Below are 72,089 nucleotides of genomic sequence, written 5' to 3'. Positions count from 1 at the left end.
AATGCAATACTTCCTATACATGGCATGTGTATAGCCATTCAAAGTTCATAAACAGACATACGTAAGACTGCAATTCTATACCCACTTATGCCCAAATGTCCCATTAACCAATTTTTGCCTAGCCCAGAAGTTTACACATTTGGTCCCTGTTGCGTATATGCAACGTTGGGCAGAGAAATTGCTTCAGTTGAATAGGACTTAAATGTGGGGATTCATAGGACTGCACTATAACTTTTCCAACCTTTTCTCAATGCCCCTGGGGAAAACTTCACCAAAAGTCAATTCTGATAAAGATTTTTGTGAAACAAGCTCCCTTTCTGTATAGTGGCAAAGAATTCCCCTTATAGGGGCAAGACATGCTAGAAAAAACACTAAAACTCTAGTAGTTAATGGTGCGGGACATAATATTTGGGATCTCTGAAAAGAATATGCTCATGTAATACAGTGATCCCTCACTCTGTGAAAAAAGAATAGCCTTCCCCACATAGGAAAGAAGAAAAGTAGGAAAGGAGAAATCAGATGAATAAACAACTTGCCCTACATGGGCAGAACAGACTAGAGAAAGTTCACTTCAGGAAATTAGTAAGGTCTGCATTTACCCGAGAAGTGGCACAACATACAACATGAGTGCAAAGCCCACCTGCATGATTTCATAGGAAGCTATTTTGTGAGAAAAGTCAAGCACCCTCCTCACCCCAAATAAATTTGTCATGGTCGAGGGGGGGGTCACCTGCCAAAGTGAGAGAGGAGGTGATTTGTCTTCTTGTTCCTCTTTCAAAGGTTGTGAAGAGAAAATTTTCCAAAAATCAGCATCTCCTATATTGATGACACAAACATATTTGCTTCCTTTAAAAGTTTGGGATTCAGTGTTAACTCAGAGTGAAGCAAGAAAATGTTCTGGAAGATAAATAGCTGCCATGAACTGCCAGTCATCATACTTTGAAGACCTCAGACATGGGCCTGTTTCAAAACATTGCTCTTTACTGTTCTCTTTGTACTCTCTCTCTGTTTATCTGTACTGCCAGACTTCTTTCTGAGCACTACACCTGTGGAGTCTTTGCTACATTTGGGATCGTTTGTATATTTGAAATGTTTCCACATGTTCTTGGTCTTACTTGCAAATGGAGACCTCCAGATACAAAGTTGGCAACAAACTTAGAAATGGACCTTGCAGGTGCTTGGGTCCTACATTGAAATTCTGTTTAACCAAAAAGCTGTATCTAACATCAAATATCTAACATCAAATTCAAATAAATGTTTGCAACTGCTGTCTCTTACTGATCTGAATCAATAAGGAAATGGTGTTTAGCAAGGGACTTGAAACTTTGGCTGACGTTCTCCATGTATTGCCACGCTGAGTAGTAATATTTGAACAGCTTCCCAAATGTTCCAAGTATAAGGTAAAAATTGTACCTGTAAATTGATAGAACTATTTTGTACAGGCTTATGGTGTGGAAGTTTTCCTAACATTTTCCAGATAATTTGTTACAGTAAAACAATGAGTTGTTTAAGTTGATGACTTAAGTTGATGACTCATCAAAGATAGAATCTCAAGACACACAGACGAACAGGCCTTGCTGAGGGAGAATCAGCATGACTTCTGTAAGGGTAAGTCTTGCCTCATGAACCTTATAGAAGTCTTTGAAAAGGTCAACAGGCATGTGGATGCAAGAGAACCCGTAGACATGATATATCTGGACTTTCAGAAGGCGTTCCGCACCAAAGGTCTCCCACCAAAGGCTACTAAAAAAACTCCACAGGGAATTAGAGAACAGTTCCTCTCATGGATTGAGAACTGATTGAAGACCAGGAAATACTAATAATAATAATAGAGGCATTTTCTTGGTCGTCAGATTTCTCTTCAGACTTTAAGTCAAGGAGACTTACATAGGCAGGTTGTTGTTCATCCCTGTAGGGATTTTTACAATTGAAGAAAGGTTCTATCTTTCCAGAACCACAACATTTAAGATGGATCTTTTATGGTCTGTTATCACTTTCTGGCCTCCAGATTCCTCCCACGCAGGCTGACAAGCAGTCCTTCATCTCTCCAGGTGGAATAACTTGGCTGGATGAAAGTGTCGACTCAATGTGCGGCGGCAGTAAAGAAGGCCAATTCTATGCTTGGGAGAATTAGAAAAGGTATTGAGAACAAAACGGCTACTATTATAATACCGTTGTACAAATCGATGGTAAGGCCACACCTGGAGTATTGTGTCCAGTTCTGGTCACCGCATCTCAAAAAAGACATAGTGGAAATGGAAAAGGTGCAAAAGAGAGCGACTAAGATGATTAGCGACTAAGATGATTCCTTCCTTATGAGGAAAGGCTACGGTGTTTGGGCCTCTTCAGCCTAGAAAAGAGGCACCTGAGGGGGGACATGATTGAGACATACAAAATTATGCAGGGGATGGACAGTGGATAGAGAGATGCTCTTTACACTCTCACATAACACCAGAACCAGGGGACATCCACTAAAATTGAGTGTTGAACAGTGTTAAACAGTTGAGTGTTAAAATTGAGTTAGAACAGACAAAAGAAAATATTTCTTTACTCAGCATGTGGCTGGTCTGTGGAACTCCTTGCCACAGGAGGTGGTGGTGGCGTCTGGCCTGGATGCCTTTAAAAGGGGATAGGACAAGTTTCTGGAGGAAAAATCCATTACGGGTTACAAGTCATGAAGTGCATGTGCAACCTCCTGATTTTAGAAATGGGCTATGTCAGAATGCCAGATGCAAGGGAGGGCACCAGAATGAGTTTATCTGGTGTGCTCCCTGGGGCATTTGGTGGGCCGCTGTGAGATACAGGAAGCTGACTAGATGGGCCTATGGCCTGATCCAGTGGAGCTGTTCTTATGTTAAAGATGAACAAATTTATTGTGTACCACAATGCCTATATTTTCCAGTGTGTTTTAATGGAATTAATTTGGGACAAATGAAAAAAGGAAGAATTGTCATACTTCCTAAAACAAATGATGAATAGCACTAGTTTGATTATTACAACTAGTTTGATTATTATTATTGAGACATTTGTGCAGACAGTAGTTCAAATAAGGCATTTTGGGTAGTGCTTGATCTACTGACTTCACTGGTATACAGCATGATCTGTGTATGTCAATTCAAAAGTAAGCACATAAAAGTTCAAGAAAACTTACTCCCAGGTGAGTGTGTACAGGATGCATTGTTAAGAGTTTTTCTTTTCTCTGTGAAATCGTTCCCAGCTTCATTTACTTGTTTGGAGAACTCCAGAGTTTCAGATTCAATTCCAACCTCACTATCAATCTATGCAACTGATATGTTTCATTCCTATCCACATTTCTGAAGAACTTTAATGGTCTTCATAATCAGTCTTCCCGGTCTAATTCTATTTTGTATTGTAGTCCTTTCCAAACTGACTCAGATTTTAAAAATAATGGCTTCACATCCTTTCATCCCACATCAACATTAGAATTAATGGCAAACAAGTTAGACAAGCCTTGTTGTTTGTATCTTAGCATCCCATACATTTGTGTCAAAAAAGAAAGGTATTTAGAAGACTGGAACTTCAAAACATTAGGCATTTTTAAAATATACTAACCCACAGACCATCATATAGGAAGCACAGAAGAAGCACGTACGTACAAAAACAAAGGAAGTAGGTAAGGGACAGAAGAGTAGAAGAAGCTGAAATATTGTATGCTTTATTAGCTGTCTGAAGATGGTATCGACATTTTACTTATAGATGCAATAAGGTAGCATTGCCTTATTGGATCAAAAGCACACTCGTTCCCCACTTTTGCTTTTTTCAGATTTGGAACTGGACAGGAACTGGACATTATTTACCCTTATCAGCCCTATCTCACAGTTAAATTGAATGCAGCACTCATTTTAAATCAAATCCAGGAGCTGTCCTGCTTGTCAGTGGCAGGAACCTCACATTCTTTTAATCAGGTTCAGTAAGAAACTGGCCCCAAGTGTCACAAACAAAAGTTATAGTTTTGATTTGCCAGACCCTGTAACTAAGAGAGAGTAAGCAAAATAAAACAGATCAAATAAAATGCCATTTGCTATTGTTCAAGTGAATGGAAGCAGAGGGAATGGAATTCCCCCCCTCCCTGGTTACTATTTCCAGTTCTGGAGATGTACAGATGTCCTGTCAACTCCAAACACAGCAGTCAGTCATTGATAGTGGCGTAGCTAATGATCATGTAGCCCGGTGCTGCTCAAAATGTTACCCCAAAGTGACGTCACAACCAGAAGTGATGCCACACTTGGGCTTTAAAAAATTGAAAATTGGGAGGACCCCACCTCCTCCCCCTAGCGGCTTGCCACCCACTTGTTCTGCTGCCTCCCCTCAGTCAGTGGCATAGCTAAGGTAACTTTGACCTGGGGTCAAAGAAGATTTGTAACTGCCTCCCAAGACAAAATCAAATTTAATTAAATAAATGAAAAGTGTGTCCCTGACACACTGTGTTGGGGTGAAAAGGGATGGTTATTCTCCCCCTGCACTTGAAAAAGTGCCTTTTTAACCAGTTAGCAGAGATAACTGTTTAATGATACATGGAAATGAGAGCTGCATCATGATAGAATTGTAGAATGTCATTGCAGAATATCAATAACATAATAATACTTCATTGGCTCTCAGAACAATCAGTCTTATAAATCAGAAGAGTTAAGAAAACTAAGAGTTAAAGAAATCCAGGTTTTATTCCATAAGGCAGTTGTGTTTTCTTTTGCTGGTTAATTGGCCATAACCTTTGATAGAATACAGATATTCCAATGTAGTTTGTTTCATTGCATTCTGCATTAAATTACCTTTCCAATGATATATCAGATATGACATATATCATGACATGATGTATCAGATACCAACATTACATACATACCAACATTTTCACAATTTTTGTCACTATTGTCAACCTGTTTGTTGTCCCCCCAAAGCTTGGTGCAACTGCTACCCCCTGCACCCCCTCAGCTATGCCACTGGTCATTGAGCACCTTCTTCACAATACTGTGATCCCATGGTTCAAGGATTCCATGATGAAGGGCAGAGATACATTCCATGGAAAGACAGGAGGAGGAAAGATGTTAAGAATAGAAAATCCAATAAATTGTGACTAACATTTATTTCAGCTGCTTGGATAGATCACACTCCAATGTACCTATACAACACAAACAAGAGCCAGAAACTGCATTCTGCACCATGGGGTATATGGGTTCCTCCACTACCAAAAGGAACAAGCACATGTTAGTTTAAATGTTGCACAGACCAAAATAAAAAAATTCAAAAAATATGCTAGCAGGCAGCAGAAATCACATAATTGCTTCCCATGAGACTTTCAGAAGTTCCCAACGTGGGCTACCTGGGCTGCCTGGCTTATCCTCACATCAATTGGGTCAATTCGTGCTCTGGTCAGAAAATAGAAACCGGTTTTCTTGACATGCTAAATGTCAAGTCATGGAGCCCACCAGAGGACAGGCGACTCTGGATTGTGTGGCACTCAGGACCTAGCTAGAGAGGTAAATGTTACTGAGCCATTAGGGAACAGTGACCATGCTGCAATTAGTTTCACCATGCCTGTCAGGTGAAATCTAACACATCTAACAAATCTAACACAAAAACTCTTTCTTCCGAACGGTGGACTCAAATGAGGGAACTCAAATGAGGAGGCTAGCAAGGTAAAGGGAAGGTAAAGAGGGTCCAATCACTCCAGAGTGTGTGGAAGTTGTTTAAAACAACATTAATAGAAGCCCAGCAGAAGTGTATACCACAATTTAGGGCTCCACTAAATCCAGGAGGGTGCCCGAATGGCTAATGAGCCAAGTTAGAGAGGCTATAAAGGGCAAGGAAGCTTCCTTCCATAAATGGAAGTCTTGCCCTAATGAGGAGAATGAAAAGGAACATAAACAGTGGCAAAAGAAATGTAACAAGGTGACATAGGAGGCCAAGAGAGACTGAGGAACATATGGCCAGCAACATTAAGGGGAATAATAAAAGCTTCTTCAAATATGTTAGAAGCAGGAAACACACCAGAGAAGTGGTTGGCCCTCTGGATGGTGAGGGAGGGAAAGGGGAGATAAAAGGAGAGACTTAGAGATGGCAGAGAAATTAAATGCATCTGCCTTCACAGCAGAAGACTAAGGAATTAAGTCAGATATAGGTTAAAAGAGATGTTTCATACCCAATTGACAAATGAAAGATCCTGGTGGCATCCACGCAAGAGTTATTAAGGAACTGAAGAATGAAGTTACTGATCTCTTGACTAAAATATCCAGCTTGTCCATTAAAACGGCCACAGTACCAGAAGATTAGAGGATAGTGTCACACCGATCTTTAAAAAGGGAAGGAGAGGGGACCCGGGTAATTATAGGCCAGTCAGCCTAACATCTATTCCAGGTAAGATGATGGAATGCCTCATCATTCCAGGTAAGATGCCTCAAAAAATGCCTCAAAGATAGAATCTCAAAACACATAGATGAACAAGCCTTTATGAGGGAGAATCAGTATGGCTTCTGTAAGGGTAAGTCTTGCCTCATGGAACCTCTTAGAGTTCTTTGAAAAGGTCAACAGGCATGTGGATGTGGGAGAACCCGTGGACTTTATATATATTGGATATATATATATATATATATCTGGACTTTCAGAAGGCATTCAACACGGTCCCTCACCAAAGGCTCTGAGAAAACTCCACAGGCAGGGAGGTCCTCTACTGGATTAGGAACTGGTTGAGGTCCAGGAAGTAGAGAGTGGGTATCAATGGACAATTTTTACAATGGAAAGTGGAGTGCCCTAAGGATCTGTCCTGGGACCTGTACTTTTCAGCCTGTTCATTTATGCTTTGCAGACAGGGTTGAGCAGTGAGGTGGCCAAGTTTGCAGATGACACCAAACTCTTCCGAGTGGTGAAGATCAGAAGAGATTGTGAAGAGCTCTAGAAGGAACTCTCCAAACTGGGAGACTTGACAGCAAAATGGCAGATGCGTTTCAATGTAAGTAAGTGTAAATGGGGCAAAGAATCAAAACTTTACATATATATAGGCTAATGGGTCTTGCCTTTGTACAAAACAATAGTAAGGCCATACCTGGAGTATTGTGTCCAGTTCTGGTCGCTGCAACTCGAAATGTGATGAAAAAGGTGCAAAAGAGAGCAACCAAAATGATTACTGGGCTGGGGCACCTTCCCTATGCAGAAAGGCTACAGCATTTGATGTTCTTCAGTCTAAAAAAGAGGCACCTGAGGGGGAACATGATTGAACATACAAAATCATGCAGGTGCTCTTTTCGCTCTCACATAACACCAGAACCAGGGGACATCCACAAAAACTGAGTGTTGGGAGAGTTAGGACAGACAGAAGAAAATATTTCTTTACCCAGTGTGTAATTAGTTTGTGGAACTCTTTGCCACAAGAAGTAGTGATGATATCTTGCCTGGATGCCTTGAAGAGGGGATTGGACAAATTTTTGGAGGAAAAGTTCATCCAGCGAGGCTCTTCTTGTGTTCTTATGAGAAGGAGAGTACCAGAGATGCTAAGAAGTTGAGGGAAATTGCAGCTGTCTGTGGACTTTCTCAGAAAGCAATCAGTCTGAAAAAATAAGGCTGTGGATAGGTGGTGGCACATGCGCAACATGACTTTGGATGGATGGATGCACTGAAAACCTCTCTTTTCCCACAATCATCTGCCACTAGAAGAGAGCATTATTCATAAGAACATAAGAACAGCCCCACTGGATCAGGCCATAGGCCCATCTAGTCAGCTTCCTGTATCTCACAGTGGCCCCAAATGCCCCAGGGAGCACACCAGATAACAAGAGACCTCATTCTGGTGCCCTCCCTTGCATCTGACATAGCCCATTTCTAAAATCAGGAGGTTGCACATGCACATCATGGCTTGTAACCCGTAATGAATTTTTCCTCCAGAAATGTCCTATCCCCTTTTAAAGGCATCCAGGCCAGATGCCATCACCACCTCATGTGGCAAGGAGTTCCACAGACCAACCACACGCTGCGTAAAGAAATATTTTCTTTCTTATTAGAAGGGTAAAGAGGGTATGTTTCCACCTAACAAGGATGGTATGTTTCCACCTAACAGTCCCTTGTTGCCTCTTATGGCGTAGCAGTGTGTGATATCAGGGAGGACCGCCTTGATTTTCTTTCAAGAAATAAAATGTATAGCCTCCTGGGTTAGCACCCTCCAGGAGTCAGTTAACTCCCTCCGAGAATTGTTTTGTAAACATTTCGTTGACCCCCAGCTACTGCAACAGCAGACACATGGGAGGCATAAAAGCTTCACTCCTAAACCTGAGAGGCATAAAAGGCAAAAAAAGCTTAACTCCCAAGCCTAAGAGTGGGGGAAGAGAAAGGGAGAACATGGAGAAGACAGAGAATCCAACTGTATCTCGGCATCTTCTAGTGAAACAGGTGACCCTTGAACTCAAAAAGAATGTGTATAATGTTGGTAAATGGCTAAATAAATTTAAAATTGTGGATTCACTGGCTAGATTACTTAGATTGGAACCCAGATGTATTGATTTAAAATATTACCAGAGATTGGCTGCCCCTCCAGATAGAACAAAATTGAGGCTGGAATTTGCAAGCCCGACCATCTCCCTGATGCTTTTCAGAATGCGGGGTTTTCTGAACTCTTTATGAAATATCTTTCTGATATATTTATGTGATTTTCACGTAATCCTTTTGCAGGAAACCTGGTCTCAAATTCCTTTACACCTTCAAGGTTTTAATTCCTACAACATTCCAGCTTATAGAAAAAGCTCCAAGGGGCGTTTGCAAGCGGGGATGACAATTTTTGTCTCTTCCCAGCTCAATTCAGAACTGGTGGTCACCAAGACAACTAGCAAATTATGTCATGCAGTCAAGCTTATTCTTAACAATCTCCAGTTAATAATTGTAAATGTTTATCTTCCTCCTGGCTTGAACAACCAATTATTATCCCAGAATTGGAGCACCTTCTCTAAAATTGTCACGGAGTTAGACATGGAATTTCCTTCATGCCATTGTCTTATTGGTGCGGATTTTAACGCCAGGGTTGGAAATTCAGAGCCATTGCTCAGTACTGCCGCAAACTTAGATCCTGATTCATCTATCCTTGATTTATTTTCTTTTGAAAGATTTTCCAAAGATAATAAAACGAATGCAGCTGGCCTCTATTTGGCCAGATTCTGTGTTAATTTTAATACAATATGGTTAAATGGCCTTGTAGAGTTCCCCAATTCAGGTGAATTCACTTACGCTTCAGCCATTGGTTCCAGTGTTATAGATTATTTCTTGGTTCCACTTCACCTCAAGGTCAATGTTATTGATTTTTTTGGTTGATGATCTAGGAATGAGTGACCATTTTCCTTTAATACTCAAGCTAGATTTAGGTTCTTTCCAGTACTCCACCACTGATGTAGAGCTTGAAAATGAATATGAAATTAGGCCTAAAATCATGTGGAATACTACATTAATCAGAAAATGAGCGAACTGCTCTACACGGAGCCGTACATGAGCTATAGAATCCAACTTTTAAATGAGTCAGATCCAATAGAACTAATTAAGATATATGAGTTATTAATCTCTAGGGTTTCATCCACTTTAGTCTCCTACACTACACTCCTACACTACACTCCTTACACCCTCTGCTAAAGGTGGTACAGGGGAGGGATCCCAAACAATATCCCCTTGGTTTGATAGGGATTGTATGGATCTCAAAAATCAGATTAGATCCGTTTACCAGCAATACCGCTATTCAGGGGCTATTCAAATTCCCGATACATATTTTATTCTAAAGAAGCAGCTGAAACAACTGATCCAAGAAAAGCAACATAATTATGCTTCCCGCTTGTGGTATAAACTACTAGCCGCCATAGAACATAAAAATTCTAAGAATTTTGGGGTATAATCACCAATTCTGCTCAGAAAACTGCACCTTGCTCTCAGATGGTCATCTCCCCAGACAAGTGGTGCCGCTTTTTCTCCACCTTATATTGCCAAGAGGGTGAAAGTGGCTTAGCATCTTTTACTTTAAATCCTTCAGCAACCACCCCATGGCCTCCTGTATCCACTGAAGAAATTATAGAGCTAGTGTCTCAAAGTAAACAAGGGAAAGCTCCTGGGCCAGATTTGGTATTGTCAGAGATCCTGAAAGTGGACCCCGAATGGTGGGCCCCTATTCTATCCTCATTATTCACAGTGGTGGACCAAACAGGTATAATACCAGCTGAATGGACAAATGCTACTATAGTGCCTATTTACAAAAAAGGCAACCATCATTATCCCTCCAATTTTAGACCTATAAGCCTTTTATCAGTGGGGGGAAAACTTTATGCAAAACATCTTTTAAACAAGCTGCTATCCTGGATGGAAGATCTGGGCCTTCCAGGGTGGGATCAGATAGGATTTCGTAAAGGATCTTCACCAATTGATCACTGTGCTGTTTTAGCTCATCTGATTTACAAGTACACAAGGCTAAAAAATCAAAAATTATATGTTGCTTTTCTGGATCTTAAAGGAGCCTTTGACTCCATTAATAGATCGCTGCTATGGGACAAACTAGTTAAACTCAATATAGACCCTAGACTTCTAACTCTTATTCAGAAACTTTATACAGGCACCACCTGCCAAATTAAATTTACATCTTCGGGGAAATTGACCCCCAAAATTCAGGTCAAAAGGGGAGTGAAATAGGGGTGCATTTTAGCACCCACTCTTTTTAATCTTTTTCTGCACGATTTTACCCCCTTTTTGCTTCAGATAGATGGACATTTTTCCAAACTAGGTTCAATGCATATTCCAGCATTGCTTTATGCAGATGATGCAGTGCTAGTATCCTGTACTTGGACTTAAGCGACTTTTAAATAGAACTTCTGACTATCTGAAATGTGACAAACTTGAACTGAACTCTCAGAAAACCAAAGTTATGGTCTTTTCAAAATCATGGAGCCCAGGTACTTGGTCTATTGGAGGGAAGAAACTGGAACAGGTCAAATACCTTGGAATTCACTTCCACTACAATCTTTGCTGGGGTATTCATCAAAAATCAGTTATCAACTTGGCCCGTTTCACTTTGCAGAGCACCAATCGATTCTTTTTTAGTCAGGGCAATCGTTATATACCAGCTGCTCTCAAGGTATTTAATGCCAAAGTATCGGCCCAGCTCCTGTACGGGTGCCCTATCTGGATTAGTTCTATAAATCACACCCTTGAGAGTATCCAAGCTAAATTTTTGAGGGCTATCCTGGGTTTACCTAAATCTGTACCATACTCTGCATTATGTTTGGAGACCGGACAAACAAGACCATGGCTTTTAACCATACGCTATTGGCTCCAACTACATTATAACGTGAAACCAGGCAGTCTCCTATCCAGAATGCTATCTGAGTCTGGTTCTTCTAAATGGTATAGCCAAATTAAATCAAAAATCGAATCAATTGGTTTTTCACTGGATTTTTTAAGTTTCTATCCATTCCCTGAAGTTTATCAAAGGGTAAAGCAAAGAATGCTAGACATTGAGGCACAAAACCTCTTTGAACTTGCTTCTAGAATTTGCTCCTCTCTTAATTTCTCTATCCCGCTAAAGTATGGGCAAATGGTTCCTTATCTGAGTATTCTGATCAACCCCTCTGAACATCGTGCAATCTCTTTGGCAAGATTCAATGTGTTTCCTTCCAAGGTTACAGAAGGCAGATATAGGCAAATACCATATAAAGAACGCCTCTGCCCTTGTAATTTGGGAAATGTTGAATCAATCATACACATTCTTTTTTATTGTCCTCGGCACACTAGATCCCGCCACACTTACATGACTCCACTTCTTGGCAAAATGAATGGGCTTTCAGATGAGGCAAAACTGAAGTGTCTCCTAAATGACTGCTCACCAGATGTGCTAGAGGGAATTTCTAAATTTTTACTTTTGGTGATTTCCAAGCCTTCTTAATGTATGTTGTCAAAAATGTTGATATTTTATGTTGAACTGTAAATGTTTTATTAGTAATTTAGTATCTTAACTCGGTTTTTGATAAACGGGATTAGGACTAATTATGTTTGCATTTATGATTTCTCTATCTATGCCTAATAAAGGTTTATTCATTCATTCATTCAAATATTTTCTTTTGTCTGTTCTAACTCTCCCAACACTCAATTTTAGTGGATGTCCCCTGGTTCTGGTATTATGTGAGAGTGTAAAGAGCATCTCTCTATCCACTGTCCATCCCCTGCATAATTTTATATGTCTCAATCATGTTCCCCCTCAGGTGCCTCTTTTCTAGGCTGAAGAGGCCCAAACGCCATAGCCTTTCCTCATAAGGAAGGAATCATCTTAGTCGCTAATCATCTTAGTTGCTCTCTTTTGCACCTTTTCCATTTCCACTGTGTCTTACACTCCTCCTGAAAGGCAGGAGTTCTCATGGGAAGTAGGGCCTGAGATTTCAGGCTAGTCACATGGCCGGGAAGGGTGGGGCTGGCTTCTTAAGGGCCCGGCAGGCATAAGAAGAGTAGCACAGGGAGCACAGCACAGCTCAGGAAGGCAAATGCAGCCCCTGGCCTATCCTGCTGCCCTTACCTGGCCCTGAAGCAGTCAGAGAAACCTTGAGTGGAGTGCCCGGCCCCTAGCTCCTGGAGGGGAAGATTCCTGGCCTGTTTGGAGGATGCAGGTGCCTTGTCAGTCATCAGACATCCTGACCTCCCCCTCCCCATGGTCCCCAGCACCATGCCAACCATTGAGGCCCCCCCAGCTGTGGGATGACACTCATACAACTTTGCATCACCCGCCTGCTGCAACAGTGCCACAGTTCAACCAAAAGACCGTAAGCAGAGGAAATCCTTGTGACATAACAAGTCTCCCTCATGAAATCCTTGTGATTTAACAAGTCCCCCTCCTTTACCAAATTAAACCATCTATCTCAGGCACTCTTCCAAACTTCTTCCTTGGTGCAGTAAGTTCAAGAGGGCCCTTGATGCATTGGAGGAAGACCTGCCTCCATGGATATGACACACCTCTTGAATGCTTGCAGCTATGAAACAAAAGTGCCCTGTCAGGCATAAAATGACTTATGTTCACGACAATCATTCCTATTAAGCAGTGGCAGTGGTAGTGATGAGTTGCCAACCCTCATGCAGAATAGAAATTAAACAAAGGAAAATGCTTGGAATCTCTCTGTCTATTCAGTCAAGTATTCTGAAACAGCAATTGTTCATTAGAACATGGCACTGATTCTTCAATCATGGGGTGAAAACCAAGGGAAAGTATGATAAATAGGGACTGTAGTCTCTGCCAAAATAATTGACTGTAATGAATAGCACGTTTCTTATTACATCCAGTTTGTAAAGCTAGACTGTTTGCCCCCACACCCAATAAAAGCAGGAGGCACTGAAATGAAATGCAATAAATATGTGGATACAAGTTGTTTTCTGTTACTAGAACTGCAGCATAGTTTCAGCAACCTCTACTACCCTGAGTAATGTGAGCTTAACCTTTTAGGGCACTGCTGAAGTTGCCTATTCACTGTGTAAAAGTCAATTCAGGGATCAGTTGCATTCATGAAAATTTAGCACTTCCCCCTAAACAAGGGAGTAGATTTCCTCCACTCTTGTCCTTCAATCCTATTTTTTCCTCTTGTGTACAACTTTAAAATGACAGTTACTTGCATGGTCATGCCAGATCTGTTTTTAGACTGCACTCCTCGCAGACCATGGGGAGCCATGGGGAGCATTCAAAAAGCAAGCCATGGGGAGATGACTAATCAGTGTTTGGAGGAACATGCCCTCTGGCTCTGCCCCCAATCTTCACATTCACAGAGACCATAAACACGCAACCTTTGTGTGCCAAGGCTTTATTTGAGTTTTTGCAGCATAGAGGCGAAGCCTGCAGTGTATATGTGTGTAGGTCCTATGCAGAAGAGCCAAGCAACAAGTGGAGGGTGAGGCAGGACCAGCAGGCATGATCCAGCTTCCCATTGATTATCTCCAGATTAGTGACCTGCACAGGAACTTGCATAGCTTGGAATTGGAGGCCTTTCTAAGTTAATGGTGTTGCTGCTACCCGAGCCTGCTGAGAAGGGAAAGGCAGTATGACTTGCTTGTCTATAGAAAGGCCTCTTCCCAGTAGGATCTCTCACTAATGACAACCATAATCCTTCATCCATGTCCACAACAGCCGAGAGTCCCATTCCACAATAGGACTATCAGCATTCTTCAATTTCCTTCCATGTCTGGCTGTGGTATTGGCAAAGATCCTGGCATGATCCATCTTTATTGTAATTCTCTCACTGCGTTTGATTGTAAATCTATGTGAAGCCTCTATATCCCTGAAGGCCTCTTCTAATATTGCTTTAAAGACCAAAACAAATGTTTGTGCCAAGTTTAATTTGTTTGGCCTGCCAGTGAGGGCATTTAAATTCCTCTTCCAGTTGCAGTAATAAAGGAAAATCTTCTGATCCTGGTGTTGGGGCTGAATTACATAGCTACCCGAGTGGCTTTGATTCTTCAGAGCGAAGAGCCTGCCTAAGCCTTTATGTCCCACTTATGATAATCTTCAAGGCTGACAGAGAGTAGTTTGATTGCCACTCAGCTCCACAAGGAACTGGCACAGTCTCAAGGAATCAGATGATGCCACCAGTCTTTCAGTGAACACAAATTTCCATTTCTTTGCAAACAAGTTATTTTGGTAGAAGCAGAGTGGGACCAGCAGAGGGAAGGGTAGTCTGAATTAATCCACAGTGAGACATTTTTGGTCACTGCCCAAAAATTATGGAATTCTTTACCCTTGGAGTCAGCATTTCATTCACAGCATTGTTCAAACATGTAAATCTCCCTTGTTGGAAAGTCCAGCTTTTGGTGGGGTTAAACCAACTGTATATGAAGGGGCCTTATCACAGTGTTTCACACAATGTCTGTTTTGTGACTGTTTTTATGGTTCTGGTTTTCAAAATGAAATGATGCAAGCTATGGATCACTCGGTCCTTACATTCTGTGCTATGTTTCCTGTTTTCTTCTAGATTGAGAAATGCATTAATTGTGTTAATTTGGAAAACAGCCCCAGAGCATTTCTACAGAGTACAGGAACATTTAGCACGTGTATTTCCGAATAATTTAAAGTTCACATTCTCTGGGCCTGTTGAAGCTTTTTGTAGGGAAGGAACTTTTTTAGTAGGGAGGATCTGCAGCATAGAATGAATAACAAGGAAAAAAAAAATCACTACCAGTTATATTAGAGTTTGAAAGCCTGGATTCCCCAGAGGCTGATATTTGATGAAACCCTGGAAAAGAACAGGAAGAAAGAAGCTAGGCAGGCAGCTAAAGAGACAAGGCATGGACAGTGTTCATCAAGATCTGGCCACATAAAATATTTTGCTTATAAAGAAGGGATTGAAATCCACAAGAGCCTATAAGCATCTAAATAAGTGGCCACATTTCCCTGTGGTCGTCAAGCAAATCTTTCTGTATGGTGGCCAAAGTGTTAATAGGTTGTCACTCGGACACCTCCCCTGCAATTGGTGATGGGTAAAGGCTCTGTGACAACTGCAGCACTTACTCATGTGGAAAATTAATACCAGGACAGTGATGAATCTATTTTAATCTTTCCTTGTGCTTTAGCGGCTTGATGAAAGGAAGACAAGAAATGGGAACAGCAAGTAATCATTTGTCTACAGATTTTGAGGCTGGTGCACAATCCTAACAGATGGATTGTAATAAAGCCATCATTGCCATCAACGCCAAGCTTTGGTCCAAGACTCCTCAAGGGGCTTGAGATACTCTTATGGGTCACTTGCTACCAAGATCCTGACCATGATTATGGATGACACAACAGAAGGGGACATATTAAATGGTATTTGATATTAAATGGTAGGGGTGGGGCTTTTGCAGGCACTGTAGATGAACAGGACAACTCTAGATGAATTGTTGGACCAGCTAGGTGAAATAGCAGTGTTGGGAACTCGAGTCGTGAAAATGCATGATTTTGGGTGACTCATTGAGTGGAAGACTCCAGTCAGGGCCCCCCTGACTTGGTACTCATCTCCATGCATGCTGACTTGAGCCTGCCTGTGTCTGGATGTGCTTGCTTACCGCATGGAAAACCCCTTGGGGCCATAATTCTGGCTGGGGAGCAGCAGGGAGTTCCAGCTGGGAGGCAGGAAAGGGTTAATGAATTGGGCAGGAGGGGGGAGCAGGAGTGAGCTCTTTTTATCCATCTCTGATAGGAAGGAAGGAACTAGATCACTAGACAAACTATGGGCATTCGGATATTTTTATTGGCTGAGGAGCCACAGGAGTAGGAGCCCAAGGAGTTTCTTGCCTTACAATTGGCTGCAAAAGCCAAAGAAGGCAATACAAAGAAGGAAAGGACCAGATGCTTGAAAGATCAAGTCATAAACAAAGTGCCCTAGCACTTGGATCTTGGGTGACAAGATTTTGTCAAATATGTTGCATTTTACTTAATTAGAACAGAAGAGGGGCACTCTTTGAGAAACAGAAATTTTCTTTTCACTGTTTATATTTTCTGGCTTGGAAATATGAATCTCAGCAGCTTATAATGGTTGCCTCAACACAACTTGAGCAATATAACCCCAGAATTACTTCTTCAGCTCAGATTTAGATTTAGGAAAAGGATTTAGGATTTGAAATCTTCCATGTTCCTTTTCCTAAATATGGTTCCTAATACCTAGGATCATGAATCTTGCTGTTCCAGGAACTCCCCCTTGTAAGAATCTTCTGCCATCTCCCTAATCCATTTGTGAATGATTTCATTTTCTAACAACAAAAAGTGGAGGGTGGTGGCAAGCAATCGGTGTTGCTCCAAGCACTAGTTTCTACCACCATGCTTCCTTTAATTGCTTTAAGAATTCCTTTATTGCTGTACTTTATGGGAGAAGAGTGTCAATCACTTGCTTCCTTACAGCCCAATCACAAGCTGCTTGGTACACTAAGCTGCCACAGTGCCAAAATGCTGTGGCATTCAACGCATGTTGGGCAGTCTGCAGCGGCTCCTCAGGGCAAGGGGACATTCATCCCCTTCCCCTGGGTAAGGGTAGTAGCCCTGAACTAGTACCCGATTCTGCGGCAGCTCTTTAACTGGTGTAGAATCAGGGAGTCCCAGGCAGCTCTTTAACTGGTGTAGAATCAGGGAGTCCCATGTCAGGCTGCGAGGCCCGACAGGGCTCAAGATCCAGTAGAGCTGAGCTCCATTGGTTCCGCCACTTCCCACCCCATCTCTTCCCCGCCCTCCACCTGCCCTCCCCCTACAGCTCCCTGCCCCGGAACGCCTCCCCCTGCCTCGCCCCCATGCTCCCACTCACTTTTCCGCCACCTGGCAGTTTGGGTGAGCTGCCGGGCAGCAAACTGTGGGCCCAGTGTTATGTGGGCTCTAGTGCTAGCCTGTTGGGCACTAGTACAGGGCACTAGTAAGCCAGTGCACAGGGCTCTGGATCAGGCCTTTACATACTTACTTAAAGAATTTTTATACTGCTTTTCTAATACCCAAAGCGGTGTACAACAAAATGCATTAACATTATAACTGCAAAATGCAAAAGTAAGATTAAAAAAACAGTTTAAAACCATATCCTGCATTACCATCATCTACTTCAAAGAATAGCCATCACAGAATAATAAGTCTTATACAGCTTTAGTAAATTACATTACCAGTGCCAAAAATTTATTTACTCAAATCCTGTTCCAATATTTGTCTGGATGGATGAGAAATCCAAACAGAATGTAAAACTCAGTGCTGAGAGTTTTCCAAATACACTTAACAAAATTGATGCTTACTCCTTATTGCAATCAGCCACCGTAAACTCCTGGATAGTGTTTCAGTTGTACATTTTGAATGCACACATATTAAAGATGAGGAGAGAACACATGTAGGAATCATGGAAGTCTTGGGGCAAGTAAATTGCTGTTAGCTGAAAATCCTTTGATTCGAAGATAACCAGATGCCTAGCCAGGTGTTTCCATTTAAAAATTAAACAGGAATCATAAAATATGAGTTTCTATAGCATTCCTTTTTCATTGGCTCAGAAATCCATTCTCAACACCTCACTAATCCACAGTTGATCCTTCTATGAATCCTCCCCCCATTAAAAAAAGTTTGTAGGGTGCCTACAATCCTTTCCAAACCTAAACTTGCTAGGGATCTTGGAAGGTATGGAAAGATTGGCACAGGTTCAGCCTGATGTCATCGTGAGGAAGAATTTAAAATCTGCATGGTTCTTAACTTTTCTGATTTAGATCTTCAACTATGAAAAAAACCAAAAACATCCCTTTCATTTATTGTGATGTGGATTTTTTTTTCATTCACACAGAAATCAATGTTGTCCAATAAACAAGATGATGTTGGGTTCAGATGCCAACAGAACCAAAGAGTCATTGGTTAGACTTGGATATAAACACTGGCTGTTTAAGGGCCAAACTAGACACAATTTTAAACAAATATTTGAAGCGCTTTCCCCTACCCTTTTTTTACCCAAAAGAATTGCAATTCCTGGTCTGGAGCACCATCCCATGATGGTGGTAGATGGTAGGGGATTTGACCTCTCCCCACCATTTTTCTGCCTACATTTTCAAATTCATCTTTCCTGATGCTGCTGTTTGCTGCAAATATCTACTTCCAAATGTTACTTTCAGTAATAAAAATAAAATTGGTCACTCTTTGACTATTTTGGAGATACAAACAATGGAAAGAAGCTTGGAAATACAAACAATACAAACAATTGGAAAGAAGACCTGCCAAGTCTGACACAACTAAGGACGCAATCTATAAAAGGGCATGGGCCAGCTCAAGTCCCTTGCACCATCCCAGCGCAAGGTGCCAAAGTGCCATAAAGCACTTTCATGCCACTGAGACAGCAGGGAGGCTGAGGCATGGATGTGCGGTGGCCTCCAGAGGCTAGCCCGAGCCGGCACGAAGGTAAGCCCGTGCTGGCCATCACAAGGGTCTGGAGGGGTGGGGAGGGCGGGAAACAGGCATTTGGGGGAGGGCAAAGGGTGGGCAGGAGGCGGTTCTCAGGTGAGCAGGGGGTGGGGCCAGGATCTGACACTTGTGCTGGATCCTATCCCCAGTCCCAGGCAGCCCGGAGCTGCTCTGGGCTGCTCGGATGTATGCCGCCTCCTGAGGTGACAGATCCGAGTAACTCCATTGGGGCTGCTGCAGCACTACCTAGGGTAAGGGAAAGGATTCCCCTTGTGCTGGGCTGAGCTGCACCCAGCCCCAACCCCGTGTTGGATATGGGACAGGCCAGCTGGCCTCATTCCAATGCAGGTTGGATTGGGCTAAGTCCCATTAAAATTAATAGTCTATTAATCCCTTTGCTTTCTCAATCCCTTTGTTTTCAAAGGGGATTAGACATGACTAACTTTTGCTGAATGGCACAGAGTGCATCTCTTCTGCAAAAGGAGAAAAGATTTTACAAGAAAATGGCAGCAGTTTGCTTTGATTCAATACTACATCTGGTGATCTGGTGGGATTACAGAATGATACAATTGAAATTATTCTTGATTTTTTTTGAAAGGATTTTTTTTCTTAAAAAAAGTCACAGACCTGAGCAAAGTGCAGCAAATTTCAGGGTCACTCCTTGTTATAACAATTTGATATTACAAAATGCCTTCCTCCACTTTATTTACACACGAATCTTGAACACCAATTAAGTTCTGGGAAGCAAAAGAGGTGCCTGGATATATTTTGTAATGCAAGAGGCACTTCTAAAAAGCTCTTGTTACACAGTGTAGACAATACAGGCAGGAAATTTACAAAGAGCACAGGTGGTGAGGGTGTTGGAGTGCATGGCAGCATTTGCCAATGGAACAGGCGTACATGATCTGGAACCCACAGATGTTCGCAGCTAAGCCTGCTTTCCCTTTTTTTAGTGGTTAGCTAAAACACAGTATTTTTTACAAAACAGCTTAGACAACCACCCAAGCTATTTTAGAAACAGGAATATTGGGAGAAATAAACAAGTGTATTGGCAGTTGTAAAGCAATGGTAGCCTCAGAACCACCAATAATAGCTAAAGCAGTAACTGCAGATGTGTATATGTGCACATGTGTGTGCATTTGTGGCATAGCTAGCTTTTTTAAGTTCCTGAGTGGGGAATATCTGGTGATGCTTCCATAACACAACATTTAATGTTGTTTCCAAGCTGATATTTGATCATATACTGGGAGACAACTCTTACTTGCTAGCTACCTTTCTATTTGTATACCAGTCTGTAGATTCTGTCCAATTCTAGGCAGACCAGGAAACAAAAGCCATATGATGATGAATGGGGTGGTATTATGCAGATAGCGGCTAGGCTAGTTGTTAATGTCTACCATACCACAGTCAATCTGGAGCACTGTTCAAGGAATTAAGTTCTTCCTTATGTAAACTAGCACACTAAGAATCTCATGAGACCTGCCTCTCATATGTAACATTTTAATTTCCTACTCTCCGTTAAGGTTATAATCCTAAACACAATTCCTAAGGCATGAGACCCACTGAGTTTAGTGGAATTTAGAGTTTAGTTATCAGCTGGAATCCTTCCATTGGTCACTTAGTGCAATGATTTAATTGTTGTGAACCTCATAGATAAGGCACATGTGAATTTAGAAAAAAAAAAAAAAAAAGGCAATCTAGCAAGTATGGAAAAAATGTGACTGTTTCAGGGAATTTCAGGGCAGCAAAGCAAAGGAATATTCAGGGAAAGTACATAGAAAAAAGCTGGATGCATTGAATAGCTGAACACTTCCTAGTTTCCTTCCTCCTTTCCAGTTGATTGGCAACTCCAAGAGTTGCCAAACTTTTCTTTTTGCTCTTTCCTAGATTTCCTAGTCACTGGTTGTATTCACTGGGATCCGGGGACAACAACAGTGCTCTGCTACATTGGCATTGGTAGGAGGGTTGCAGGGGGTGCGGGCCACACCAGGTGACATGCACAGGGGGTTTGATACCACTACTGGCCAAAAATTTTTAAATTTGGTATTTTTGAATAATACCATCATAATATCAATTGATGAATCAAACCCCATTGAAATAGCTCTATCAAAAGTTATAGCAAAAATCCCAGCAGGCAGTGGGGCAATGGTACATTTCCATCATAGGGGTGACACGCTGACTTCCTGTACTGGGAAACACAAATCCTAGTCATGCTCTGCTAGGAAGTCCAGGCCCCATTTCTAGAAACGATATAGGGAATACAGTATATCCAGTCAGGAATGAGTCCCACTGAAATACACTGAATTATCCTCCCACTTAAGCAAGGGATACAAATAAATGAATAACGGCAGCCGTTCTGCACAGTTAGGATTCCATGTAGGTTCAAGTATCTGGTATGGAATTTGAAATGCCCTCTTTGTAAAGCAAGTTTTTAGTGACCTTGTTTCAGGGAGAGATTTGAAATGCACATACAACATCTGCAAAAGGCAAGGAGAGTTCAGAGAAGTTTGGAATTTTGCACCAACTCTTGTCTGCTAAGGATCCATGCAAGTCCGAGTTCAGAAAAACACCAGCACCTATTGATTACACTCCCACAAAGTGTGAGATTCTGGCCAGTTATATTCTAAAGCACTTAGAACTTCCACTCCATATGTCACAGTGACAAACAGATTAATTTTTGGAAAATAGAAGCCACAAAGCCGGCTCTGTAGAATTTTATGGGGTAAGGCATATTTGAAAAATAAAAAACATCTGTTACATTCTTTCTCATGTGGGCTCATGAAAAAGGGGAATATCCTTTAAAATGAAGCATAGCTGGTAACACTGAATATTTAACGCTTTGACACAGTGCTTGTGGGTTGCAAGCATTCTAAATCAACCCACTAGGCAGGTCACGTTTGCGAAGCTGTGATTTTGCAACGCTGCAGTCTAAGCTGCAGAAGACTCAGGGATGCTATTGTCTCATACTGACGCACAACAGCCCCATTTATTTACGAGCTCCAAGTAATAAAGAAGCCCACACTATATTCCCTTGACTCCCCACTCTGTCCCCACAAGTTAAGAGATGATCTCCACATCATTACCCTTTTTCCTTTCCCTTTCCCACATCATAACCTATTTCCTTTCCCTGTAATAAATAAATAAATATATAAATTTATATAAATAAATAAATAAACATATACATATACATATATATATGCCTTTTCAGAACAGAAAATCTTATATATAAAATATAATATTTTATATATATTTTATATATAAATACATATATATGTATAAATATATATATATATATATATACATATATATATGCCTTTTCAGAACAGAAAATCTTATATATATAAAATATATATATATATATATATAAAATATAAGATTTTATATTTATATAAATATATAAGATATATATATATAAGATTATATATATTATATATATATAAATATATAATATATATATATATATATATATATATATATATATATATATATATATAAAGATATATAAGATTTTCTGTTCTGAAAAGTCAGATAAACAGTAGTTTTTATCCTTGTCTGTGGAACTAAATTGATTAAGGTCATTTCCTCAGTAGTCTTGAACTCTTCTTTAGGAATTTAAGAAAGGAAAAGGAACAAAGAGACAAAGATAGAGATGTCATTATTGCACAAACATTAAATCTGCTTGGATAACTCAGAATATAAGTTGGCAAGGCAACATATCTTGGTTTGAACAATAAACCTGTTATGTCAGTAGCTCTGCTATGTATAAAAGAAACAGGTTTCAATATATCATGCTGAATTTACTTCCTTTCAGCCTTTCATGGCCAAGTATTTGATGTTAATCCTTTCACTGCTGCAATCGATAGGGTGACCTTAAAGGTTGCCTGACCTTTGGTGTTCACAGTGTTGTGCTGTTAAAGTGTAATTTAATTCTTTTTCTTTATTCTGAAAATAGTACAGTACAGAGCATCCATGTGTTTTTGTGGTCTGCAAAGTAAAAGAAAACTTCTCAGTCATCAAGTTCTCCTTGAAACTACTGGAGTTCCGTGAGAGAGAAAAAACTACCACATACAGGTCATGGGGCAAATTCTCAGCTGCTTTGAATCATCGTGCTGTATTGATTAGTTATTTTGTGTTGAAAACTATACATTCTGGTCAGGATCCAGTCTATTTGAATGTTCTAAAAATTAACTCAAAGCTAGGGTATGTTCACGCAATGAGCATAGTAAAGGACTGCACCAGGCAATGGCCTTCATCACAGATCAAAGCATTACAAGCAGAACTTTTGCATCAGCTCACATCACTACAAGAACAAGACTGCAGTCAGTTCACAAATGTGAGTTGAATCATTTCAAATGATAATTGAAGCGTCAAGGTGGGGTCCATCAGTCCAAAATGCTAAAGTCACCACATCACAAGGCCTAATTCTAGGGGGTCATTTCATACCATCAAAGAGCATGGTGCCTGATGAGTACCATGACATTAAGCAGGAAGTGACGTCATTAAGCAGATGATGGCCAGAAAGAAGCACTTTGTAAGGTGGCAGCAGGGGTGAATCAGAGTGGGCTGGGAGGGGTGAATCAGACTGGGTGAGGGAGAAGGATCTCAGCAGTAGCTATGTACACTCCTATCCTCCTTTCCACCTCCTGAGTCTCCTCAGATTTATACCAGCTAAATAGTTGGTGTCAGTAGCATCATTAGGTCAGGGCAGGATTTGGGGGGGGGCAGGCGGCCCCAGGTGTGAGACTCAAGAGGACATTTCACCATTCCTCCCAAGCCTCCCTTTGTGCTCTCACCATGGTTCATGTTTTTGCTGTGCAGTGGCTGCAACCCAAAGATAACCAAACAAAGGCAGGCATTTTGCATTTAAATCAATGTGAGAACCTGTTCAGGGGCAATGTGTTTACATCATTATATCACCTCCAAATTTCCAGAAACTGAGCTCTAAGTAAGCACTGCCACCATGGGTTCGATCCATGGTGGGGACCAGAGACATGCATTTTCAAGTGATGAACAAGCATGTGTGAATGAACATTCTATACATTGGCATAGAGCAGGGGTGTCCAAAGTTTTTGGCAGGAGGGCCATATCATTTTTCTGACTGTGTCGGGGGCCGGGGGGGAAGAATTAATTTACATTTAAAATTTGAATAAATTTACATAAGTTTACATAAATGAATACATTAAAGATGAACTTATATGAATGTATGAAGGGTCTTGCAATAGCTCAAGGCCTATAAAAGGCCTGGCACAAAGCAAGGCCAGCCTTTCCTTCACTGCCACTGCTTCACTGCTTCACTGCCACTGCCACAGACGTGAAACAGCAAGCAGCGGAAGGAGCCCTCATCCCACAGCTCACGCGAGAGGTCAAGCAGTCACTCTCACGCTAAAAGCAGTTGTGTCAGGCCAGTGCGGGCTGCAACAAATCTCTGAGGGCCAAAAGCTCATTGGAGACTTGGGGGCTCCCTGAAGGCTGCATTGGGAGTCCTCGAGGGCCGCAAGTGGCCCCAGGGCTGGGGTTTGGGCACCCCTGGCATAGAGAGTAGCATCTCCCTTCCAGCCTTTTTCCAGTATGTTGCAACATGGTAGAAAGAACTGGAGGTTTTGATTAGGGGTGTCTGACTCGGTATGATTCACGCAACTGTTTACAGTCTTCATCAATGCAATTAGCAAATAATAAATAAGAACAAAGAGGAGAGTACAGATAACTTATTCCTGCAATGCAATAGGTTACTAGTAGGTAACCCCCTAGGTTAACCCCTGCTAATTGGGTAAGAGGCACTTTTTCAAGTGGGTGCTCCTTTTTTTAGCAGGGGGAGAGTAACTGGCCCACCTCACCCCAGCACTGTCTGTTCTAGTGGCTGTCTACTGGTATTCCTTTGCATCTTTTTAGATTGTGAGCCCTTTTGAGACAGGGAGCCATTTAGTTCTTTGATTTTTCTCTGTAAACCGCTTTGTGAACTTTAGTTGAAAAGCGGTATATAAATACTGTTAATAATAATAATAATAATAATAATAATAATAATAATAATAATAATAATAATAATAATAATAGTGTGCTAATGGAGGAACTTAACTGTGGTTCTTTGTTAGTTGTTAAATGAAATGAAGTACAGGTGATAGGAGGTCATAGGAGGAAATTCCAGTGTAGTTTTAAACATAGCCATTGCTTACATTTTTGCGCTTTACTGTCAGTTCTTAAAATCCTTAATCACTTGCACATCATTTGTCAAATATGAAGCACAAAGCCGTGCAGGGAGGTACTTTCCTAACTGGAGCTCCATGCACTTGGCATTCCATCCCTCCCAAAGATCAAGCTAGGGCAATTTTTCTGGAAAGAATGCAAGCAGGAAAGAGACAAACTGATACACATTATTGAAATGGATATTTAGTCACTTGGAAATTAAGGCTGTGTGGCCTTAATTTCAATTGTATGTTTTGAATATTTTGTATAATAGCATGTTCTCTACTTTTTTTGTTACTCAACCTAAGATTAGCCATCTTATGAATAAATAAATACATCTGTAAGACTTTTGCTCTTAATTTGGTGAACCCATGTTTTTCCTGATGTTATTAGTTTTCCCTAAGACTTGCAACTCTTTCTCATGTCCCAAGTGTTTGTGAACAAAAATTGGTCATTTGGCAAACATTCAGGGAAATAAAGTTTGAATGAAAATATACAAAAGTACAGATCCCCAAAGTGATCTAGCACTCCAGGATGTAGTTTGAAATGGAGCTAAAGGGAACTTCATTTAATCTGAAGAGAGTGAAGTGCACTGATAAGGAATAAAGGAGTAATAAGGGCCAGAAACTGAACTCATGGGAAAGGGGCACCAAAAGGCCACTTCTTGATCATTGAAATTGGTTTGGTTTCTCAGACTTCATCAGATGTTGACAGCAAACATGACTAGATCCTTTTTTTAAAAAAAGCTAACTTACAGCTTTTTAAATTGATAGATATAATTGCCCAATTGCTTTGCAGTTACTTTACAGTCCATTGGCAAACTGGCACTGTTATGGTCGGGGCATATTATGATAGGGGAGAAGTTAGGACTGTCCACTCACCCTTTTCCCTCACCCTTAACTTAGACTGCTTTTAAGCCACCAAGGGGTGCATGGTCCAAAAAATTAGAGCCCATTTGGAATCTAAGATGGATATAGCTATCTCTGATGGTAAAGGTATTTCATTAGCAATGTCTCCTGCCTAATATATTGTTCACAGCTGATTTATTTCTTTCTTCTGATAAAATTTAAATGGTTTTTATGCCCAGTGAACTCATCACAGGCAGGTATCTAAAGTCAGCAGTATTCAATCCAAGAATTAACTAAGAGTAACAAGCCTGTGAATGTCTGGCACCTTTCACAATAGGTTATCTAGATTATTACCAGGGGGATCTGATTAAAAACCACTCTGCTACACCTGAAAGTAATTTATGACTGATAAAAAATGGGGAATCTATGAATTTCAAATTTAAAAAAAATAGGTCTATGCTGCATACTTGCCAGAAAATAAATGGATTTTCAAGTGGATATCACAGCTATATCTAGTATATGTAATCTTGGTGCTTTGAAATGCTTCTGCAACAAGATGTTTAAACAAAAGTGAATGTTAGTTTTCACTGTCATATGTTTTCTGAACTTTAAAAATATTTTGCATATACAGTAAAAGTTTTGACATCCATATTGTTATTATGGGGAACAGGAACTGCCAGTTACCCACATATTCCAGTTCACAGTTCACCCACATCACAGAGGGAGCCCTATTGGGAGGGCCCTTGTAGAAGCTGTGTTTTCTACAAGGGCCCTCCCAATAGGGCTCCCTCTGTGATGCCACTCCTTCACAAGGGCCCCCTAGGAACAGAGATCCTGAGATGGCCTTATGAGGAAGGACCCAAAGGGGGTGTAAGGAGGGTTCTAGGGATAGAGTGGGTACTCCCTTGGGGACATCTCCATCATTGGTGTTGGTGCTGGTTTTCCATTAGAGCCATATTTGCCCCACAACCCCACTGCTGATGCTTTAGAGTCAAGGTTGGACTCTTCCACCCACCCCCCGCCTATTAAAATTTAGACAGGAAAGTTGGGTAGACACTATGAAAGGAAGTGAGAAGTTTTTACCCTCCTGTTTCATTCAGGGATGAGTTAGAGTATTAATAAGAGGGGGAAGAGAGAAAAGAGAAAGGGAGCCAAATAAATAAATAAATAAATAAATAAATAAATAAATAGTTTTATAAGACTAATTATAGTTAAGAGCCTGTTGGGTGCTTAATTTGGTGTTGAACGTAACAAGTACAGGTGTGTTCCCTTATCTGCTGGGGTTCCATTCTGGAACCTCCCCATGGATAGCAAAAACCATTGATATGGGCAAATGCTCATCCTTGCGGTCTGGACCCGCCATAGGTGAGAGGAGCATGGCTCTGGAGGGACCCTCTGGAGGGTCCTCTGAGTTCAACAGAGGCCGTGGATGTTTGGCAGCTCAAAACGTGTGCCTTCTGGTTTTTTAATGAAACCGGAAGTAACATGCTTTGAGCTGCTGAGCTCAGTCTGAGCCCAGCAGAAACCATGGATTCACAGCCTCTGATGAGTTCAGAGCTCCCCTTGCCCGGAGGAGGCATGTGCAGGAGGGACCTGCAGACCCGAACCACGAATACGGGATCTGCAAATACAGATGTCCCCCGTAGTTAGAGAGTAGCCCTTTTAGATGAACCTTAAGGGAATCATATTACATATCTGCAGGGAATCATATTACATTTAGACCACTTGTTCCTAATTTGTGGTCCAGGGTGGTCCGTGAGACCCTGAGAGGGTCCACGAGGTCTCAAGGAAAAAAAATCACTTTTGATCACTTCCAGCGTCTCATTGATTGAGCAGTCCTCCATGGATGGAGAGGGCAGAGAATGAACCAGGTGTAGCTTGGCCACAAAAGAAGCAAACCAAATCTTCTCTATAAGCAACAAATCTATAATAAATCTTTTCTAATTACAGGCGTCCTGCCTTATCTGCAAGTTTGGTACCCATAGATTTCTTCAACCAGTTCCCTGAAACTGTGAAGCAGGCCAACCTAAAACCTCTGGAGCTGTGCTCTTCCTGCCTTTGGAGGCTCTTCTTAAGCCCACAGAGGCTGTGCATGTCCCCCTGCAGCCTTTGCAGGCTTCAGAATGAAGCCCGGAATTGTTTAAAGACAACTTCTCATTATCACCTTTAAATGAAGTCACCTTTAAATGAACTCGGGCTTCATTGTGAAATTCTCAGAGACTGCGGGCAGACACGCACAGCCTCTGCAGGCTTTAGAGAGCCTCTGGACCAACAGAGGCACCAACAGAGGCTTAGCACCAGTTGAGTTCAGGGGGGCAAAAACCACAGGTTTTGAATACCTTATTTTCCTTATCCAACCCCATGGATAATGAGGGTTGCATGTATTATAAATTTAAATGTATTTTTTTGTGTGCAAGTGTGTGTGTGTGTGGGGGGGGGTTGTATGTGGTCCACAACAATTCCAGTTTTTGCCTCAGTGGCTCGCTGTCTCCTAAAGGTTGGGAACTACTGGTTTAGACTGTGCTTATGGGGGAGGAGTTTGGGTAGATAGAACCTGCTGCAGTTGTAAATTGATTGCTTGTCATAATCAAATTACGTGAAATGTATTGTGTAGATGTCTATATATGAATTTTATTTATACATCTTATTCTGCATTAAACATTGTTGTAATATTGCAGAATTTAGAAGCAGTTTATGCAATAACAATTAAAAATTAAAAAGCAAGGCAAAGATACATATGAAATTGCAAGCCAATAAATATGGGAGAGAAAGTGTGGTGAGAAAAAAAAACAAGGAATAAGGAGAAAGTTAAGATTTCTAAGGGCAGTTTAAACGTATCTGAATATAAGTTACTAAGGGGTTTTGTATGTGCAGAAGCAAATATAAAAATTCATGCACAATGTACCTCTAGCTCTAGCAATACATTGATGTTCTGATCCTAAGTGACACACTGGCAGAACATGTGTAAAACATTTTGTGATATAGCACAAAGGTCATGAGTGTCAGCAGGAAGACTGGAGTCTTCCCATTGGTGCCTGTGCTTGCATGGACATCTGCCAGAGCAGAGATGAGAGAGGGCAGGGGGAGGTGGTACAAAGCAGAGTAGAGGAAGGCAGCTTTGGGGGTAGGCGATCAGGCCAGGACCTCAAAGGTAGCGTTCTCTGAAGTGCTACCTGTTCCACGCGCAGGGCCAGCTAGGCAGGCGGAGATCAGGGGTCTCAATGCGTGGATGAGACGGTGGTGTAGGGAGGAGGGGTTTAGATTCGTTAGGCACTGGGGAACTTTTTGGGACAAGCGGGGCCTGTACAAGAGGGACGGGCTCCACTTGAACCAGAATGGAACCAGACTGCTGGAGCATAACATTAAAAAGGTGGCAGAGCAGGTTTTAAACTGATCCCTGGGGGAAGGACGACAGGAGCCGAGGGGCATCCGGTTCGGGACTCCTCATCCCTATGGGATGAGGATGGGGAGGTTAGAGAACAACAAGACAAAGGCAGAGTAGGAGAAGAAATTGGGAAAGGTAGCGTGATGGGATGTAATAGACGGTTTGGCACCATGAGAGGATGCGGGGACAAAGGAGCGAATAAGCAGCCCATCCTGGGGCATTCCATGTACAAATGCTTTTATGCGAATGCCCGAAGTCTACGAGCAAAGGTGGGAGAACTGGAATGTCTGGTGATAAGGGAAAATATTGACATAGTGGGCATAAGGGAAACCTGGTGGAATGCAGAGAATCAGTGGGATACCGCAATCCCGGGCTATAAACTCTACAGGAGGGACAGGCAGGGGCATGTTGGAGGTGGGGTGGCCGTTTATGTTAAAGAAGGGATAGAATCCAGCAAAGTAGAGATTGAAGGTGGGTCCGACTCCACCGTAGAATCTCTGTGGGTTAAATTACCAGGCTTGTGCAGCGATGTAATACTGGGGGCGTGCTATCCTCCTCCAGACCAGAAATCAGATGGGGACCTTGAAAGGAGGAAACAGATCAGGGAGGTAACAAGGAGGGACAGGGTTGTAATCATGGGGGACTTCAATTATCCTCATATTGACTGGGTCAATTTGTGTTCTGGTCACGATAAGGAAACTGGATTTCTTGACGTGCTAAATGACTGTGGCTTAGATCAGCTAGTCACGGAGCCCACCAGAGGACAGGTGACTCTGGATTTAATATTGTGTGGTACGCAGGACCTGGTTAGAGATGTAAATGTTACTGAGCCATTGGGGAACAGTGATCATGCTGCGATCCGTTTTGACGTGCACGTTGGGGGAAGAATACCAGGCAAATCTCTAACAAAAACCCTTGACTTCCAACGGGCGGACTTCCCTCAAATAAGGCTGGTTAGAAGGAGGTTGAAAGGGAGGGTAAAAAGAGTCCAATCTCTCCAGAGTGCATGGAGGCTGCTTAAAACAACAGTAATAGAGGCCCAGCAAAGGTGTATACCGCAAAGAAAGAAGGGTTCCACTAAATCCAGGAGGGTGCCCGCATGGCTAACCAGCCAAGTTAGAGAGGCTGTGAAGGGCAAGGAAGCTTCCTTCCGTAAATGGAAGTCTTGCCCTAATGAGGAGAATAAAAAGGAACATAAACTGGCAAAAGAAATGTAAGAAGGTGATACTGGAGGCCAAGCGAGACTATGAGGAACTCATGGCCAGCAACATTAAGGGGAATAATAAAAGCTTCTTCAAATATGTTAGAAGCAGGAAACCCGCCAGAGAAGCGGTTGGCCCTCTGGATGGTGAGGGAGGGAAAGGGGAGATAAAAGGAGATTTAGAGATGGCAGAGAAATTAAATGAGTTCTTTGCATCTGTCTTCACGGCAGAAGACCTCGGGCAGATACCGCTGCCCGAACAGCCCCTCCTGACTGAGGAGTTAAGTCAGATAGAGGTTAAAAGAGAAGATGTTTCAGACCTCATTGATAAATTAAAGATCAATAAGTCACCGGGCCCTGATGGCATCCACCCAAGAGTTATTAAGGAATTGAAGAATGAAGTTGCAGATCTCTTGCCTAAGGTATGCAACTTGTCCCTCAAAACGGCCATGGTGCCAGAAGATTGGAGGATAGCAAATGTCACACCTATTTTTAAAAAGGGAAAGAGGGGGGGCCCGGGAAACTATAGGCCGGTCAGCCTAACATCCATACCGGGTAAGATGGTGGAATGCCTCATCAAAGATAGGATCTCAAAACACATAGACGAACAGGCCTTGCTGAGGGAGAGTCAGCATGGCTTCTGTAAGGGTATGTCTTGCCTCACGAACCTTATAGAATTCTTTGAAAAGGTCAACAGGCATGTGGATGCGGGAGAACCCGTGGACATTATGTATCTGGACTTTTAGAAGGCATTTGACACGGTCCCTCACCAAAGACTACTGAAAAACTCCACAGTCAGGGAATTAGAGGACAGGTCCTCTCGTGGATTGAGAACTGGTTGGAGGCCAGGAAGCAGAGAGTGGGTGTCAATGAGCAATTTTCACAATGGAGAGAGGTGAAAAGCGGTGTGCCCCAAGGATCTGTCCTGGGACCGGTGCTTTTCAACCTCTTCATAAATGACCTGGAGACAGGGTTGAGCAGTGAAGTGGCTAAGTTTGCAGACGACACCAAACTTTTCCGAGTGGTGAAGACCAGAAGTGATTGTGAGGAGCTCCAGAAGGATCTCTCCAGACTGGCAGAATGGGCAGCAAAATGGCAGATGCGCTTCAATGTCAGTAAGTGTAAAGTCATGCACACTGGGGCAAAAAATCAAAACTTTAGATATAGGCTAATGGGTTCTGAGCTGTCTGTGACAGATCAGGAGAGAGATCTTGGGGTGGTGGTGGACAGGTCGATGAAAGTGTCAACCCAATGTGCGGCGGCAGTGAAGAAGGCCAATTCTATGCTTGGGATCATTAGGAAGGGTATTGAGAACAAAACGGCTAGTATTATAATGCCGTTGTACAAATCTATGGTAAGGCCACACCTGGAGTATTGTGTCCAATTCTGGTCGCCACATCTCAAAAAAGACATAGTGGAAATGGAAAAGGTGAGCGACTAAGATGATTACGGGGCTGGGGCACCTTCCTTATGAGGAAAGGCTATGGCGTTTGGGCCTCTTCAGCCTAGAAAAGAGACGCCTGAGGGGGGACATGATTGAGAAATACAAAATTATGCAGGGGATGGACAGAGTGGATAGGGAGATGCTCTTTACACTCTCACATAATACCAGAACCAGGGGACATCCACTAAAATTGAGTGTTGGGCGGGTTAGGCAGACAAAAGAAAATATTTCTTTACTCAGCATGTGGTCGGTCTGTGGAACTCCTTGCCACAGGATGTGGTGATGGCGTCTAGCCTAGATGCCTTTAAAAAGGGATTGGACAAGTTTCTGGAGGAAAAATCCATTATGGGATACAAGCCATGATGTGTATGCGCAACCTCCTGATTTTAGAAATGGGTTATGCCAGAATGCCAGAGGCAAGGGAGGGCACCAGGATGAGGTCTCTTGTTATCTGGTGTGCTCCCTGGGGTATTTGGTGGGCCGCTGTGAGATATAGGAAGCTGGACTAGATGGGCCTATGGCCTGATCCAGTGGGGCTGTTCTTATGTTCTTATGTAATATACACAGCTAGGCACTGTGTACGCCAGAGGTTGGAATCTATGTAATCAACTGGCCTAACTACTTGGCCATATTTAAGTGGTAACTGTAAAGTGTTACCACTTTACATTAGTGGTTAGTGTTCTTGTGACAATGGTCAGGTTAGTTGTTCAGTGGAGAGAAACCATTGAGTTTTGCAATGTGCGAACACTGTGGTTCCCAAAGTGTGCATTGTGATGCCTTAGGGCATCATGTCACATCCCCAATGGCCCCTCCTACTTGTTCACCTGTGTGCTGCCATCTCGGATCTCACAACATTGCCAATACGCCAGGAAAAAGGCTGTGGGGGCGTTGTGACCCAGGTAAGTTTGGGAACCACTGACTTTGTGGATACCACAGGGTGCCTAACATTACACCAATGCATAATCTGCAAGAAGCAATAATCTGTATGAGTCTAAGAAAATGAACCACCCAAGGACTGTATTAGTCTTACTACATGACTTCTGACATATAAAGATGCACACATCATTATTTTAACCTGAGTGGAAATGTGTTAAATTATGGCAATTGCCATAGCAACTTTGAAACCAGTGGAGAGAAGGCAGGGGGAGGTGGTACAAAGTGGAGTAGAGGAAGGCAGCTATGGGGGTGGGCACAGGCCTGGGACAGGATGGATTGGTTGTGCTAGTACATGTTATATGCTATCTCCCTTTCTGGGCCTGATCAGCCAACATAGATCAACATAGACTTGAACCAGCAGTTGACTGCAGGTGTGGTTTCAAAGGATGCTGACTTTGAAGACTGAGTACATGTGGAGTTGTTTACAGCTTCCAGAGGGGCAGCCACGTATGTCTGTTGCAGCAAAAGAATTCTGTGGCACCTCAAAGATGAACATTTGTTTGTGGCAGATCAAAGGAATTGACAGAGATCTGCAGGATTGTAGAAAGGCCCCTGACCTACTCAAGCCTCAACTTACATAATTTGATTTTATGAAAAATTTGGGCTATGCAAGAGTGGGCTAACCACCCTTGCTCACTAATCACTGCTCTGTAAAGCTCACCACTTGCTTCCTAGTAGAGAGTGAAGTGACAAGGCAAGTGCTCCAAGGATCAGAACAGTGCACTCTCTCCGTGTACTCTACTCTTATTCTACTCATTAAACAAAAGGGGTAATGCAGGGTGTTTTGGGAGCAAGCCCAGATTTGTTTTCAGAGCAGTGAACAAGGGTGACTCCTTTTACACAGTCCAGGTCCAAGTTACATAAGGTTGTCCAGCCTTAGGAGCTGCAGAGCCCCCCTCTAATTTTGCAGGGTCCCCTCTTACTAATTTTTTTAGTTCTTTGCTTGAAAGGAGCCAGACCAAGAAAAAAAATCTGTTACTTCTGAGCAAGTGGATAGAACTCCTGTACCTTTAGTGGTTGTGCAGTATAGGCACCTGGGAGGTCAACTGGAGGGAGGAGGGAGTGTATGCCCATTGCTGCCCCTGTCCACAGCAGCCTGCTCAGGAGTGACGGTGCTGTGAGGGTGGAAAAAGAGTGAGGTGCATGAAATTGGTTGGCACCAATTTCAGGCCAGCCGGAAGCAGTGGTGGGTGGGAGCTGCTTCTGAAGTGACCCAATTGTGAAGTTGACCCAATTGTGGGCCAGTTGGAAGGAACAGTGGGTAGGAGCTGCTTCCAGAGTGATGCAATTTTGGGACAACTGGAAGCAGTGGTGGGCAGAAGGCAGTGTGGGGCCACACCATGCGTGGGGCCCAATTGAGTGGAACCTTGATGTTTGTTGGGAAGTGCCTGTGTAGGCAAAGGAAGTCTCTCTCTCTCTCTCTCTCTCTCTCTCTCTGGGCTTCCTGCATGTACACCAGCACAATTTTCATCTCAGAACAGTCACACTCTTCAGCACAGTTACTATGAGGCATGTATTGTGTGCAGCTTGCCCAGCAGTCAGGGTTTATTTGGAGTTATTGCTTAAAGGGGTAAAAAGCAAATAGTTCCAAGGTGTGTGGTGAATGAACTGAGGGCCAGGGGCAAGCAGTGCTATGTGAGGTAGGCAAAATGGTCAGGACCCCATGACCAAGTGAGGGACAAGACTGGGAAAAGGGGTGGGGATGGCTCCAGCAGGATCTTTGGAGTTGCTCAGACTGAAGAAAAGGTGCTGAGGCGCACCCTTTATAGGGCAATTGGCCATTGCATTGGCTTCCTGAATCAACTGGAAAGGCTTGTAATGCTACCAAGGTGATACTTTTCAGTGACAGCCAAGTTTTGAGACTCCTTCAGAAGACTTGGTAGTACAAGAAGAAAGATGCTGGAGTCTGGCTACCAAGAGAGTCAGAGACCTTTGCCTGTTAGCCTGGGCCCACCTCACCCCAGCACTGTCCGTTCTAGTGGCTGTCTGCTGGTATTCATTTGCATCTTTTAGATTGTGAGCCCTTTTGGGACAGGGAGCCATTTAGTTATTTGATTTTTCTCTGTAAACCGCTTTGTGAACTTTTAGTTGAAAAGGGGTATATAAATACTGTCAATAACAATAACAATAACAATAATCTCTTTGCCATGATCCAGTCAGGATGTATATCAGGAGCACACTGGGAGAACCTTACACCACCTCTGAAGTGCTCATACTTCTTTTCAGACCTGAACCTTTAAATGCAAACACATTTAAAGTACCCTGTTGTATGGCATTGTTGACCTTAAGGATAATAAAACAACCTTCCCAAATTTCTGAGACAGGTGAAATTGAGATCTGCCTTCATAGCAACACTCAATTAACATTCTCCCATTAGCCAACTACAACTACCATATCAATTTCAGTTCAAGTTATTTGCAATTAAGAACACAGCTACAAGGCAATTACCTTGCTACTGGATCAGACGAAAAGTTCTAGACTCACAGCTAGTTTCCAGCTATGGAGAGCTCAGTGCTCTGGGAATTTCCCAAGCAGGGCAGGACACTAGACCTTGGGGGCAAGTATCTGGAGAGATTAACCACTGACCTCTCTAAAAAGATAGGATTAGTCATCTTTTGCAGAAAAAAAAATGTATAAAACATACATAGGGGTAGCTTTTCTTTTAAGAAGGAAAATAACTTGTCACTTGCTTTGGCAAAGATATTTATTTAAAAAAAATAATTTACAAATAAGGAAATGGGACACTGAATTAAGTGAGTTTGACAGGGATGGAAAACATATGACATAATATTGACATGCTGTAGTGAGCATTATTATTAAACTATATTACAACTATATTGCAGCAAAATTTTTGCCAACTCAGAAGTATATAATTATAATTTACACTTGTTATATGTTCTCCTCTTACAATAGCAAACTAAATAGAATTCTAATATTAAAACTACAACATTCTATATTCAGACAAGGACAATATACTTCAAATAAATGATAAAATATATATTTTTCCAATACAATTGCAAAAAGCAAGAAAATAGAGTTCTGGTTTCTTTAAATACAAACTGTAAAATGTATACAGTAAAGTCAAGGACTTAGCTAGGAAAGGGGAAATCTGTTTCCCAAGCAGGATACAATAAAATAAGCAACATCTTGAATACAAGACTGCTTTGTTTATGGTGCATTTTCTCCACTAGCAGAGCTGCGGATAATGTGGACTGGCTGGCAGTTTAAAAACACTAGAATATATTTAAAATGCAGCATTTTGATAGTACTGTACATCTTTTGCACCAAGAATTCACAACTTTTTTAAAAAAAATTGTATTATATGTCCAATTTATTGTCCATTTGAAGATAGAGCATGATAGAACGTCATTTTGCATTTTGCTCCAGAGCGGAATACTCCATTTCTGATACCCTGGAGGTATCAATCAGTTTAGTAAGACCAGTTTTAGCTGAGTACTTAAAGATGAATGCCTTCATGAGTTCATACTTGTAGTTTCGGTTGATGAAGCTATACAGTATGGGGTTGATGCAGCAATGAATCAGAGAGAAACACTGGGTAACATGGAGGGCTGTGTAAAGGAAGTTCTCCATTTGGCAGCTGAAAGGTATGAAATGAAAGGCCAAGAAGAAATCAAGCAGGACAACGACATGGTATGGCAGCCAGCACACAAGAAACACAACTATGTAGGAGAAAATAATTCTTCCATTGCTCTTCCTTTCTTGGTCATTAGAGGCAGATATGGTCCTTGCTAAAAGGCAATAGAAAATAGTGATGACAGGAAAGGGAATGATAAAACCTAGAATAACAGAGCTCAGTTCCATGCCAGCCAGCCACTCCTTGGCATTCTCCTCTGGATAGACGGGACGGCAGTAGGTTTCATTGTTGGATGAAATTGTCTTCAGGTAATAAGTATCAGGAAGAGACACAAGGAAGGCAAAAAGCCAGACAAAGATGCAGATGCAACGGCGGATTATCTTCTTTTTAACGTTGCTGGAGGTTGTGAAGTAGACAACAGAGAAATACCGATCCGCACTCATGCAGGCCAGGAAGAAGATGCTCCCATACAGATTGATGGAAAACACAAGGTGAGTGATTTTGCAGGTGACCTCTCCCATATGCCACTGGTTATGTTGAACAAGGGAGACCACCCAGATTGGCAGAGTGATGATCACACAGAGGTCAGCAATGGCTAGATTGAAGATGTAGAGATGAGTTTCGTAGCCTGTAGTTTTGGCTTGAAAGTTCATCCAGACAACCACAAAATTGGCCACAAGACCTATCATAAATATAAAGATATAAAAAATAGAGAGGGTATACAGCAGGGCATTTTTGTTGACTATATTTGGGCAGGATAAGGAATCCACAGTGATACATTCTCCATTGCTGCAAGTCAGATTGGCTTCAGTGAGATTCCCCACTTCCACATCAAAAATGGGAGGCAAATCAATTGTATTCATAGCTGGTCGATTTGGAATAGGAGTCTAAGTAAAAACAAGAATAAACATCTTGGTTAAACAACAAACATTTCTTTACAACATCTTTTGTTCTAAGAAATTTCACTGTGTGCTTTGGTTAGATGGCATTTTGTATATAGTATTTTGTATAAAGTATTTTAAATTTTAATAAATTAGACCTGTGGAATAAAAAACTAAAAATTAAACTCCATCTGATACACATTGGAAAGACAACATCAGCTTTTTCAGGACATTTTAAAAGTTACAAATCTGTAGGATGCTTCACTGACTTCACTGTAGTTCATGGCTATTAAACGCACAAGGCTATCAAGGTCAAACAACAAAAGAAGTCTGTTACAGGCTCTGCAACCATGACTTTCATCAAGGGAAGCCCATCATCATACCCAAGCTGATTCAACAATACAATTCTGGACTAAAGGGTTAACTTGCAATTGCCTTGAATTCAGTCTCCCCACTAGTCCCCAAATGTGTCAGGAAATGACTGACAAGCATTTTCATCCCTTGGTCAAGAAACACCAATATAACATCTTGCTAGAAAGGGTATCCATTTTTTGAAACCTGAGGTTGAAACCTGAGGTTTGAAATCTGGTTGGTCTGTGGAACTCCTTGCCACAGGATGTGGTGATGGCGTCTAGCCCGGACACCTTTAAAAGGGGATTGGACAAGTTTCTGGAGGAAAAATCCATTACGGGGTACAAGCCATGATGTGTATGCGCAACCTCCTAATTTTAGAAATGGGTTATGTCAGAATGCCAGATGCAAGAGGGCACCAGGATGAGGTCTCTTGTTATCTGGTGTGCTCCCTGGAGCATTTGGTGGGCCGCTGTGAGATACAGGAAGCTGGACTAGATGGGCCTATGGCCTGATCCAGTGGGGCTGTTCTTATGTTCTCATGAGGTCTTGTCAGTCAGTAGGATTTCTTATAAGTGCCTGAAATAGGAAACGGTGGCAGAGTTGGAGACTGACAGATCTGACAAAGAAACCTCTCAGTGTCTTGAGTTGGTCCCAAGCAATTTGAAAAAGTACAATTACTGGACTGCTTCGAGTAAGCTTACACTTTGAGTAAGCTGCTTGATTTTCAAATGGCCATGCTCATAAGAAAATATTTTATTTTCCACACATTGATCACACGCATCATATTCTGATTGGATTAGAAACCAACATTTAATTTATTTATCTTTCTTTTACTGGCATATATTGTTTTTCCAGGACAAGAATGAACTCAATGTAATGCTACTTTTTATAATTAATATGTTCTTAAATTTGGTATTTGGTTAAATCTATAAGAATCTATAAAAATCTATAAAAATCTATAAGAATGCCAGTAAGACAATGGGGTTAAACTACAAAACACCTCACTTTCTCTGACTGGGCACCATGTGCTTGTCAAAGGAAAAGCTCACAAGCAGGATAACATAAAGAGTTATCCACTGCTTGTCCTTGATAATCAGAGATATGTTACTTCTAAATATAGAGTGCCAATCCTAGACATTATGGCTAGAAGCCATTAATAGAATGACTCATTGTGAATTTAAGTAATCCTTTCGAAAACTATTTATGCCAATGACAATCATGACTATTTGTTGCAATGAATTCCATAACGTTAATTAGGTATCATCCTTAGAATTATTTCCTTCTTCTTTTCCCAATCCTGCCGCCTATCCATTGACACAGGATGACCCTGAGTTCTGTTGCTTTGAGATACATATTTTTATTGAATATATCATCTTTTCCATAGCATGTAAACCTTCTAAATTAGAAGGCTCACCTCCTGAACAGAACAATCCTATGCATGTTTACTCAGAAGTAAGTCCCACTGACTTCAATGGAACTTAGTCCCAGGTAAGAGTGTACAGGATTGCAGTCTTAGGGTGCAATCCTATCTGCATTTACCTGGGAGTTAGCCCTATTAACTCTAATGGAACTTATTTCTGAGTATACATTCATAGGGTTGGGCTCCTAGTCTGTCTTCAGAAGAAGGATGTACTTGTTCATACAATCACATTTACAGCAGGTGCCCACTCTTTGCACTTTCTTCTGCTTGAGATGGAGAAACAAAAATGGCACACAGGATTAAAAATGTGATTAAACCATAAACGTATGTAATGCAATTATTATCTATAATTGCTAGGAATTTGCTAGGAAATTTGCTAGGAAAATCCCTGCAGACAGATGTGTTCAAGGAACATATAGTGATCCCCTCTGGGATCTCATCAGGAGAAACAAGGCCATCCAGTGTCAGGCGCCATCTACAACAGTATCACCATTTTCTTTTTCCTATAACAGTGAATGGGACACATGATGGCAACACCATTGTCTGCAGCAGATGACAAGTTTATTCTCAATGCTCCAAATTTCTGGGAAGAAGAAGGGGAACAGTAGCAACCCTAGTAGGATGGCAGAAAGTATATGGAAAAGTAAAGAGCAGCAGTACACTGAGAGGGATCACAAGAGCTACATTAAAAAAACAAAACTTTCAACTGAAGTTTCTCCAGAATGCTTGGCATTTCTTTCAGCTTTTTAAGCTTTTAAAATTAAACTAACTGAATCTCATTGCTATAAATATATAGGCATCAAAAGACTAGAAGCCACAGTTATTACGAAAATCAGCCAGGAGGAGAAATAGCTAAAAGCCTTCAGAAATGGTTCTTTTTTGACTTAACAATGGCTTTATCTTTGAGTAACTCCAGCAGGTTGTATTATTCCTTTGTAATCAAGGATTTCTAAAAGTTTAAGCCCACCACGGCTCTGAAACCAGAATCCAGCCCTTCAGCTTCATTCATCTCTGATCTCACTTTGTAGCCAATCACTATGCTGTTAGATTGAAGCTGCAGACCTACCTGAAGCTAAAGAAATGCACTGAATAGTATTGACAAGAGCTAGGGACCTGTGGCACACTGGGTGGCATTCTACCTACATTAGGCTTAGTACCTCAATCCCCCCAAAAGGTTCTAAGACTGCAGTTTTCTGGGACCCACCAGTGAGTCATGACCCAATTTTTGGTAGCTCATGAAATTGACAGGACAGATTAGGCTATGTGCATCAAGAGTTAGACAAGCTGCTGGGGGATCACACTGCTGCCTAATCACTTACAGCCACACCACTTGGCATTTTCAAATCAGGCAGCACCCTCTACAGCCTCTAAAAAGTTTGGGAACCACTGTTCTAAGATGTAGTTTCATCTTGGAACACTGTGCAAAGCTGTAGTTTCTTCATATCAGGTCTGCCTGTGTTCTACCCACCCCTCCTGTGAGTCAGAGCATACTCAGTCAGGCAGAGAATGGAGTGTAGTAAACCACACATGAAAAGCATGTCTCCCTGTCCTACGGCACAAGATTATTTTCAGCCTAAATTATCAGATTCCTTCCTCTATCCCAATCCGCATTTAAACTCTTCTGGTATGTGCACACTGTTTTCTCAGTTGAACCTCCTCACTGGCATCTCTTGTATCAATCAGACTGCTCATTTAAACTCAGGGACATTTCAGTGCATTTGGAGAAGGATCAGGGAGGATTGAGCTTGTGAGGGAAAGCCCTTGATGTTCTGTTCACAGCCTCAACCCCCATATTGTGTGCCTGATAGCTCTTTTAAAGAACAACTGCTACTTTTAGATTAGAAGGTGACAAACCTAGTAACATCGAGGGGCAGGCCAGTCTTGTCATTGAGATATGGCAAGTACAGGATTGATTCAAAAAGCAGCTTTTATTTCCTCACTTTAAAAGAGAGACCATCCTCATCTTATGGATTTAATAATTCCAACATTTTCCCCTGAGGGAATTCAACCTTTCTCTTCCCCTATCTCTTACTGGATCATTGCCAGGCATAACTTTGGCAGAATTTGTGTTGTTAAACTAATAACCACTCCCTTCACTGTTTGCCCTTCACCACTCCCTTCACATTTGGGGCAAAGTTAATTTGATTTAGTAAAGAGTTACCTTTCCAAGCCAAAAAAGTACTTATCTGGCAGCCTTTATTTATGAACATCTCCAAAGTCCCACTGCCCCATGAAGCATTGTCAATCCAGTACAATGCAGACTGAAAAGGCCTGCTCCTCTAACAGCTAAGAAAATCGGCTGTATGAGAAAAAATACCCAACACAGCATTGGGAAGGACTGAAACTCCAACAATCAGGATGGTGCTTTGCAAATGCAAAATGTGTAGAACAAACAATACATACAGCACAATCCTATGTATGCCTACTCAGATGTAGATATCATTGAGTTCAGTGTCGATTATTTGTATTTTAGCCTTAAATGGTTTTCTGAGTAATGAAAAACAAAGAATGTAGAGAGATCAACTTTGCGTAACAGAGGAGATGCAAAACTGCAACCAACCGTTTTATTTTACTCCCTACAATAAAAGGAAGTAATGAGAAGAATGGTACTCTCAGTTTCAAGCTATCACACTCCTTCTCTGATATTCAGGATGTCATCCTATTCACATGGTATGCTGATACACCCAGAGGACTGCTGGCATACTGTCCACCATCCCAACAGCCTCTCTGCCAGTATACAGAGCACTGCCACCAGTGCAAGGCTGGAAGGTTATGTACCACTGACACCACAGACTGCCTGCTGTCACAGTTTTGCTGTGATGAGAAGGATCAGGGGTGGGAGAGAGTGGATCTTGGTAGCACTGGCAGCTGCTGAATCCTATACACCTGTCCTATACACACCCCATTTCACATAGCAGATCAATGCCAGCAAAAAAGCTGGCATAGATCTGAGTAGGCCCATATGGAACCAGGCAGCGACTGGAGAAGTAAGTAAAATTTTAGCAGATGACCTGGTCTCCTGCTGGCACACAGGATACAGCAGCCTCTGCTTCAGGGAATAGGATTAGGCAGTAAATCTCCTTCCTCATTCTTCCTGGAGGGAATTCCACATCTCTGCCATCCTCTTCAATAACAAAAAAAAAATCTGTATTTTATTTTATTTTTACTTATTTGATTTGTAATCTGTCTTTCTCATATAAGGGCTCCCAAGGCATTGTTTTATTTCTGTAGAGGGCTTTGGGCTGCTAAACCAATTGGTTTTTTAAACCCACTACTTGGCCTTTTCTGTGGATTAATTTTTAAACATTGATTTCATGTTATTTTATTAAATTTTTTTACTTTGAGAACCTTAGTACCTATAGGATCAGTATCAGTAGGTACTAAGTTTTACTTAGTAAAACAATACTTGGATTTCTACACTACAGCAATACTTGGATTTCATCACTTTGCTCTTTCAACTGCTTTCAATTATAGCCACATTTCAAATATCGTCTGCATGTTTTCCTTTTCCATCCAATATTAACAGCAAAGGATAAAGATAAAGATAAAGGATAAACAGCAAAGGAGCGCAGAGCGCAGAGTATTTTCCATCCCTACAATCTGTCCCCTGAGGTCACTTTATCCTCAGTGGAGCTCCCATACTGGAAGTATGCTCAATCAGTTGAAAAAGGTTTGAGAAAAGGGGCTGCAGGGAGGTCAGACGTGGGCAGAGAGATATTTCTACATTCTTCACTTTCATGTGTCTTTTGTCCTTAAAATAAAAACTCACCAGTCCCCATTTCTACCTGATTTTAACAGATCAAGATTTAAGCACACAGATCTGTCATCATCATAGCTAGTTTGGCCCTAACACAATTCAGTTTACTTTTCCTTGCCCTGGTCTGCAGAGGTAGTTGGTTGCACAGCACCCAGGCTCAGCACCCTGGACAGATGCCACACAAAGCTTAGCCAACATTATTTATGATAAAGGCCCATCCAGTACAATTTGACAGAGATAATTCCCTGTTTATTCACTTCACCCACCCCTACAATACAGTACCTTTTAAGCTCCCTGTTCTTACTGACAAATGCTGTTTTCCAAGGTGTGTGTACAAAGGTGATACCAGATTCTTCAATGTCAGAAACATTATTTGCATTGATGGAGCGATTGGTCGTGGTAATACATCTCAAGGTATACTGCCCTCTGCTGAAATAAATCAGGAATTCTGGCACAATCAGCCCCAAATCTGCAATACTTTGTCTTCTTTTAAAATTATCCATAATAAACAACAAACTATGCACAGAGCCAAGACCACCATCCCCCAAAGTCCAAATCTATGATATGGTCTCAGTAATTCTGGTGAAGTTAAAACAATGCAACTTGCTTTTAAGCTGCTGAGATGAATCCTGTTGCTTTCAATGAATTTTGCAAGTGTTTTATATTTTTGTTTTAATCTAATGGTGTTTAATGACTTGATTATCTGTCTGTCATCTGCTTGGTCCTACTTGTTCTGACTTGCTGAGTTTCAGCAAGGTTATTTGCTCACGTGCCTTCAGACAACACCCTGGGACTTTCCATGTTCTGGGTGGGGCTTCCAGTGACCACCTCCTTCTCCCATCCTAGAAAACCCCTATTCTCTCTGTATTTCAGCCTTCCAGTCATTAGTCTTAAATTCTTATAATCTGGATAATGCAACCAATTTTGCAGCTGGGATAAAGTACACAATTTCTGCAGATTAAGAAAATTAACAAATGTATTTCATTTACTACACACATCAAGTTGTGAGGGAGGGGGTTAATTTCAAAGACTGTAGTTTCATACCTCACCTTCCACTTTCACCATAAAAGCAATGAAGAGAATATAAAGTTTAATTTGCTTACAGAATTAAGTTACCACAATGGAAATCGAGATTGAAACAGAATCACCTGACTTGTCAAGCACATTAAAACTTAACCTAGCTTAATGTTGTGGAATCAACAGCTCATTACACATTGACTATCCTGCTAACAGCCATCACTAATGTGATGAGACCTTCAGCATGAATGTTAAATAAATGTAGTTTTTTTTTTTTAAACTGGTCAATGGTGGTGCTAGATTAGCACCCGGCTGAAATCAACAATCAAGTGAGTAATGATTCCCTGGCAAAACACATGCTTTTCCTCCCTCCAACTGGAATAAAAGCCCATCAAAGAAGAAGGTTTAAGCCGATTGTGGGCTTTGTGGCCCCCTGCCAGTGCTTACCCTAGAATAGTAAGAGAGGCTAGTCCGGTATGCCAGCTAAACAGAAAACAATACAATCATGACTGTTGGTTAATGAATGACTTCAAGGGTCTTGCTGCATGCCAATCAGAGCTCTCTTATGACAGGCTCATGAACCTTTGCTGGCCAGCCTGCCTTATTCCACAAGTACCTGAACATCTGCACATGTCAACACACTATTTAGACAGTTGCATGCCAGCAAAGTACAGACACAGTCAGAAAAGTGATATGCCCAAATCTCCACGGGGATTAGATGTTGATATTGAAGATCAGAGACAGCCGTATTCAGAGATTATTGCATTAAAAGGCCAGTCTGGCTATTGTCTAGGATTGCTCGAATAACCAGAACTGAACGTTTCCCATCCAGATTACTTGAAGTGTGGGGAGAAAGGCGTTTCAATCCTCCAGCCAGGGGAACTAGAGCTGTTTTACCCGTTATGCATTAATGAGGTTGTTTTTAGACAGACAGGTGGGGATTCTCACAGGCTGAGTAACTGATGAAAGACTGTATTTAAGGAAATGACAGGGAAATCAGGTTGCTTATAACGGTCACATCTGGAACCATTCTAAACCTGGAAAAATGTATAAACTTTTCTTCTACCCTTTCTATTATTCATTTACCCTCTATGTACATCAAAACAACTCCTTCCAGGCCCAGACAGCACTACTACCGGTTTCCCATCTCATTAATTTCCACCCTTTGCCTTCCTTTGGGCAACAAATAATTTGATGCTGTACAAGGAAGTCTCCTATCCCAGCCCAAATCACACCGCAAAAAGACTTGCTCTATTCACTGTTTGAATATTGTGTATTGTGTATTGTGTAAGCAGAACACACAGAACTGAAATATCAGCACCCCCTATTACTAGATAGCTTCAAACTTATCTTCAATAAGTCATCAGAGTTTTCTGAGTTTTGAAATGCAGAGTCTGATCTTTCAAACTTCAGGCTGTTCTACACATTATGCATAAGAAGTTAGTGAAATTCTGTACTGGACCACTTCACCCTCTGGCACGTGGGGCTAATATTTTGAATATTTCCTACACAGAAAATCTTTCCGGCATATAGTAATTTGTATAGCAAAGAAAGAGCCATGTGAATCTTTCTTACAGAGGTGCTAACTTATTTGAAAGTCTTTGAAAGTGGAATAGTATTAAAAGATACAGGGCCAAATCCTATCCAATTTTCCAACACCGGTGCAGCAGTTGTAATGCAGCCCTGAGGTAAGGGAACAAATATTCCCTAACTTTGAAGCAGCCTCTGTGACTACCTCTCCACCACCTCATTGGCACAGCTGCACTGGCACTGGAAAACTGGATAACAATTGGCCCGCACTCCCGCAACTGCAGTCTGAAATGGTACAGTCCAGAATCTGGTCACCTCTTTCTGCATAATGAATACTCTGCTAGAAGGAACGGATAATCAAGACCCCAAACTAACATTACTTAAGGAAGGTGCTTGTCAAATATGAAATACAATGTTTTCTTACTGATAGTTTTTGCTATGCATACAACATCAAAACCAAAATAAAATTACTCTAGCACAACTTCTGTTGGCGTAACAGCATGTGAACTTTCAGGATAACACATAAATGCTTATCAGGTAGAAGAGAAAATAAGAAAGAATAAGATACTTTTTCATGCTAGGAGTTTTGAATATTAGCTTATGATATGACCCTGCCAAAGTGAAGCACTTTTAGGGGCTATTGATTTCAAAGGGGAAGAGTTAGGCATGTTTTTACAATACATACAGACATTCATTTCAATCTTTGAGATTTAAATACTTTTATTCTTTGTTGAATCAAGCACCAAAAGTTTGGTATTTGAAATGGATGCAATATCTTGACCTACAGGAATGCAGATGCAAAGACCCAAGATTCTCCTTATTCAACCCCACTGTTGAAGATCTGGAGTGTCTTGTTGTGCCTTTTTTCTTGTGTATATTTGTTAAAGGCAAAACTATGGCAATGTTAGAAGGAAACAGTAACCAAACATAGTTACTATGTAACACCTGATTACAGTCCCCAAGTTGGTCAAGGACCCCTTCAGTTCCTTCTAGCTGTAAGTGCAGGACTTGATCTATTGGTGTGGGGAACTCAAAAGGCAGCTGGATCTGTGGCACCAACTCAATCATCTGTTTGTGATTTGCATCCCTAGATGTCGAAATGAACATGCCTTAACAGACTAGAGAACAGGCTAGGATAGCATTGAACTTCTGGTAAAGGAGGTATAGAAAAATACTTGGGTCATCCTGTATTAGACTGTAAGGCTGCAATCCTATACGCATATCCCCAGGTGTGTATAATAAGACATAATTATACACAATAATGTCTTATTGAATGTAATCAGGCTTACTTCTGAGTACACATGCACAGGATTGTGCTGAAAGTCTGGTATTAATGTGGTGTGCCCAGACTTGAATAGCATGTCAGAATAACATATGAAGGTTGCTTAGTATCTTTTAACCCCACCCCACACCCAAAACTCTGAAGCTATTAAACGCTTTAGCTATTCTTGTTCAACTTCACACAAGTATCTTGGCACACAACCTCCAGACTGTGATTCTGTGACTGAGAACAGGCATCCCAAAAGGAGCTCTGTCCAACTTTACTACCACTTCACACCTAAAAAAAAAAAGACAATATTAGATGACATTGCTAGGCAGTGCTGCTGGTTATTCATAGATGCTATGTTAAAATAATGGTATCGTTCCTTTTTGATGTGATATATTCTCCAGAAAGTACTTGCCCTTGGGTGAAAAAGTTAGGACTACTGGAAGAAAGTATGCTTGCGGGACACTGCTTCTTCCCCATTAAACATTTAATAGCTTGACATTTTCTTTCTAATCCCATCTTTATTTATTTATCTGAAGAAAAGAGCATTCAGCATGTCACTCTTTTAATATATTTAGCAGATGATCAATAAAAAAGTTTGTAACGTTCAAAGAAGATCCCTTTTCACTCCCATAACAGGAATTTCCCAGGGACAATGAATCAGGCCTTCTGCTGACAAAAAGTTCAGAGCTGCCATTTCATTGCGTAATAGTGACATGGGCTGCCATTTCATTGCACAACAGTCACTTTTTCCTGTCCAAACCCAGAGATTCAATGGTTGGCGACATCTAAACTTATGAAGGAAAAGTTGCCCTAGCTAGCCTTGAAACTGCAGAACAAAACTTCTCAGGAATGTCCCCAAATACTTTCAAAGGATCATAAAAACTTTAATGAGACATTCTGCCTTTAAAAAAACAACCTCATTATTCTGCTTTTAGCAACTAAACAGAATTACTTTATAACTCCTCATTATTCCTACAAGTTACAGGGCAACTGTTTATTGCCCATCCACCCCTGACGTGATTGAATGCTTGTCTGCAAGCAAGCTCTGCTAGACTGCCTGCACACAATGAATGACAATGGCAAAACTGTGTCTTCTTTCTCTGGGGCTGTATAACACAGTTAGTGCAAAGATCCAAAATATCGGGTGACAAGTTGTCTCACTTTTCAAAAGGTGATTGGATGAAACTTTTGCACTGCAATCCTAGGCACACTGAATAGGAAATAAATTCCACTGCATTCAGTGGGAGTTGCTCTTGGGTCCACAGATTTAGTGCTGCGGCCCTGATGTAATTTCTCCTGATGTGACCAAACAGCTTAGCACAGACACATGCATTTCCTGTGTTAACACGCAGCCTATAACAGCCCTGACTTGCAAAGAGAGTCAAAAGCAATAAGTGGCTACTGACTCATGGCTGCAGTCCTCAGGCCATTTCTACTGGAAGCCTGTATTTCAATGGATATGCAGTGGCATGCCAAGCAAATTTACTCGAAAGGAAGCCCCTGTGAGTTCAATACAACCTGATCCCTAGAATGTGGGCTTTGTACATTCTAGTATGTAGTCTAGTAGATGATTTGTATGCCTAATCATCAGGTAGGATGATTATATGCATACCCACTCAGAATTAAGTTTCAGGGAATTCACTGGGGCTTACCCAAAGTCAGACTGCGACCCTTTAGCAATCATGTACATGTTCACTCAGAAGGAAGTCCCACAATGTGCAGTGGAGTTTACTGCATTTGCACAGAATTGCAGCCTTAATGTCAGTAAAATAAAATTTTTAAAAAAGGACATAGGGCCCAATCCTTTCCAATTTTCCAGTGCCTGTGCAGCCATGCCAGTGGGGCATGCACTGCATCCTGTGGTGGGGAGGCAGTCACAGAGGCCCTCTTAAGGTATGGGAACATTTGCAGTTGCAATGTGCTGGAAAATTGGATAGAATTGGGCCCAAAGGCTGCAATGCTCTGTGCTCCCCTAGAAGTAAGTCGCAGTGAAAGTAGGAAAACCTACTTGTGAAGTATAGATTTGGGCTGCAGGTCAGATGTATAGATTTGGGTTGCGAATCAAATTCAAATGCAGTCCTGGATTGCATACCTCTTAATCCTAAACACACACGGCACAATCCTAACCAGGTCTACTCATAAGTAAGTCTTATTTTGTTCAATGGGGTTTAGGATTGCAGCCACACACAGAGACCTCTGTGATTGAGAGGCGTTACACAAATCTTGTGCAGAAATAGAAAGCAGGTCACTAACTGGAGCCTCCTGAGAAGAAGGACTCCATTGAGGAGAGGATTCTCCATTGGAGAAGGGCCCGGCAAGTCGTGCCCGCGCCATGCTGCTTCCCTGCATCAGCTGAAAGAAAAGTTTCTGCTGTCAAGCGCAGAGTGCGCTGCGTGCCAGAGCCAGGCTGGCCGGCGGGGGCGTCCCTTGCCGCACAGGGGCACTGCTCTTCCCCAACAAAGGCATTCCGACGCTGGGCTCTGAAAGGGGACAGGTCCTCCTCGGAACAAAGAGACTGCGGGGCCACATCTCCCCTCCCCTCCCCTCCCCTCCCGGTGTAGGAAAGGCGGGGGGACTGCGCATCTCTGCACCCGCCTCCCGTGTGCGGTACCCGCGACTCCTCCACGATTCCCAGCGGGCGCACACGGCCGTCCGCAGGCACGTGGGCTTGCCCGGCTTCGCTCCAGGCTTCCCGAGAGAGCGAGCGGGACGCCGCCTGCTTACCTCGAGCTCGCCTCTCCGCTTCTGCTGCGCGATGGGAGACAAACAGGCGCTCCTCCTCTCGCAGGACACTTTGCACGCAACTGCGCTCGTCTCTCATATATATACGGGCGCTGCGGAGAGGAGCCTCTAGGTGGCTCCTCCTGCCCAAACGGGGAGAGGGGTGGGCAGAGGGAGGCGAGCCCGAGCTCCTGCTTTCCTTCTCCACCGCGGGCGGCTCAGTCGCGTCCCTCGGAAGTGAAGCCTAGGCAGGTCTACTCAGAAGTAAGTCTCATGACAGTAAATGGGGCTTACTCTCAGGAAAGTGTGGGTAGCATTGCAGCCTCAGAGCCCAATCCTAGGCATGTGTACTCAGAAATAAATCTCATTATAGTCAATGGGTCTTGCCCCCAGGAAAGTGTGGCTAGGATTGTAACCGCAGTTGGGGAAGGCCCCATGCTGCCGCCCCCGCCCCAGGGAAAGAAAGGCAGCAGGGCCGCAGGGCTTCCTCTCTGCCCTCCCGACTAAGCTGCCGGTCTCCCGGGGTCCCTGGAGCTCTCCAAACACCCACCTTCTCGCAAGGAGGCGTGCTGTCAGACACTACCCGGGAGGGTTCGGGACCAAGGCTGCGAGAGCTGCTGCTGTCCCGGCCGCGGGGGCTGCACCGCTCCGTCTAGGAAGCAGAGGACTTGGGAAGTGCAGGCGACACTTGCAGACGGATCGTCCCCGCAAGTGTGCCGCCTGGCCGCTTACAGGAAAAAAGTGAAAAGGCTACAGGCATCAGCTTGCGCCTGGGAGTAACTTCTGTTGAACCCAACTCAACCGCATTTCTGAATCGCCACGCTTTGGATCTCCCTGCACAAACTACACTCCTGCAATCTGGTGTACGCTTGCAGAGGTGTAGCTCCCATCCCATTAAAACATGCAGGGTTGGCTTCAGAAGCACAACTCATTTCTCAACAAGATCTAGAAAGAGTAGTGCTTAGGTTGCACAGGTTGCAAAGCACACACATTTTCTCCATAGTCCTTGCAACAACCCTGTCAGGTAGGCCACTGTCTTTACCCTCATACCACAGATGTAGGGCTTGGGCTGAGAGATGGCAAGTTAACAAAGATTAACACATGGAAGAAGCATATCAGATTGGAACAGAGTCAAGCAGGGATGGCAGCAGCCATTCTGTGCTAAATCACTTCATGTTCCTCTCCCCTTCAAGGAGTGAAAATTTACTCAGGGTTGTAGTGCTGGGGTGGGGATTGAACTCTTTCCCTGATGCCATTTTCCTAATTTAAATTGCCTCTAAGTAGCTATTTAACCAGTGGAGAAAAAATGTATGGGTAGCACCATATGGCCCCCTCTGTCTTCCCTGTCCACATGTGTCTGCTTATCTATGCTATATAAGCCTGCAAGCAGGGTCTTGGCATTGTTAGTTTTATGTCTGTGCAGTGCCTAGGTTTTTATTAGCACAAATTTATTATTATTATTATTTAGTAGTAGTAGTAGTAGTAGTAGTAGAAGAAGAAGAAGAAGAAGAAGAAGAATTTCCACAGGGCAAATCGTGGCTGGGGAGATTTAAATCAGGAAAGTGCCATAAGTAGGAAGGATTAACTCCCAGCTCCACAACCCTAATCCAATTCAAAGAGGGGACCACAGCTGCTCTAATCTTTTAAACAAACATGGAAGATCAGATCATGGATTTTAGTTTGGCACTGAGCTCTCAAGTTTTCCCCAAAGAGTATTGTAAAAAAAGCCCCCTTTTAGCTACACCAAAGGCAGCACAGAAGTATTTCATTAGCTATGCCATAAAACAATAGTGAATGTTTATTTAAATACTCCAAAACCATGAAACTAGTCAGAGCAGAATTAGAGGACAACTCTATAAAGAGGAAAATCAGGAGATTACACCAGTGCTAAATGAGTTCATTGCATCTGTCTTTCCTGGACAGATACTGGAGAGATCTTTTATATATTTATCCATTATAGTCTTTATAGTGCTCCCTAGTAGCATATCAGGGACACAGGTCAGGTCTCATAATTTGTCACATCTATTTAATGTAAGTCTTCAGCCATATTGTGACCTGAACCATTATTTTCTGGCACTGCAGTTGAAAAACCATGTCAAACTAATATGAAAGATGAGATCTTTGAACAGGCCAGGGCATCAGTTGCACAGCCCCTGCAACCACTCAAGCTTAGTCCTAGGAATGCTTAGTCCAGGCATGGGTTTACTTAGCCTTGCCCTGTTCAATAGCCCTGCAATGCCAACAGGAGCCACAGGTGGAGCAAGGGACTGGGCCAACTGTTGAGTCGAATAAAAAAATGGGATTAGCTAGGAAGCGCCTGGCGGCCAGATAGGAAGGAGGAGTCTGGGTGGGCACAGACATGGTTTTTCCCATCCTTCACCCAACAGGAACCCCAATCCACTGTCCTGGGCAATGCTGGACAGTGGGTTGAACTCTTGCTGAACTCTTGCAAGAGGACAGACCACCTCTTGGGGCACCGAGGGTGGCATGTATTGGAGCGGCTCCTGGAAGGCTGGAGGGTCTACCCCCATGAAGGAGGCCCTGACTATTGGCACCAGCACCCATAGACATTAGACTTAGCTTACACTAGGATAATCACCCAAACCTGCCCAGTGATAAGCAATCATCTGGGGAGATATGCCAGGACAACTGAGGGACTTGGGGGAAGTATGTGTGATCCACCCATGCTCCGGACTTGTCAACAATAAAACTGCCTGTTGACAGCACTCGTTTACTAAGCCTTCCTCCTTGTGTATAACCAGACCAGAAGAATGCCCAGGGCTTCTCCATGTGCATAGGCAAGTTCTTTCATGTGGCGCTTCCTCCATGGGATAAGGTGGGCAACCTGGAGCCACTACAAGTTCTAAGCTGTGACCCTCATAATACAGCAAGCCCCATAAAGGTTGCAGTTGCTAAGACTTGTGGCAGAATAATCCGCATGGCCTCTGTAAGTAAAGTCTTGCTTCACCAGCATTTGAAAATTCTATAAGGGTGACAACAAACCTATCCTAGGTGATCCAGTAGGCCCTGTTTCCTTGAATGGTAATTCACAACGCAAAAGAAATTCAGAGGCAGATGGTATGTATGCTGGTCTTATAAGAGAGCACAAAGCAGTCATATTGGGAACACCCTTTTTCTTTCTCCAGTGTCTATCTCTGAGTGTAGTTAAAAAGAAAAATAAAGCTCTAGTCTAGACCAGGGGTGCCCAAGCCCCGGCCCTGGGGCCACTTGCGGCTCTCGAGGCCTCTCAATGCGGCCCTCAAGGAGTCCCCAGTCTCCAATGAGTCTCTGGCCCTCCAGAGAGTTGTTGGAGCCCGCACTGGCCTGAAGCAACTGCTCTCAGCATAAGGGTGACTGTTTGACCTCTTGTGTGAGCTGTGGGATGAGGGCTCCCTCCACTGCTTGTTGTTTCACATCTGTGAAACACATCTTAGCAGCAGCAAAGGAAAGGCCAGCCTTGCTTTATAGGCCTTGAGATATCGTAAGACCTTCATTCATTCATACAAGTTCATCTTTAATATATTCATTTATGTAAACTGATGTAATTTTATTCAAATTTTAAATGTAAATTAATTATTTTTCCCCCCTGCCCCTGACACAGTGTCAGAGAGATGATGTGGCCCTCCTGCTAAAAACTTTGGACACCCCTGGTCTAGACCAAAGGAGAATCAGCTATCATTTCAGTGTTCTGATTTGTATGCGAAAACAGTCTAAAAAACCAGTGAAATAAAATGGACAGTTTTCAAAATAAAGAGAAGTAAACTCTATGGTCCCCAAGGATTTGTGTTACAACCAGTACTACTTGATTGTTTGTTTAAAACTGTAAGACATCACTAAAATTTTCCAAACTTAACAAGCCAGGCATTCTGCAGACCATTTAAACGAGCAGTGTGGGAGAAACAGGAGGGACAAAAAGTATCTAAAGCATGTATTATTCAATCAAAAATCAAACACATAAGTGAACGGATTCAACAGGATATGATTTTGTATACAGAATTACTCACTACCCAAACTTTCCCTGAAACAGATGGTCATAACAAATTATTTGTACTGTTTTGCTCCTAATCTCCTGGGCACAAATGAAAACATTGAAGTTTTATAGGTGGCATTCGTGTCCTGATGCAAAAAGAGATAGCCTGCATATGAAAAGTTTTGTTTTCTAATAAACCAGTATGGAGACTCATATAAAGATAAATACGTTTCACTGGGGACATCATACAGTGGACAATGCAGCATTTAACAGCCTCCCTGTCCACAAACATAAAGATGATTATTTACTAACTATTTGACCATTTATACTGATCCTTTAATTATTTATTTATGCTCTGTAAACTGCTCTGAGAGCTTCTTTTTGTTGAAAATTGGTATATAATATTTGTTGCTGTAGTAGTTTTACAAGTAGAGGTAGCAGCAGCAGCAGGAGCCATGACATCATCCACAGGAGACCTGCTGCCTCTGAATCTTTTCTCAAGGAACCTGAGCTAAGAAGAAATGTCAGGCTCAGAAGAAGGAAAACTGAGTACTGTAACTTCATTGTAACTTCACATATTTGCCTAAGGCAGGGGTGTCAAAACGTCTTGGCAGGCGGGCCACAACACATACTGTGTTGGGGGCCAGAGAAAAAAAGAATTAATTTCAAATTTGAATACATTTACATAAATGAATATATTTGAGATGGAACTTATATGAATAAGTTCTCAATTCACAATGAATTGTTCTCAATTCACACTGAGAGCATTGGGCCAGCACGGGCTCCAGCAAGTCTCTGGAGGGCCAGAGGCTCATTGGAGACTGGAGGCTCCCCACGGGCTGCAAGTGGCTCCCAGGTCTAAGCCACTAAGTGGCTCCCAGGTTTGGGCACCCCTGGTCTAAGGGGATCTAAGTTGGCGGTTGCTATCCAAACAAGAGTAAGAGAACTTGAGGTCAGAGTATAAAGCCCACTGAAAATGTCAGCTCAGCGTGCTGAAGGAGTTTAAAAAAAAACATGAATTCAGTATAACAAATTATTAAGAACAGAATTTAAAATTAAACAAATCCAATTCCAAAACCTTTATTGGCATGTATAAGAAAAAAAATGAGGTAAAACAGTAAAATACAATACAATAATAATAGACTAATAATAGACAATGGCTGTGCTACTGAGAGAAAAGGTCACAACAAGGGGGTAAGGATAAAAGAAAAAAAACAAAGGTAAAGTCAAGGTGGAGGTTTTAACTTGGAAACTGCAGATAAAAATTCTGCTACCACACTAGTGGTGGCTACAAACAAGTCACTCAAAAGAGCAGATAAAGACTCAGATAGGGTACCTAAAGGGAAAGAAAGAGCAGAATATTAGTGAGTTTCTCGGAGTAAATGGAGGGCAAAGTAAAATGTGGGACAGTGTGTCCGGCTCCAGAGAGCAAAAGGGACACAATCTATGTTCCAAGGGGATATTAGAGAATCTGCCTGAATGAACAGCTGAAGGAAAGATGTTAAATCTCGCCAACATAAACGCCCTCTGCTTAACAGGATTAGTCAACATAGTGAAATAATTGGAAGAACGGCCGAATGAAGGAAGAAGGCCAAAAAACCGGGGAGAACAGGTGGGATTGAGGTTGGAAGAAAGTTGAATAAATTCAAGTTCCCATAGTTTGGACTTAATAATTGAATGGGCTCTATGATGACTAATGTCCCCAAGAGATTCAGAGGACAAACCTAATGATAGGAGTTCAGAGTCAATAACTTGAAACCACCTAGAAAGATAGGAATCCTTTAAGAGATTGTTTAAAAGAGAATCAGGGTGGATACTTAGATGCAGATGGAGCCAGAACCTGAATGCAATAGCAGAAGGGAGGTGAATCCCTAATTCGAGAATGAGAGTGGATAATCTGATTAGATTAGGCACCCCCAAGATCCGTCTAAGGAAAGAGGCTGCAACTTGATCAAGATCTTGATTTGCCGCCTCTATCCAAATGGGGGCACCATACAGTAATTGGGAAAGAATTTTGGTTTTAAAAATGTGAAGGGCAGTGGGGACCTACTGGTTACCACTGGAAAAATGAAAACGGGCAATCGCTTTTAAGTGAGATGAAGATGAAGAAATGGCAGATTTCCTGTGAGGTGACCAACTGTGGCGAAAATGAAAAAGAATCCCTAGGTATTTAAAGGTTGGTACTTGCTGGAAAGAAAGAGTACCTATCGTCCAGGGGAACAAGGTCCAAGTCTTAGCAAAAACCAAAATTTTGGTTTTCTCGGAGTTAATTTAATAATTAGTCATTGGACAGACAGTAATCCAAAAAGCAAGCAATGAATGACGTAGGCCAAGTCTGGTGACGGACAAAAGGACTGCGTCATCTGCATAAAGAAGGATTGGGAGGGGAGCAACATTGAGGGAAGGAGGGGAATTCTGGCAACTTAATAAGTGAGAAGGTAAATCTGCCAAAAATAAATTAAAGAGGAGAGGAGCGAGAATACAGCCTTGACGAACTCCTTTTCTAATAGGAATTATATCAGCTGTAGAACCCAGGCCACTAAAACAAACTCTACAATAATTAGTTGAATGGAGGAAGCAAATTAGGAAAAGGAGACGAGGATCAATCCCACAGCTGGCCAACTTGTTCCACAGCATAGCCCTATTAATAGAGTCAAATGCTCCGCGGAGATCAATAAAAGCCACGAAGAGTTTGGCACCGTAATGGGCAGAGTATTTCTCAGCCAAGAAGGAGAGCAAAAAGGCATAGTCGACGGTGGAGGCGCCTAGATGGAAGCCAATTTGTTCTCTACCCGGTAGGGCTTTAGAAGAGGTCCACGATGAGAGTCTAGCTAATAGATATTTGGAATAAAGCTTCTCTATAACGGAAAGAAGGCTAATCGGCCTATAGTTGCCTGGGAGAGAAGGGTCACCCTTCTTGAAAATCAACCAGAGTTGACGAAAGCCAGGAGTCTGGGAAAAGACCAGATTGATTAACTAGAGTGAAAAGATTAGATAATGGTACCGACCACCAAGTTGGAGGTTAAAATTTCACTCAAGATGTCATCAGGACTGGGAGCTTGCCCGGATTTCAGAGTGTTAATCAACTCAACAACCTCGTCAGGAGTGACGGGTGGCCATTCTGGACAATTAGAGGGGATAAGAATAGAAAGTTCACAGGAATCAGTAGCAGAAAAAATTCCCGAAAAATTAGCAACCCAAGCAGACGGGGAAATAGGAGGGGAGACAATATTAGAAGAAGGCACGTTAGTGTGGGTAACTAAAGACCAGAAGGATTTATGATTATTAGTTGAAATTGCGTCGTAGAGTTTAAGCTATTTATATTGGGCAAAGGAATGTTTTTTCCTATCCAGGAGGATCTGGCAACATTTCCTCAAGAGGAAATAAGACCTTAAAGAATCAGGAGAGGGGTTGAGGCATGTTAGATGGAAAGCCTGCCTGACACGACTCTTAGCTAGCCAACACTCCAAGTCAAACCAAGTAGGAACATGGTTAACAGAGCGAGGGGGAAGTGAGGCTCTAAGAAACTGAGTTAAAGACTCAGAGAGGGAGTCGTAAGATGAAATAGCCACAGAAGGCGAATCAGTCCCTACCAGCGTACACCTCAAATTGATAGACTCTTCCAACCTGGGCCAGTGATGGTAAGCGTCCTCGATCCTAGGAGACCATTTTAAACGGGGTGGAGGCTGTAATAAAGGTTTCCTGGGTAGGATCTTAAGAGAAGGAAGAGCCAAGGATAATTGAATAGGCTGATGCTCACTATCGGAACGGGGATTAACAAAAAAATCCAAAAGAAACGGGAAAAGAGCCAGAGATACAAGAGCATAATCAATAACGCTTGTCCCCCTAGGTGCAAAATGAGTGAATTCATCCAGGATATCCCTCCCAAAAGAGCCATTAAGGATGGTTAAATTGAGCTCAAGACACATATCAATAAGAAAGGGAGCATAACTGTTAATAACAGGATCTTTAGAAGACCTAATGCCCTGGAACCAGGGGGGGAGTTGTTCATCCAGATCCCAGTTCATAAAGTGGGCCAGGGCAAGATTACTGGGTCCCAATCTGATGTTTAAGGTCGCCCATAATTAAAAGGAAAGCTAAAGGCATGGAAGCCAAGTGCTTCCCAGCAAGGGACTTGGCCTCCTCCCAAAAGGTCTGAGGTGATGGATCAGAGGGAGGGATATATAAATTAAGCATAATAATCCTAATGTCCTTGCACTGAAATAAAAAAGCTTGAAAATACCGAGAATGAGAGGGGAGAGGGGATAGAGAAAACCAGGAGGAAGGGCTAATCAGACAACATAGTCCAACTTGAGGGCGACCCATTTGTTTGCATTTGAAGGCTGGGAGATGGTAAGAAAAAAAGCCAGGAATAGATAACGGAGACAGGGACCAGGTCTCTTGCAAAAAAATAATATTGAAGAGAGACAAATAATTAATAAAATCTTGAACCAATTTCTTTTTCTCCCAACCCGCAATGTTCCATGAAACCAGCTTGAGGGTAGGAGTTGGAACTGAGAAATCCTGAGAGGGATCTGATAGTTAGCAGAAATGGTCAGTGGTTGGCAACCTTCAGTCTCAAAAGACTATGGCAGAAGCCTACAGCACCTGGTATTCCTAGGCGGTCTCCCATCCAAGTACTAACCAGGCCTGACCCTGCTTAGCTTCTGAGATCAGATGAGATCGAGCATGTGCAGGGTAACAGTTCTGCCCAAAAAGGGTCAGTAGTAGTTGTACAATTAATAGAACCAGGATTCTTTCCATCATGCGTGAGTCCACATTTGCTGGCAAGGGAAGTGAAGAACTAACAGAGGTGAATGGCTGGCTGTGGACAGGCAACGTCGAAGAGGTCTCCGCAGATCTCCTAGAGCTGGAGCCAGTGAAATCACAATTCAGGGGGGGTTCGGGTTGAATTGAGGCATCAACAAGGAGAAAGGGACCACCTTGGGAGCGCCTATCCACAATGCAAATAGGGGATAAAGGAATGCTCAGGCAAGGAGCTGCAAGAGAGGGAGGAGAGGTGCTCTCTTTGAAAGCAGGTGGGTCAGCTGTGTTGTCACAATCAGGTGATGTCCTTGAAAGGCGGCGTCTAGAGACCCCAGATTCAGGAGAACAAAGACTGAGGAGAGATTCAACTGGACAGTGTGAAGCAATAGTTTTAGAGTCACTCAGAATGCCTGGATCGATGGAAGCAGCCATCATATTGAGCGGAGATGGACGAGCCGAGAAATGGCCGCGTAGGATAATTTTACGCGGGAGGAGACTCACAATAGCGTTATTCCTAAAATATCTATGAGGAAAAATGTCTACGCACTTCAGTCTACTAGCATGGGAAAACAACAATATTGGGATGTAGTCAGAGTTAAAATGCAACAAAAAATGATCTGAACACGACGGGGAAAACAACCTCTCAACCCTAGAGAGGTTGATAATAGATGGGGTAACTCTCAATAGAGTAGCCAAATGTCCCTTGGCCAAGTTGATCCGCGACCAATCAGGAATTCTTCCTTTGAAAGTAGAAACTGTGATTACTGCACATTTGGGTTGAAATATTAACTGGGAGACAGTTTTGGGTAGAGCAGGAACATGAAGGTCCTCTGGTAAGGAGGTAGCAACAGTCTGGGGGACACCGGTCTTCAAATCAGTGAGTGTATCAAGATGGGCAGAATACATCATGAAGACAGTCTGGTGGAGCCCCTTTAACATATCAATAACATGGCCTAGTTGAGAAAATATTTGGAGCACAGTTTTGGCCGTCAATGACAAGTGCTTCATTAACAAATCAGGCAATTTGAGGCTTGTAGAAGTCCCCCCATCCGAGATTGCATCACCAGATGGCTGTAAGCGTTGCTGACTCCCCTGAGAAACACTGAAGGGAGTGTTGAGCACTGAGCAAGCAGGTTCAGTAAGGGGGGGGGATGGACACTGAGGTAAAACAGAAGGCAATGAGTGTTGGGAAGGGGGGAAAAAAGCCTAAAGCCGAGACTGCTTGGTATTAGGGGAAAACACACCATTATCAGGGTTCCCAGGAGAGAGTGTTCTTTTCTTCCCCATTAAAAAAGAAATGATAAAATCAAAAAATAAGCAGGGAACGCCCATTCACAGTTCACGATATGGCGTCTGGAAGCACAGTCCAATTGATAAGAATAATAAAACTCCCTTTTTCAGTTCTTGTGGCAGCCAAGGTCAGTCACCCCAGGTTCAGAAACCATTCCAACACTTAACAATGTGACAGAGAAGGAAAAATAACTGGTGAAGGCTTAAAAAAACAAGAAAAGGGAGGAAAGGTCACGGAGCTCCGACTCCTGCGACTGTTTGGCTGGGACTCCCACGTGACCACCAAATTAAACAAATTTAAATGCCACAACATTATTATAAGAATCAAAACAGCTCCCACATTTGGAATTCTGTATACCCTGGTCAGTTGATCAATTTTTTAAAAAGGATATCATAGAACTGGCATGCTATAAAGAACAACTAAAAATGTTAAAAGCCATATGAGGTTGAGACTTCAAGCTTCAGGCTTCTGCTTTTCTATTAGTGAAAAACAGTTTTGGGAGGAGCGGATTTGGAGCAAAGAAGCACTAGAGCAGAGATTTGGTTAACCTTTCCCCTCCCATCACTTTTTCATTCCAACTTCCCTTTCAAGCCACTCCCCATCCCTAGGGTTCAGCCCAGGTATTTCCCCTGGCAAGCACATCTGGGAGCCAGTGGGGGGGGGGGGAATAACAGCTTGGGAGGGAAAAATGACAAATGAGATAAAGGTTGAGCACATCTCCCCATGACTACTTCACAGCAAATTACCCTTCTCAAAACTATTTTTTCCATAACAGAAGTGTCCATTCAGACTTGTAACACAGGCTTGGGTATATCATGTAATTCTGCCCTGAAGGCATGAAAGGGATTGATAAAATTATGAAAGGTGTGAAAAGATTGAGCAGAGAAAAAAGTTCTGCCTCATAATTCGAGAATCACCCAGCTAAACTAACTGGTACATTTGGGATTGTCAATGGAAGGACAGATAATTCTGGGATTCATTGCCACAATGCAATGGCTAAATGTTTACTAGTTTAGATGGTTTTAAAAGTATTTGGGCACAATCCTATGCATGTCTACTCAGAAGTAAGTTCTAGTGTGCTCAATGGGACTTACTCCCAGGGAAGTGTGTATAGGATTGTAGCCTTAGACACATTTATGGAGTGGATGGGCCCATATTGTGGAGGACACTGCTATGTTGTATCAGAGAGAACTTGTATGGCATGATGTAATGGCAATTTGCACCAAGAAGAAGAAAGAGAAGGTTTTAACAGCAGTTAGCTCCATTGAATCTCCATATTCAGAGACAGTGTACCTCCAAATATCAGATACTAGGCATAGAAGATGGCCATCATAATTAAGTCCTGGTTGTGACTTTCCCAAGGATATATAGCCAAACACTATCAGAGACAGAATGCTGGACCAAATGAGCAATCCTATGTTCTTCTCAGTCATTGACTTCAGACCAGAAGTTGAAATTGGGAGATACAAGTCTCATTCAGACTCCCAAAGAAAAGTATGTGTACAGCCAATATGAAATGAGGAGAGTTTAAAAGCATTTTCCACTATCAAGAACTGTGGTATGGGAAATCCTCCTTTTGAAAAAGATTTTTCAAGTTTGCAAAACAGGCGAAAATCAAAGCGCCTTTGTGATCCAAGTTATAATGTCTGAAAGTCTAACCTTAATGAAAAATTTCAATCCCTGAGCAAAGAAAAAAGAAAAGAAAGGGTCCACTCATATCCAGCTTTCCAGCGCTGATACAGCCATGCCAAAGGAGCATGTGCTAAGTCCTGGGGGAAACTGTAATAGAGGCCTCTTCAAGGTTTCCTTAGCTCAGGGCTGCATTGTGGCTGCATAGGTACTGGAAGGTTGGATAGGATTGAGCCCCCAAACATTTTCATAGCACAAAACAGATATTAAACTAAGCTGAAAAGTTCTCCTAAGACCTTTGATAAGACCATGCGAAGACCATGTCTTCAATAAATGGGATGTCATTCACAAAAGGCAGAAAGTGTGCTGCTTTCATTCCTGTTAAGAACTTGTCCATGCTTGAGTTGCCATGTTTCATCAAACTAACACACAACAGGTGGCAGATATTTGTTTTTCCACCTGGGAGCTAGCTGTAATTTTTTTAGCTGCCCCCAACAATGAGCACCCCAACTGTAGTAATTATGCATAGTAACATTGTGCCTTAGCAAACGTGACAACAGAGGTAGGCACACCTGTCCCCCCCACTCGAGACAAACCTTGAATGGGCCCCTGCATTTGTTAAGGCATGAGAAGCTGGTAAACAGGATGAGAAAAGCACTCATATCTTAAGAATGTGTTGCCAGGGTACTTGTTATCAGTGATCGATAGTAACCTGAGAATTGCTTTGTATTGTTTTATGAGAGAGAGTGAATAAAAGCCAGGGTCTAGTTCAGAAAAGCAGCTTTGCTCCCTACATTCAACTTTAAACCCTTACTCTGACTCTTCATTCTGCTACATACATCATTGCTACATCTGGCGCCCGAACAGGGACCACACAGATCAGAGCCAGCTCACCTAGCCCGGCACTGATTCCAGACATGTCCAAGCATCCTTTAGCATCCCGGTGAGTATGGGTTCAAGCCTTTCGGCAGCACAGATACACCATTGCAATGATTTACAGTTTCTCCTCCGCAAAGCCCAACACCCTGTTTCCTCCCGAGAGATCACAGAGTTAATTTACATGATTGGAGAACAATGCCCTTGGTATTCTGAGGGAGAAACTTTTAAGCTACAGGACTGGGACCGAATAGGGCGGACGCTGCATGCGGAACCCCGGGCTCCCGTTCAAGTCCTTCATGCATGGCATCTTTGCTTAGATGCTATCAGGAACTGTGCTCCACAGCCGGAGGCACCAGGGCAGTTAGAGGAGATTGACAGTGCTCCTTCTAAAAGCCCTCCCCCACCAGCTTATATTTCTTCTCCTCCCCCCTCTACACCAGCCCTGCTAGAGCATAAAGAACAGTCAGACATTACTCCTAATAGACAGCCCTCCCTTATGGAGGCAATGGCTCAAGAAGCAATGAAGTCAGAAAATTTAACAGCAGAAGAATCTTTTGTGCTATCCATGATCTGCCCTGTGATGCAGGGTCAAAATGCACAAGAGTTTGGCAAACTCTTCCTCATTCAGTCTTAAAAGAGGTACAAGTTATACTTAAAGATTTGGGCATCACTAGCACATATGCCAGAGGGTTGCTGGAAGGTATAGCAAATGGATACCTTCTAGTGCCATTTGGAAGTGCTAGATTGGAAGTCCCTAATGCGCATGGTTTTAACTCCTGCACAAAATGCAGTATGGCTTAATGAGTTTCGCCAAATTTGTGAAACCCATGCTACACGCCTGCGCGCACAGCACCCACAAAACAACGTAATTTGGGAACAGCAGGAAAAGGCCAATTTACCACTACAGACATGCAGGTACAACTTAAAGACCAATATTTAAATGAGACAGCTAATTGCGCACTGTGGGCTTTACATAAGGTCCCTACAACAGGGAAGCCTGAAAAATATTTTGCAACAATTAGGCAAGGGGCAGCAGAACCATACCTGGATTTTGTGAACCGCCTCCAGGAAGCCATTAGTAAGCAAGTAGAAAACAATGAAGCAGCTAAAGAACTATTGATGAAACTTGCTATAGACAATGCCAATGAGGACTACAGGAGGGCCCTCCAGCCCTTAACTGCAGTGCAAAACCTAGCCCTAGCAGACATGATAAGAACTTGTCAGAATGTGGGTACCCAAAATCATAAAGCTAGTCTTCTTACAACAGCTTTACAGCAAAGTTAAGCTTTTTTCTTATCCTGCAAAAATTGCTTCAAACCCGAACTCAGCCTTACTTTGCTGCCCATATCAGAAGCCACAGCCCTCTTCCAGGCTTCTTGTCTGAAGGCAATGATACAGCTATCAAGCCCTTAGGGGCCTCCTTATTTCATCAGTGAATTTTCTCTGATCCCATAGCTAGATAAAGCTAAAAGCCTCCCTGTTTCATCAGTGAATTTTTTCCTAATTTCAGTGCTAGCCACGCCTTCTTTCATCGGTTCGTGAAGATGTTAGACAATTTTTAATTCCTTTTTTATAAGTACAAACAATTGTCCATGCTTGTTTTTATTGTTTTGAGCCCCAACCCATAGTTTATTATCAACAATTGCCTGAACCAAAATGGAAATGCCCAGCCCCGTTAGTAACTTGGGGGAGGGGTTATGCTGTTGTGTTTATTCCCACAAAAACACTTTAAGTGCCAACACGGTGTGTGAAATCAGCCAAAGTTGTCGTGGCACCAGGGCCTAAAGAATCTGATTCCCAACTTCCAGATGGCACCATCATGAATGTTTAGCATTTAAAAATATGTTTTTTAATTTAATTGATAATAGCCATAGCACCTAATTTTACATGGCTCAGATAGATTTTTGGTTACAGATTCAATGTTATTTTTTGTTGTGTTAGATTTTGTGTTTTATGACCCCACAACGCCAATCTGGAGTTCTTTTGTTTAATTAGCAAGGCCTAGACTTGCTTCATAAACACCTTCAAGAATATAGCCCGCTATCTCAGAAATGAAATAAAAAAGGGGGGATGTAATAATTATGCATAGTAACATTGTGCCTTAGCAAATGTGGCAACAGAGGCAGGCACACCTCCCCCCCGCACTTGAGACAAACCTTGAATGGGCCCCTGCATTTGCTAAGGCACGAGAAGCTGGTAAATAGGATGACATAGTAGTTTTATTGTGGAAAAGCACTCATATCTTAAGAATGCGTTGCCAGGGTACTGTTAACAGTGACCGATAGTAACCTGAGAATTACCTTGTATTGTTTTATGAGGGAGAGTGAATAAAAGCCAGGGTCTAGTTCAGAAAAGCAGCTTTGCTCTCTACATCCAACTTTAAACCCTGACTCCAACTCTTCATTCTGCTACATACATCATTGCTATACCAACAAGCCTGCTGCAGGCTCCAATGGGATGATACAGCCAGTGGCTGATTAAATGCACTGGAGTATATGCAGTATCCTTCACTTTTCCAGTATGACCATCAGGAGCAACAGTATTGAGTTCCTGAGTTCATTTGATCCTTAAGTTCATTTTATCCAGCAACCATCAGAATGTTGCTTATTAATATTGTGCAGCTTAGTAGGGGTGAAATTCCATTTTACTATTGCCTGAAGGAAAATTCCCTGTTGTTCATTGGGGAGGATATAAATTGGCCATCTCTTAGGCCAAATGTGCCTGAAAAAAAACTGGTAGAACTGCACATAAACATGTAAACACCTGCTCCAACAACCACATCTATTACGGAAATGGGCGGGGGGAAAGAGATTATTTGAAGTGTAGGAGCATAGGGAGAAGGTATTCTCTCAGACCGGACTTCCCCCAGGGTTGGCCAGGGTGAGCAATGCCAAAAAGCTAACCTGGCCAGGATGAACCCCTCAGTACTGGTGGTAGTGCCCCATGTGCCATCAGGCAGTAGGCAGGGGGTGCCATGGAGGGGTTAATGCAGGGATTTACCTAGGTCCCCTAGCAGCCTCATGCCAGTATCGCTTTCCCCTACCCACCAATCCCCCACCATAATTATTTCCCTCAAGCTGCTTTTCTTCCTACAGTGAAGCATGTGTAAAGCCCTCTGGCTCAACTGAAATTGGGCCTGATTTGAACTAGACCAGGGGTGCTCACACATTTTTGGCTCGAGAGCTGCTTTGAAACCCAGCAAGGCCCGGAGATCTACCAGAGTTTTTTTTACAATGTTCGTGCCATCATAACATATAACATTTATGTGTACAATGTATGTTGGTGTACCTTGAGCCCCGCTGAGTATAACAGAACTTACTCCTGAGTAGACATGCCTGTGAGGCTGCAATCCTAGCCACACTTACCTGGGAGTAAGCCCCATTGAGTACAATGGGCCTTACTCCCGGCGTTTCCTCCCAGAGGCACCTGAAGGGGGGGTCGGCACTCCGCGATCTACTCATTTTGCCTCGCAATCTACCGGTAGATCGCGATCCACCTATTGAGCACCCCTGAACTAGACTTTTAGAATATTCAAGTCAAAAGGGACTACAATTTTCACCTTCAAAATTCAGCAATTTTTTAACAAAGTTTTTGAAGTATAGTCAACAACCAGTGGAAGACAGGCACTTAGGCATCAAGCTAACATATCTGCTCAAAGACGGTTAGCACCCCAGCAAGGGTGTGTTTGCAAGTATCTTATTGAGGTTGGATCACTTAACCCAATTTGTACTCATGATGGCAAAAGGGATCAGTAAATAGCAGATAGGACAGGAGAAGTTTCCATTAATCTTTAACTGCTTCAAAAGAGTGACATAGTTTTGCCTCTGCTTTGTTTATGGCAAATCCTTCTCACCAGTTTTTTTTTTTTTTGGCCAGGATGGTGGGTGTGGTGTTATTGAAGTTATGAATTCCAGTTCTGTCCATGATTTGTACAGATTTGTACAAATATGATGGAAAGACAGGGTGAGGACACAGCTGCACATGCAAATATTTAAGATGGCAACGCTAAATCCAGTCTGATGTAGCCTAAGGCTTTAAGAAAAATGAAATTCCTTTGGATATAGCTCAGAAAAGCCCTCTCCAAAAAATATACATCAATTTTACACCATTTTAAAGATTTTTTAAAATAATCTTCTTCTTTGCCATGAAAACAATTTTATGAACGAGTTTACTATTAGACCTGTACAGAGGATATCATGCCATGTCACTTGTTTTTAAGCTTGCCTCCATTCTTCCCAGCTTCCCACTCAAACCCAGATGCTGCTCCTGGCTTTGGCTGCAATCCTACCCACACTTTCCTGAGAGTAAGCCCCATTGAACAAAATAGGGTTTACTTCTGAGTAGACCTGGTTAGGCTTGTGCCCTTTAGCTCTGTCGTTTTACATTCCTCCTGCATCTTACTCCCTGTACATCTTACTCCCTGTACTCCCTTTACATCTTACTCCCTGTGTCCTTGAACATAAATGTGATGAGTCCTGGTCAGGAACTGCAACACTTGCCACCTACTGCTCTTTCTATTCCTTTCAAGTGCCTCTCTTGTTTTAGAATTCCATGACTCCCCCCCCCCCTTTGTGCCTGAAGCTTCCAGTACTACTAAGGCAGTGCTTTTTGAAATGTATCTTTATTTTCACTTTTCAGCAAAGGAAGATTTTTCTACACATTTCCCAGGTTCCCCAAGAGAACTCAACGAAGCCTTTATGACTCAGCTGACAAAGTGCCTGAGGTCCAGATTTGGTGCACAGATTACAGATGAAGAATTAATACTGAGGTACAAGTGATTTGCTCAAAGCAATTATAGTGGGATGTGAATCTAGGACTAATGCATTCAGTACTCAGTTTGCTGAATGACACCAACATTAAGAGTGACAACAATCTTGTGTATGTTTATTTGGAAGTAAGTCCTACTGAGTTCAATGGGATTATTATTATTATTATTATTATTATTATTATTATTATTATTATTATTATTATTATTATTATTATTATATTTTAATAATAATAATAATAATAATAATAATAATAATAATAATAATAATAATAATACAGGTATTATTCTTGGTCATCAGATTTCTCCTCAGACTTTATTCAAGGCGGTTTACATAGGCAGGCTATTTAAATCCCTGTAGGGATTTTTACAATTGAAAGAAGGTTCTATCTTTCAAGAACCACAACATTCAGATATTTCTTTCTGATCTGGTTTCTTTCTGATTCTGGCCTCCATCCTCCCATGCTCAGAGCAGATGGAATAATTTGGCCTCAGCTTGTCAGCTGCTTCAAGGTTGCACGGTGCCGGTAGCCTCGAACTGGCGACCTGTGGATGTTATCTTCAGGCAAACGGAGGCTTTACCCTCTAGACCAGACCTCCTGCCACTTACTCAGTGGTAAGTGTTTTTAGGATTAGAAACCACCTTAGAAACATGAGCTCAGTCAAAACTGAGGTCAAATATCTTAGTTATCTATAACAGTCAAACACATCACATTTGAAATAGAATGTGTTCTATTCACAGTTAATCACAACTTTAATCTTGTTCTATAAGGGCAAACATTATCTATATCATAACATCTCACCATTCCACAACACCTCCCAGCTTTGAAAATCTCTCTGCCTTTGAATTGAATGTGCTCACAAGCCTTTTTTCACACCTTCAAGAAAGTTAACACTGCAGACAGAAAGACTCAGCATACAATGGAGAAAAAGCCTCTGTCATAAGAAACCAACAAATAGACAGAAATTATTGTAGGGTGGGGGAGGGAATAGGCGTAACCATTTTCCCTTGGCGCCAGAAATCTGTAAAAAGATCCTACAATCAAAGATGGTAAACAACACATCTTGTCTTTTTGCAGCACATGAAAGAAATGCAATTTGAAAAAAAAATTGTCATTTTCAATCTATTCAGTGCTCACATGAAAGCACTAAAGCACTAAAAACCAGAGCTTTGAAACTTAACAAAGGATTTTTCAATGGACCAGTTTATAAAGACATCAGCTTTTGTACACAGCCTGCTATGCAATTAAATCCCCAACATTCTTTAACTACCTAATATTTCCTTCCTAGGAAAGGTAAATGCAGGCAAAACAGTCATTCTCTGGATTGACAATTCAGATTGTATAACACAAGCCAAGTACACATTCACAGAAAAGCTTTTGAAGCAGTGCTGAAAGCTATAAATTACTTGGTCCATATTATGGAACACATATCTGAAAAAGCAATTTAAAAAGCAATTCTGTTCTGCTAATGTCATTTTATATTTGTTTGGAAAGAATTTGTTTGTATAAAGCAGTTATTTTTATATCAATTTGCCTGTGCTGGGATAAAGCCATAATTCATGCTGTCCTTTGCCCTGATGCTGCTTTAAGCAACTTGCCGTATAATCCTATAAGTGTCCACTCAGAACTGAGTTTAATGGAACTTACTCCCAGATAGGTGTGCATAGGATTTCAGTCTCGGGTACCAGAAAACACCCCTATCTCAGTGTTTGCATTTCTTTTTGAAAGGGCAAAAAGAAATAGACAAACCATTTTCCTGAATGGTTGAAGGCCAGTGCCTTTCGTGTAATTAGAAATCTTTCCCATGTAACTAATTATTGTAGATGTCCTCCTCACTTTGTGACCCATTCTCCCCATCCAAGCCTTGGCTCTCTAAATAAAAGTGTAACCTATGGATGTCATTGGCACTTTCATAATGTGCTGTCATGGACATAATTTACGTGAAAAGGCAATGGACTGTGACAGCATAGGATAAAGGAGGATACTGAGGAAGCATGAAATCCTATCATCAGCAGTTATTGCACTTAGCTAAGAAAATCTTTAGAGTAACCAGTTTATAATATAATCATTATTTCTAAAAGGTTTCACTGCCATTCAAAATTATCTTGGAGAAAGGTTCCAATTAGTGTACAGTCATATTTTTGGACCAAAAAAATATTAGGGCTAGTACCTTCTGGGTTATCTGGTCCAAAACCCCAAGATTAAATTGTTAAATTCAAGCCTATACTTGATGGAATATCCTATAACACAAAACAGTGCCAATAGTGTTATTTTCATGGAGGGAAGTGGTGGAATGTGTTAGGAAAAAACAACAATATACAAATTGTCTCTAAATATGGAACTGGGACATTTCACCTGTTTCTAGAATCAGCATTGTCTAAGCAACTGACCTTTGCCCATAAAAGCCTTATATCTTTTATATAAAAGCCTTATATATGCCCATCAGTTCCTTATATCTGGCCCACCTTTGACTTAAACTGGCTTAGTAGGTACAAGAGACAAGGTTTTCTTGGAGGTGGTGCCTTGTCCTTTGAGCACATTTCCCCGGAACTTCTGACAAATTCCTTCTGCTTTCAAGTTGGCAGTACAAACTATGATATTCTGCAAAGACTTTAACTGCTTAACTGTTGATGGATCTGCAGTTTTACCATTTTTATTATTCTGATATAATGTTTGGTGAACTATGAGGTACCCTGGGAAGATTTGTCCTTAAAGGACAGGATATAAATATTTTAAATAATGAAGACCTGCTACATTTTTTTCTTTTTTGCTGTCTGAGCAGGAGCTTCTCACATCACAAAACAATCAAGAGGATGCTGGTATCTTTAAATATCAGGACTATTCAGAGGCACATTGTGCTGGAGTTTCTCTGCCACTTGGGTATCTCTGGACTAGCTCCATCACCCAAGACCAAGTCATGACTTTGAAAAGTGATGTCATAAACTGAAGTATGTCCATTGACTACCTGACAAATTCAGTGTTTGTCCTGAGTTCATGATGTGATCCTCAAAGCTTTGTAAGAATTGGTCCTCTAGTGTGACTGAGAGACTGGACTGCACTAAGATTCAGTTGGCTGAGAGATTAACAGTAATGTACAGTTTTATACATATTTATTCAAAAGTGAGTCCCATTTTGTTCAGTGGAGCTTACTGCCAGGTAAAAGCCTAAGAAGACTGAAGCCTAAGCAGATTAATGCAAGCAAGTAATAGTCATACTATTCTGACTGTGTGTTCGTTCCCCTTTAGAGAATAGTGCATGAGTGGCAGTGCCTGGAATGAAGGAACATTAGCACTAACAGTGAACAAATGAGAACATTCCTCAGAACCTGCTATAACATGTAAAACAAAGTTTTTGACATTATTCTGCTTTTTCTTTTCCCACCTCTTAATAGGAGGGAGGGGGAAGAGTGGCTGAACTCTGCTGTCAGGAAGGGTTTTTGATTTCTCCCATGGCAGGGATGTAGGTAGGGGAGAGGAAATACATGTGCTGCAATCCTACTGAGACAGAATCAACAAAGATGGGATCTCAGAAGGAAACAGCAGCAGATCAGAACCTGTCCTGACAGTTCCGGAGAGAACTTCCATTCTGACAGACCCATCCTCTTCCAGCCTTAGGCAATGGGAAAAAAGAAATGGAATGAAAGAACAGTATGGAAACCATTACATTGTGGAGGCAAGGCTGGCCCACCTATGAAGCCAACTGAGGTAGCACCTAAGGCAACAGACTGGTGGGAGATGTCCACTTTGGTCTACCCACTCACTGTCAATGATGCTCCTCCTCTTCCCACTCCCTGGACTGGAAAAGGTGGAGGGGAAAGAGTGGAAGAGGATGCAAGGAAAAGAGAATGGCAGAGAGAGTCAGACACCACTCTTCTCTTTTCCTAGTCCAGGGACTGGAAGGAGCAGAAACTGGCACATCACCAGGTAAGGGACTGTGATGAACAAAAAGCCCACAAAAGTTTTGTTTGACCTCAAAAAATCCCCCCCAAAACAACCAATGCCAGCAAGTGATAATCTCATTATTAACTCTTTATTGAATTTGTGCAAGAGGACAACAGAGAGCAGCAACCCAAACCCTGCAGGGACCAGTCAGCCAGCTCCCTCCATATTCATGACAGCATAATATAGTATATACTTTTCAGCTCAGACAAAGTTGACTCAGCAAAGTTTCACAAGCAAGACTTCTTGCAGCCTGCAGTAGCTAAACAGTTCATTATCAGCAAGAAACAGTTTGTTCCTTTGTCCAGTTCCTGTCCCTCTACACCCTTAACACGTTCTGCTTGTTTACTCATCACAGGCTGATCTTTGCCCTGGCTTTTTGACAGAACAGTTGATGTTCTGTTGGTGATAATTAATTCATTTCTAATAGGCCCACACAGCCTCAAGAACTGGGAGGTCTTAGGACAGTGGTGAGAGGAGAGCTTCCTCAACTTAGCACCTTTCAAGGTGATTTAGAAAATGTTAGAAAATGAGGCAGAGAGAAAAGGCTAAACCTGGTCCCTACATGCTACAGTCCCAGTTCAGACTAAACCCCTACCCTCATAGCTGCTTTTGGGTGAAGGTGAAGAAGAAGACGACAACGAAGAAGACAAAGAAGATAACCATCCCTGTATAGGCTGTGATAATGTATAATAATAAAAAGGAAGGAGGGGAGGAGTGTGAGGATAGATGAGGAAGAATATTCAATTATTTCATTTAATATATATTTAGTTGCAGGAGGGTGTAGTGATTGGGGAGTAGTACCAAAGATTTCATAGAATTGTTAAGTTGGGATTTGAAGGAAATAAGAGAGGAGGCATTGCACAGTGATGCTTGAGGGAATACTGTACGGAAGGGACAGCAAGAGAAAAGGACAAAGTCATTTGAGGAAATTGGGAGCAATGAGGAAGGAGGAGAAGTGAGGAAAAGGGCCAGGATGTGTGTGCACACTATGACTGTGCTCACCATTAAATGGATGGGGCAGCTCCGATGGTGTAAATATTGTCTGAACCAGTCCTATGCTACCATAGGTCTCAAATAATACATGCCCTTGCCCCCCCCATTTCAGTAAGGTACATAACAGCACACACTGTCTTCTTTGCTTTTCAATAAAAATATTGAACAAATATAAAGAGTATATATAAATCTACTACAAAAAAAGATAATGTGGATAGATACTTTCTGAATGATGATGCAGTCATTATTTTCTTTAATGTCAACCATAGACTGCTAGTTCATTACAATGTCACCCTATCTCAGGATTGGTATCCCATGAGGGAGTCTTCTAGGAATGTGCTTTTGGTTCAGAATTAGGTCAAAGAGGGTTGAGTTGACCTTAAAAACAAATCCAGGTGAACTGAGTCAATGACCCCATTGACTACTGTTTGAAACATGA

The 72,089-nt window shown here is 42.1% G+C and overlaps 1 protein-coding gene and 1 pseudogene across 1 annotated transcript; both read right to left on the bottom strand.

Annotated features, from left to right (window-relative positions):
- Positions 1–35,912: 35,912 nt before the first annotated feature.
- Positions 35,913–49,466, bottom strand: ACKR3 (atypical chemokine receptor 3). The gene is made up of 2 exons (XM_066640312.1): positions 49,417–49,466; positions 35,913–37,350 (listed from the first exon to the last, which is right to left on the bottom strand). The coding sequence occupies exon 2, from the start codon at positions 37,324–37,326 to the stop codon at positions 36,235–36,237; it is 1,092 nt and encodes a 363-aa protein (XP_066496409.1). The 5' UTR covers positions 37,327–37,350; positions 49,417–49,466; the 3' UTR covers positions 35,913–36,234.
- Positions 49,467–57,979: 8,513 nt separating this feature from the next.
- LOC136637544 (5S ribosomal RNA) lies at positions 57,980–58,101 on the bottom strand (annotated as a pseudogene).
- Positions 58,102–72,089: the final 13,988 nt, after the last annotated feature.

Source organism: Tiliqua scincoides, chromosome 1 (genome assembly GCF_035046505.1).
Source record: "Tiliqua scincoides isolate rTilSci1 chromosome 1, rTilSci1.hap2, whole genome shotgun sequence".
NCBI classification, from domain to species: Eukaryota; Metazoa; Chordata; class Lepidosauria; order Squamata; family Scincidae; genus Tiliqua; species Tiliqua scincoides.
This window is presented reverse-complemented; position numbering and strand designations above follow the sequence as displayed.

Bases quoted from the DNA above. Each gene is read 5' to 3' on its own strand.
- ACKR3 (XM_066640312.1), bottom strand. From the start codon at position 37,326: ATGAATACAATTGATTTGCCTCCCATTTTTGATGTGGAAGTGGGGAAT.